Here is a 72,089-nt window from a genome sequence, read left to right as displayed (position 1 = left end):
GGTACTGCAGATACAGTGATAGTTATATTGTATTTGCCTTAAAAGCAGTATAATATTAATTTTCTCCTTAAACAGGGTGAACGAACATGTAAGATGTTATTCTCTTAAAGATCCTTTTGTTGTTTTAGTTTAGTTAGAAAAATTTAAGTGGAATTCACTTGACTTGAGCAAATAAAGTTTTTAGAAAATTATTCAAGTTAAATGCTCTTCGAGGTCAGTAATCATAATATAGAGTGGCACACTAGGGAGTGCTGACCATGAAATCAAAAAATAAAGGGAACCATTATCAATTAAAAAGTTTTCAACAGTTTTAAAACATTAATGAAATATTCCCAAAGAAATATGGTAATCAGAAAAATGCAAACCACTGATTACACTTCAGTTAGCAGTGAATTTGCAACATACAGAGCAATTAAATCTTTATGGATCAAGGAAACCTTAACGAAGGTGCTTTCCACAGTCAGTGTTGAGATCATTAAGTTAGAGAAACATGAAGGTCTTTTACATTACAGGAACTTTATAAATCCATTGAAAGCAATTCATTTTTTTTAAAGGCATAATTTAACTTCCCTTTTAAATGTCTTGCAAATCATTTTTAACTTCTAAAGTACAGACTAGTGATTCAGTTTCTGAAAAAAATTCATAACTCAAATAAGTGAAAATTTTAACTTGAGAACTTCCCAAGCCATAATATTTTACTTTTATATGTCAGTTCATTCTGTATTCTGGAATTTCCCAGAAATAGCATTATATGCAAATTCAACTAGATGGAATCAGGTGGAAAAAATATGAACTACTATAATATTATTTAGCACCCAAATGGAGCATTTGATGGTTCTCTAAGAACTGTGTGCCTTGAAAAACCAACCCTTTATTACATTTGTTTTATAGGTATGTTTTTCAGTTTCTTAAGAATTTAGAAATAAGAAATATTTTTAAACAAAACAGTACAGCTGATGTCATCATAAATATAACCAATTGTACTGAATGAGTTCCTCAAATAAGTATTCATATTAACTGAATTTTAGAAACAACATAAACTAGAAATATTATATTGAATTTTTAATATTATTGTTATATGCAAAAGAAAAGAAAATGGATATTATTTCCCCTGTAGCATTTAATATCACTGCAATATAAAGATAGTTGATCAATAATTTTAATTAAAATGGAGAATCACTAACATCATTTTTAAGAGTAATTTAAATTATATGGAGATAATCTTTTAAAGAAAGGAAGAAATTTCTAACCTTAGGAAAGTTCATTAAGTTTTTAGACATCTACGTGAAATTAGATAATTTATTAAATACTCTTTGGAGTCTCATACATAATGTTTCAATTATGAATTTATTCATGAATTTTAAAAAAATTAACACATTCCTCCACATACACAAAAAATATCCACTTATATTTTCTTATGCCTTGTAATTTGGAGTACTAATGTTTTAAAAGTCCCAAAAATATTTAAGTGAAACAGAAAAGCATAAATATTTTCAAAGCATCATTTTCAGGAGGAAATGAAGAATTAAAATTTGTCTCTTTACTTTTGGTTCAAATTTTGTTGTAAATAGGCAATATATTGACAGATATTTCCTTAGAAGTGAATCTGAATAATTAGAAAAAAGGTATGAAATGAATGTGTTACTATATAATAGTAATACATAGCATATGTTGTATATCATATATAATGTTTTATATATAAATGATATATACTACTATGTAATCAATATTGAGAGGTAACATATTTTACAAATTTGTGTTAAATTTGTCAAAACTAAGGTGCAAATCTGTTGCTGTGCTTTCAGCACTTCTCCCTGTACAGCAGCCTTTTGTTTGTACCATGTTCGTTACTACTTTATGCTTTATGTAATTTCAGCGATTTAGAGGCTTTGTTGTTTTAATAACAAAATTAGAAAGCTTATTCAAAAGCCTATAAAAATAATGAAAAATGTCAAGTAAAACCATTGCATATTATGTAAGAATGTGCCAATAAAGACATATAATTCATATCCCAGAATAAATTTTTGCACACTTTTTACAGAATGACGGAATTCAAGAAGGTTGTTATTTAGACCAAATAATGATCGCTGATACTTCTTCAGTCCAACCTTCACTAAACTCCAGAACATTTTATGCCTGTGTTTCAAGGAAGTACGGCAGAATTGATCCTAATCAATGGATATCTTTATAACTATATACATGTATTTAAAAAACTGAGGATGATTGCTCATATAATTCCACACTCGGAGAAAACAGTTTTTCTCTAAATTAATCTGTTTTCTGGAAATTCATGTTTCTAATCACATTTTATATTTTTTTTCTGATACTTGGTAAGTGATCCTGAAACACCTTGAAATTCTTTTTTCAAATTGAACCCAAAGAGACATGGGAAAATACATTTTTTTCTTTTCAGATAATAGCCACTCCTCAAGTTTATCAGTAAAAGCCATAGGATCCACAACAAAAGAATCCAGTCATCTACTTGTCAAGGCATAAGAACTATTCAATATCTGTGCGGAATTTCAGAGTATGTCAATAAACACACACCCGTATTTTTACCAGATTTCTTGCTAAAATAATATTTGGCATGGAAACTTGCTGTGTTTTTTTTTTTTTGAGATAAAATTGACATATAACATTCTGTAAGTTTAAGCTATAAAGTATGTTGAATTGATACATTTACATATTGCAATATGATTACCACCACAGCTTTAGCTAACAACTCCATCATGTCACGTAATTAATGTTTTGTGGTAAGAACAATTAAGATCTAGTTTCTTTAGCAACTTTGAAGTTTATAATACTGAAGTTTATAATACTACAATGATTACACTGTGTATTAGATCTCCAAGACTTATTTATCGACTTGTTGCAAGTTTGTTCCCTTTAACAGTATCTCCCAATATTCCCACCTTCATCGTTTAGCATAGTATCCTCAAGGTCCATCCATGTTTTTGCAAATGGCAGTATTTCCTATATTCTATTGTACATAAATCATGCATTTTTTATCCATTCATCCATTGGCTGGGACTTAGGTTGTTTCCATATCTTGGCTATCGTGAATAGTGCAGCAATAAACATAGGAGTCCATATATCTCTTTGATGTTCTGTTTTCATTTTCTTTGGATATGGAATAGAATTTCTGGATTATATGGCAGTTCTGCTTTTAATTTTTTGAGGAACATCCATATTGTTTTCCATAGTGGCTGCACCAATATACATTCCCACCAACAGTACACAAGGGTTCCCTTATCTCCACATCCTTATTAACACTTGTTATCTCCTTCTTTTTGATAATAGATATCCTAACAGATGTGAGGTGATATCTCATCTGGTTTTGGTTTGCATTTCCCTGGTGACTAGTGATGTTGCAACACCTTTTCATACAACTGTCGATCATTTGTATGTCTTTTTTGAAGAAATGTCCATTCAGTTCCACTACCCATTAATTAATGGGACTGTTTGAATTTTTGCTACTGTGTTTTATGAAACATTTTGGTTAAAAACAAATCTTGTAAATGAAGTTAAGTTTTAGATTTAAGAGATATACAGTCTCTCTTAATTCCAAAACATTTTTGCGGTGCGTGGGCTTCTCATGGTGGTGGCTTCTCTTGGTGCGAAGCACGGGCTCTAGGCACGCAGGCTTCAGTAGTTGTGGCACATGGGCTCAGTAGTTGTGGCTCACGGGTTCCATAGTTGTGGCTCACAGGCTCTAGAACACAGGCTCAGTAGTTGTGGCGCACGGGCTTAGTTGCTCCATGGCATGTGCGATCTTCCCGGACCAGGGATCGAACCCACGTCCCCTGCATTGGCAGGTGGATTCTTAACCACTGCACCACCAGGGAAGTCCTGAAGTATATTTATGATGGCTGTTTTAAGATCCTTGTCAGATAATTCTAACATCTGTGTCATCTCAGGGTTGTCATTGGTTGTCTTTTCTCATTCAATTTAAGACTTTTTTTTGCTTCTAGGTATGATAAGTAATTTTTATTGAAACCTAGACATTTTTGGTATTATGTTATAAGGAAACTGGATCTACTGTGGTGAAGGAGGATGGTGGGGGATATGGCCTCTTTACTGCCTGGTGAGGGTAGAAATCCAGATTCTGTCTTCAGCCTCCACTGACATAGAACAGGAAGGGGCTCCTTGCTATTGGTGAGAGCATATGAGAGTTCAGACTCCTCTAATTCTCCACTGAAACAAAACTGGATGGAAAGGAAAAGATGCCTATTTAAGTCGACCATTGAGTGGTGTGGTTTTGTTTTTTTTTTCCTCTCTTTCTTAAAGCCTTTGCTTTTCAGACATGACAGGAAAAATCTTACAGGTATATATGGAAAAGTAATACATGATCACAGTTGAAAGTGAAGACAATCTAATCATAAAGCTTTTACTCCTGTCAGCTAATGCTGAAGCTGCAGTTCTGAGTATGACACGCTGCAGGGATAAAAGGAACGGTAATTAGTATTCCTCTCCTTCCTCTGCCTCTCCTTCAACAGAATCTACACCAACCTCCTCATAATCCTTCTCAAAGGAAGCCATGTCCTCACGGGCCTCAGAAAAATCTGAGTCACTCTTGAGTGGTGACTCTCCATTTGTCTTCCTCTGACACCACCTAGGAAGGAGGGGGATGGTGCCTCCTTACCACCAGGGAAAGTACAGGTCCAGGTTCCCCAGGCCAACTTCCCTGGCATGGAGAAAACGTTCCTTACCAACTGGTAGGGATGGTGAAAGTTCTAGATACAACAGCCTTACCCTATACTACATTGGAAAATAAATGATGAATATAAAGGATATTTTCTCTCTTTCATGAAACCTAGGGGTGGTAAGACAAATTCCTAAAGAGTACATTCTACCTTTATAAGATATTTTTTGATATGGAGAATACAGGTCACCTCAGTAACCCTTTTAATTTTAACTCAAGCCTAAATTTTTAATGTAAGCTAGAACTTTTGATTTGTTTGTTTTCATTTTCAACCATTTTAGTGCAATGATAAATTTTTTAAGTTCTATATTTGTTTCTTTTTGTTTGATATCCACAGATATGTATGCTGGAAGGAATACTAGAGGACTTTTCAAAATAACCCATTGGATTACACAACTGAGGAAAATTAAATACTTAGAACAAGGTGACACAGCTATTAATGACACATTTGTAGTGTAATAAAGATATCCACAGGGCTTCCCTGGTGGCCCAGTGGTTGAGAGTCCGCCTGCCGATGCAGGGGACACGGGTTCGTGCCCCAGTCCAGGAAGATCCCACATGCCGCGGAGCGGCTGGGCCCGTGAGCCATGGCCGCTGAGCCGGCGCGCCCGGAGCCTGTGCTCCGCAACCAGAGAGGCCACAACAGTGAGAGGCCCGCGTCCCGCAAAAAAAAAAAAAAAAAAAGTATAAATTAAACAGGAAAAGTAAATAGAAATGTTTTAAATACAGTGCACCAAAAATTGATAGAAGAATTAAACTGGCATAACAGAGTCTGCTCCAGAAAAATATTTTCTATGAAGAGCCCATTTAAGAAGCAATTAGACCTTTTTGGTGGATATGCATAGGAAAAAAGGAGGAGGAGAAGGAAAGAAGAGAAAAAAAGTTTAATTCTAACTTAAAACTGGGATAACTCATAAACCTTTAAGTGACCCTGCACTACTAAATAACTCATTACCACCACACTGTACATGGAACAGTATATCTATCCCAATAGGCCCACCTAATTTTGCAATAATGTTTTAAATCAGATGTGCTTTAGTAATCATATTGAGGTCCATTTATTTCAAGAAACCTGTTCCAACAAAGTACTCAGGCCAAAGTGATCTTTTCCATGCTAATTGGAATCAAACTCTTGGGTTGAACCTGGAATATTTTGAGTGCTTGAACAGATTCAAATCTCATTTTTAGAAGAAATGCCAGTCCTAAGTCCCAGCCCTTGGAAAGTCTGTCCCATGTGTAAGAGAACTGGATTTCTGTTTGGGCAAAATACAAGTTATGTGGGCTTCCCTGGTGGCGCAGTGGTTGAGAGTCCACCTGCCGATGCAGGGGACGCAGGTTTGTGCCCCGGTCCAGGAGGATCCCACATGCCGCGGAGTGGCTGGGCCCGTGAGCCATGGCCACTGAGCCTGCGTGTCCGGAGCCTGTGCTCCGCAACAGCAGAGGCCACAACAGTGAGAGGCCCTCGTACCGCAAAAAAAAAAGATATCCACGGTGAAATTTAATTTCCTTCGCAGTGATTCTGTTGACAGAAACCCATACCTGTACTTAATATACCAATCCTATTCTCCTCCCTATCATGTTTGGTGTAACCACATAACAAATGCTTCTTTTTCTTTGGTTGCTTATTGTATAACTTGTGCATATGTATAACAGTGAAGTTTATAAGTTTTTAATTTTAACCTGTTCACAATAAAAACATTTCTAAAAGTGACTTTCTTCTCATGTGTTTCAAATTATGTAAAATAAAAGTGCAAAATGCAGCTTTGTTTCATTAATAAGCATGCCAGTGGCATTTTCCAGGATAGTGAGTATAAAACTCTGGATGACTAGTACCATAAATGTAAAAAAGCAAGCCAGGTGTTTCATGAAAGTCCATAAAATTGGTGATAACATCCATTCAAATGATCTGTATTATGTAATGTGATATAGCTTAATACTGTCCACTTTTTTTTTATTTCAAGGGATTCTTAAAATATAATTAAATGTAATTTTACATGTTATATTAAATTCTTCTCATTTTATTATTTTGCATTGCAATACTCTAAGACATTTTATCCTGCTTTTTAAAAATGTTAACTGAATTATTTGGGATAGTTTCTCTACATCACATTCTAGTCTAATTTTCTGAAAAAGATTATCTCCAAATCTATGGTTTTCTTTGACTTATCTTTTTCAGGAAAAGAAAAGTTATTGTAGTTTATTTTTATAAGGCTTTTCTTACATTGTTTATCTTAACTTCAAACAATAAGCAAATTTAATTTACAGATGATATGGGATAAAATATACTTCAGAATATACCTTTTTCTCAGAATCATAACCTCATCTTTTAAAAAAACAATCATTCCATTCCTTTGTTACCACCCCTAAATAATGAGAGTGTTTATGAAGCAAGATAAACATGTGAAAATGGGCGTGTACAATATTTTGCCAAAGATCACTTTCCTAACACTATAGAACCAAAATGACTAAATAATAATTTCATGAATTTTAGTTTTACATATGTTCAAAGGACTTAAGAATCAATTAGAAGATATAATAAAAATGAAGATTTTTGTGTCTGAGTCCCTGAGATTCCAAAATAGTCTTATCTTGAATCAAGGAATCTGCTTCCCAGTATCATTGGAAATACTGACAAAAGTGTTCCACAGATCATACTGTGGGACTTAGGGAAGGGGTATAATATTTTCCATTTTGCAAGATATTGTAAGAACCAGAGTCAAATTGACTTTCCAATCCAAAAACATTTTAAGTAGCATGTCAGCTAGTATGTCTTAATGTTTTTATATATTTAAAATAAATTTTAAAAATTTATTTATTTTACAAGAACTTCCTTGAGCTATATAGCTATATATTATATAAATATAACCATCAATAATAAGCATAAAGTCAGATATGGATCCCCAACATTTTAAGTCAAATTTATCAGATCAAAGTGAGGGTGTGGGTGCTGAAACTCGGATACTAGCTTCTTTTTGTCCTGTGTGGACTTCGAATTGATTCCATTATACACAGTTTCTAAGAAAATGTTTCTGCCTCATAATCTTCTAATTAGATTACAAAGAAATTTAACTTAGCCCTCAGTAAATAATGCATGTTATTAAGATAAAAAAATTTACCAATCCCAAAGCTAACTAATTATTTAGCAATCTACCAGTATTACAAAGATAAAGAAAAAATCTTCAGTGGAACTTCCTTCTCTTCCGGAGGAAGATGTGATTATCACAGGCCTACAATTACTTTACAAATTTTCATATGAAAATCCAGGGTACAAGCAAACATACCCAGGCACAAGTTCTGAAAATATTTCAAGATTGAAAGTCTTTTCTTTCTTTTTTTTTTTTTTTTTTTGCGGTACACGGGCCTCTCACTGTCGTGGCCTCTCCCTTTGCGGAGCACAGGCTCCGGATGCACAGGCTCAACGGCCATGGCTCACGGGCCCAGCCTCTCCGCGGCATGTGGGATCCTCCCGGACTGGGGCACGAACCCGTGTCCCCTGCATCGGGGACAAATTTTATTTACATAACTTCTCATAATTGGCTTTTTTTCATTATTGGAATATATCTATTATGTGATGATGATTTAATAATAATTGATGAATTCATATTACAAGTCATCTCCAATATTTTTTTTTTTGCAAATATATTTGTAAGCAGGAATCTTGCACTTCCTCTTAGACATGCTAAGACTCTCTTTTCATACCTTTAAAACTTTATAATAATAAGATCACATGGTTTGAATCTTTATAGAAAGTTCTCTGCCAAGGTGATCTGTGTGTGTGTGTAAATTTCTATATAATAGTTTTAATAATCTTGATATTTGTATTAAATCCTAGTTTCCAATTTCTCAAGAATCAAAATAATTAATATTACTTCTATAGCAATTTGCTTTTCATTTATAGACTTTAATATTTTAGGGAAGTTCATGCTCTTTCTTTTGTTTATTCTCTCATTTATATAGCAACTATGATTCATGCATATCTCCTCTCTCATTACCATGTCATTTCTTTTAGTATGTCTGAATTTCATCTTCTTTTACTTTTACATGTTACATACTTGTTTTCTAATTTCTTATAGTACATTTAAGTCTATACACATTTTCCTCAAAGTAGCCCTTATATGTTTTAATTATTATGCTTAGTTATTTTGTATTTATCTTGATTATAAATATAATTGGCAAATCTACTATCTGTGTGTATTTTCTGTGTTCCAAGTTTTTTATTTGCCCCCATCCTCAGTTTTGCTGGATCAATAAAGCTTACAACGTCTCTACTCCTTTTATTCAAAATACTTTAAAAGAGACTGTATTTAAGTTTTGGGTGGTTACTCAGAATTTTAATAAGTACCGTCAAGTTGTTTAAATGCATTTTACATTTTCTACCTTATCTTGAGCAATGTAAGGATTACAGCATTATTTAAAGTTTCTCCCCAAATGTCACATTTTTATTATTGTTTAGAAAAGGTGTTTCTAATTTATCACAAAAATGATTATTCTTTCATTTCAATATTTAGTTTAAAATATCAATACATATTAAATTAAACTGTGTTCATCTTGTGTGTTTTGCTTCTCATTCTTTACTTCTATTGCCTACAACACCTTTTTAAAATGCCAATAAGATCTAGAGTGTGAAAAACTTTACAGCTTGTAAGCCTGAAAATGTTTATATTTGATTCTCTTTCTTGACTGAAAATTTAATACAGAAACCTAAGGTGATATCTACCTACTATAAATGTTTTTAGTATACTATTCCAGGTTCTTTGGCCATTATTTTTACTTAAAGAAAGTGTCTTATTCTAATGTTATTTGTGGATAATTTTTTCCCTTCTGTCTGGTAACTTTCAATATTTAAATTTTGTCATATTCAGACTTCCCACATTGTTCTTATTCTGATGACACATCTTTCTTAAATAACTGATTACAGGCTTTGATTTTATATTTCCATCTCTTTAAATGTCTGCAGTTTATTTTAGGAGATTTAATCATATATACTTTTTAAAAATTTTTTTGAAGTACTTTTCATAAAATGAATACACCTGAGTAATAAGCACACATACACACACTTATATACACACAGAAAATACCAAATACGTTAAAAAATAAGTTAACACTTGTGTTTGTAGTGAGAGATTTGATAAAGGATGCATGAATGATAGATTATTGATTTTCATCAGTTTTTTTGTTACATATCTCTTAAAAAACCTCATAAATCTTATAAGCATATTTATTGATAAAAATTTTTAAATATTCACATTAGGGAAAATTATTTGGTGTCAAACAAAACTTGACTCCCACGTCAGCATTAATTTAGGTGATCTACTGCTAATTTTTTAAAAATTCTGTGAAGAATTTATAAAATGAGAATAGTAGTGCAATGTTTCTACAATTCTGTTTTCATATAATAATTACTGTGGATTATTTTTGTTATATACTACACTTATGCACATATGTACCTTTGTGTCTGTATGTATGAATATATGTGCATGTGTGTGTATGTATTATTTTTTCCTCCCTTTTATGAATTAAAAGACCACCTTTGTTCAATGTAATTGCATTACAATTCAGAGTATGAGCTTAGAGCATGAGTTTCCTGGGAATTCAAGTTTCAGAAATATTTCCAAACCTACGTCCCAGGACAGAGATTCAAATCCTAAAGCCAACTATTCAGGACAAAGATAGAGCAGAATAAGGAGAAATTCTCTTCACAGAAAAAATGTGGTAATGCTCTGGGCCATAGAGGTAGCATGTCTTGTAAAGATAAGTCAGTTGTAAATGATGAGACCTGATTCAGTTCCTCTCTTTGAAATTAAAAGTCTTATCCATTGGTTAAATGATTTACTCAAACATGAAACCTGGAGATTGCATTTTCACTGCCTACAATGCAGAAAAGAACTAAGTAAATTGCTTTTAAATGTTTAATAAGCATATAAATACATGTGTAAGAAATAAGTCTTCTCATTATTGTTTCCCGTACGAATACTTTCAGTGTGTGTGTGATTTTTCATTTTATATAAAATTACTTAAATTTTTTATGCATTACATAATCACAGAACAATGTGGGGAGATATTTCTTAATATCGCAATACAACAAATTCTACTGATAATGTGTTTCTTACTTTAACATAGACAGCATTTGTTTCTTTTTAACTTTTTTTTTTTTTAACAGAAACAAGTAACTTAATTCCTTACAGATAACTTCAAATTTTGGAAGTCAATGTGAAAGAAACCATGAAAAGTTATTCTATATAATTTATCAGAAATAAAATACCTATATGCTACAGAATTTTTGTAAGAACAAGAAAAAATAATAGAGTTAACTGACAATACTACAGAGCTATGCTGTTCTATAGATACAGTGGTTATAATCCACATGAGCCTATTTAAATTTAACTTACTTAAACTTAAATAAAATTAATAATTCACTTGTCACACTAGCTACATTCCAAATGCCCAACAGCCACATGTGGCCAGAAACTATGGTATAGGGCAGTGCAGATACAGAGCATTTTCCTCATGGGAGTATTTTCAACTGCTATAGAGAATTAACAGAATTGCAAATCAGTATGAATTTTTTGATATTAAGAGTTCATTATCCTAAAGTTTCTGAAATATAAAAATCTGTAATCTTAATTAAAATGAGGTGAATTAGAAACGGCAAGGACTCAGTGATTAGATGCTGATTGACAAAATTATCTGCACTAATATATATTAGTCAATATTCTCTTTCCATGTGGAGTTTTAATGTAAAAATTTTATATAAAAGATCATTCAGTTAGACTCACCTCACTCTAATCAAACTTCAAGTTAGTTGGCTCTTGCACAGTAGATGGCAGGCCTTGTCTGCCAGAGGGTAAAAGAAAGCCCATCTCAGTGTTAGCAGTTACTCTTGAAACCTGATTGGCAACTACAGCTCTAGGTTAGTAACATTAAGTTTGCTTCTAATTAGTCATGATTATCAATAATGAAATTTAATTTGCCAATTAATTAATTTGGTGACATATTTATCCAAAACTTCAGATCTTACACTATTAAACAGAAGAAGTTAAACATAGTGCAATGCATGTTTATTGGTTAGTTTAAATACCTCTTAAGGAAAAAAATGTGAAAAGAGGAGTGCATTTATAGGATTATAAAGGAGAACTTCATAATACAGCTCATAATATGAGACAGCGACCCCTCTCTCAGGCATGTGAGTGCAGTCTTGGAAATGATGAACTGGAGTGGCCTAGAGACTTTCAGTCATTACCTCCTTGAAATAAAACTGCAAATCTGCTGCAAAATTCTATAAGATTAATTAATTCACTGTTAGCCTCCAATCAAGTAAAAGGATAGAGGATTTCAGGAACCCCTGCTTTTTTTACTTATTAGCATAGTGCTCTCTTCATGTTATGATTTCCATTTTTGTTTAAATCATGCTGAAAATCTCACTGTTTCACCAAGAGAGCAAAGTAAATTGCTACAGAATTAAATCTGGGAGTCTGTGAAGCAATTAAACACTACAACAGACAGCAGTAGGGGACTCTCTCTGCTCTGGAGAATAAATTAGGAATGATGTTAACACAGTTAACTTAAAGAGAAATTTTAATAGCTAGGCTCAGATGGAGTGTGTGAAGCCCAACAAGACCTCAGAATGAGTATATTCTAGAATTGTCCTTAAAATGTAATTAGATCTTAAAAAGAATATTATGAAGACATGTGCCCTATTTAAATGGAATGTTGATAATTTTTGATTATATAGTCTCTCTTGTGGCATAACACAATCCAGCTCAGATGCATAATAAAGGTTGTATGTGTTTCATACGTAGTTTAAAAGACTCAAATTGTAAATATGAGGCAATGTCTTAAACAAATATTGTGTGTGTGTGAGAAAATGTATGTATGTGTGTGGGTATATGTGTGTGTGTATTTCTTTACAGCTTTATTTTTAATTCAGCAAACATGTATTGAATGTTTACTAAATAGATCTATCTAATCTTTAAAAACAAAAAAGAGAGCCCCTGATGCCTGCCATTGTTGAACACACAGTCCCTTTGGGGAGACGGTTACTTATGGAGAAAGACTGTGGAGCAAATATTATAATCTAGGCATGAAGATAATTTTTCTGAAACACTGATGAAACTATTTAAAATTGGTCTGTAACCAAGTATTATCTTTATCCTTTAGCTTTATATTTGAAAATGTCTCCTCCAACTGACAAGCCCAAATTCCATGACTCAACCTAGATCTTGCACATGAAGTCTTGTAACTGAACACCAATATTCCAGCCTTGCCTCCAACAGTTATTTTAAATAGTCATGGTTTGTAAAAAAGATCTTTCTAAAATGATTAACTTAAAAAAATGCTTAAATGGCTTCCTATACATTTACAAGATCACTTCCAAAACTGGACTAGTCACCAGAGTCACGTGGATTTTTTCTTAAAAATAAATCTTTTCCCAGACCCAGAACAATACAATCCAAATCTCCAAGAAGTAGCCTTGGAATCTTTACATTCAATAAGTGTTCTATTTAAAAAAATATGATTTCCTAGTTTTGAGAAGCTTTGGTTATTCCAGTTGGTGCCCAGTCAGAAACAAAGATGGCAGCAGTTTTTTGAAAAAAAAAAAAAAAAAAAGGAAGAAGAAAATTTAAGATAAGGAATTATTAACTAGATACAAGATTTTATCTAGATAACTGAAAAGTAAAAAGAAATTCTAAAATATCACTGAAGTATCAACTGCAAGAAGCAGCTACTTACTCTAGTGCTGAGGGAACAGAAGTTGCAATAATTCAAGCTTAGAAATTTCTAGAACGGGCCTCTGAAGCTGAAATTCAGATCTCTGAAGCATAGGTGATACCTGGCTGACACCAGTAACTCTGAGCTCAAAGGAAGCCTCTTCCTCCCTTAACCCCTTCACCCCAACACCTCTGAGGAGGTGCAGCTGGCTGGTGTATATAACTCTGAGGTTGAGCATAGTGAAGCTGGTTTTGTACACTGGAAACACTGAAAACTTGATTGAGGAAGCCCACAAGGAACCCACAGGAAGTACATAGAAGATGTAAACCTCATCTTTCTTTTCCAACCTTACAGTCTCAGTCTAGTACTCCATGTTGCCACAGCTTTGCATAAATCCAGTAGGAAAAGAAGAAATGTGGTATGCTGAATGCCCAGTATCAGCAAACCAAAGGAGAGTCTAGAAGGGTGAGTTTGGAGCTGAGAATTGCTTAAAAACTGGCCCATCAATCGATCTGATCAACTATTTTTTGGTAGAAAGAAAAGCTGCTTTTAATCAGAATGCCTGCAATCTGGGGAGATGGACTCAGTGTCCCCCAAAAACCACCTCTGAAGATTCTGCTCAGCCATGAAAGGTTTTTTTTTTTAAATTGGTGTATAGTTAATTTACAATGTTGTATTAGTTTCAGGTGCACAGCAAAGTGATTTAGTTACACACATACATATATCTATTCTTTTTCAGTTTCTTTTCCCATATAGGTTATTAGAGAGTATTGAGTAGAGTTCCTTGTACTACACAGTAGGTCTTTGTTGATTATCTATTTTACATATAGCAGGGTGTATATGTTAATGCCAACCTCCTAATTTATCCCTTCCCCCAACCTTTCCCCTTTGGTAACCATAAGTTTGTTTTATCAGTCTGTGAGTCTGTTTCTGTTCTGTAAATAAGTTCATTTGTATCCTTTTTTTAGATTCCACATATAAGTAATATCATATGATATTTGTCTTTGTCTTACTTCACTTAATATGATAATCTCTAGGCCATCCATGTTGCTGCAAGTGGCATTTTTGCATTCTTTTTTATGGCTGAGTAATATTCCACTGTATATTTGTACCACATCTTCTTTATCTATTCCTCTGTCGATGGACATTTAGTTTGCTTCCATGTGTTGGCTACTGTAAAGAGTGCTACAGTGAACACTGGGATGCATGTATCTTTTCCAATTATGGTTTTATCCAGCTATATGCCCAGCAGTGGGATTGCTGGACCATATGGTAGGTCTATTTTTAGTTTGCTAAGGAACCTTTATACTGTTCTCCATAGTGGCTGTACCAATTTACATTCCCACCAACAGTGTAGGAGGGTTCCTTTTTCTCCACACCCTCTCGAGCATTTATTGTTCGTAGACGTTTTTGATGATGGCCATTCTGACTGGTAATATCTCATATTTTTGATTTGCTTTTCTCTAATAATTAGCGATGTTGAACATGTTTTCATGTGCTTTTTGGCCATCTGTATGTCTTCTTTGGTGAAATGTCTATTTAGATCTTCTGTCCATTTTTTGATTGGGTTTCTTTTTTATTCTTTGATATTGAGCTTCATAAGCTGTTGGTAGGTTTTAGAGATCAATCCCCTGTCAGTCACATCCTTTGCAAATATCTTCACCCATTCTGTGTATTGTCTTTTCATTTTGTTTATGGTTTCCTTTGCTGTGCAAAAGCTTTTAAGTTTAATTAGGTCTCATTTATTTTTGTTTTTACTTTGATCTGATAAAATTAAAAGATGCATTAGAATCACAAGAGCCTACGTGATTTGCACATGATCTGTCAATTTGCAGTCCTTTAAATGCAGATCCTGTCAAGCACTCATCTGTACATCATCTATTTTAACAATTTAACCATTTATGTATTTACATAAGTAATTAAATATGAAAGGCATTTCAAATCATACTATCTTTTTTCTCCTTGCTTTATCTACCTACAAGGAACTTTCTCCTTTTGTCAACCTGAATAATGACTTATCATTTTCTAGGAATCTGTCCAATTTAACTCTCTATGAAGGCTATTTTGACCCACATTTTGCAACCCTATTAAAATAAAAATATAATATAAACATGTATAAGTATGTACGTAAATAAATGCAAATAAAAATTAAATATATATACATGTATATACTTGTATAATATTTTGTAATTTTAATATTTTGTATAGTTTATACTGTTGCAAAATTGCAACCTGTGCCCCACCCCACTGCCATTAAACTACAAAGTTCTTGAGAATGAGTCATGTTGTCTCTTCTATTTCAAGACCTAGCAAAGTGTCTGACATGTGGCAAGTAATGAAGATAAATTTTTCAATGAAAGAATTAATTAAGATATCTAAAAGAAGCCTACATTGAAGAATCTAGACAATTAAATAGGTCTTAGAAAATGATAAATATTTTACTAATAGTATTTCTGTAGGAAGGATGCCAAGAACAAAGGCTGAGAAATGACTCAATCAATGATAGAGTAGGTGTAAAATATCTCATATAAAATCTATTTTTTAATCATAAACATTAATCTATGTAAAAAGTCAATTAAACTATTAAATAAGCAGGATAAAAATCCACAGTAACGGCTTCCCTGGTGGCGCAGTGGTTGAGAGTCCACCTGCCGATGCAGGGGACACAGGTTTGTGCCCCAGTCCGGGAGGATCCCACATGCCGCGGAGTGGCTGGGCCCGTGAGCCATGGCCACTGAGCCTGCGTGTCCGGAGCCTGTGCTCCGCAACAGGAGAGGCCACAACAGTGAGAGGCCCGCGTACGGCAAAAAAAAAAAAAAAAAAAAAAAAAAAAAGCCACAGTAACAACAAAAAAGCACTACTTTAATTTGGAAACTAGAATTATAGAAATAAACGTTCATTCATAATGAAATATTTTACATATTTTCCTCATTAATCTACACTAAACCTTATGGGACATGTTGAGTATACAAAACAGTGTGGACAATGTAAAAATATGGTTAGGGTCAACATGAAAAAGCAAAACAATTTTTGATAAAATGAATCTTTTCGTTTAAACTGAGGTTTGAATAATTACTTTTACGGAGATTGCGGTTAATTTACCTTTATTAATACAATGCCCTAATGTGTAAAAAAACAGGTCAGGAAACTTCTTTCCCATGGAAATATGAAAAAAGATATAATAGTTATAATACTATAATTTCTCAATGGATGTTTGCATACTGTTTACCTGTAATCTTCACAATAACCTTATGTGGTACTTGTTAGGGATTTTATTTCCAGAATTCTATGGCATAGAGTAGTTAAGAAATGACAAAGCAACAAATTACTTAAAGTGGCACAACACATATTCATTAAGCTGCATGCACTCTCTGCTGAACCACATTCTTATTATCAGGAAAGCAACTTGTTTTAAACACAAAGCTACACTCTGCAATTTCTTTAGGACAATGAAAAGGTATGTCAGAACAAATGGTGACATAGAGACAAATCATGGTGAGAAAATATTTTCCTTTTTTTTTCTCTTTCTGTTATCCCCAAAGCCATATATACAATAATACTGAAATGGAACTTGTTCTGAAAATACTGAAAGGGATCCAGAAAATGTTCTCTTAAGAACCCAACTCAAGAAGACTCATATTTACAGATTCTCAGAAATCTTGTCATTCTCTAAAGTAAAAATACCTCATCAGGAGTTGTTAAATGTTTTATAACTATTTGAGTTGTTATTCTCATCAAATTATGCTTTACAGTGGAGTGGCATTTATCCAAATGAATCCTAAGCATTCCACAAAGCTAAGTATGATAACTAGGGAGAAAATAATAGCTTATATAGAAAATAACTAGGAGAGAAAGTCAGGAACAAATGCATGTGGATGAAATTTGTAAACAATGGGAAGTTACCTAGGTGGACATTGTTTCTGATGGAAGCACAATAGAAAAGATTTTATACCAGAAAAAATGAACTAAATTTAATAGTCAGAAGATGTATTATAATGATGATGATGGTGATTTTGTTAAGGAGATGAAATGACGAAAAGTAAAAAATAGTGTTTAGAGAAGAATTAAGTCTGAAAGAGGTCAAATTTAAAAGTAAAAGGAGGAAATTTACTATCAAATCACTCTTTAAATGATTTTTTTTCAAAAATACGAAAAATAAATAACATTTTGATGTTTAAATGTAATTAATATCAAAAGGTAAAAGCATCCTTTACTTTGATAAGGGGGAGGAAAAAGGATTTGTAAAGAAATATTTCTCTGCATGGTGGTGAAGAATACAAACACAATTAACTTAGGAATATGCAAGAATATAGCTTTTGAAAGATTTAATCCTATATTTCAAAAATATATCAAAGATTTGCAGAAAATTATTTTCACTTATGGACTCTCATTTGAAGAATTAAATGTAGATATCTATCTCCCTTTTCTCTTGAGCTATTCACTCAAATTATAACATATGTACACAATCTATATCCACATTCTCTCTCTCTCTCTTTCACACAGTCGTGCGCACACACACACACACACACACACACACGAATGAGCATCAATGTTTTACTAAAATATTTTTAGAGAAGCAAGAAAGAACAATGTATGAAAACATAATAAACACAATTCAAATAAATATAAACAAACAGAACTTTCCAATAGAGATCTTTCTGATTCAAAAGCAAAGAAAACCAGACACCATACCACTTAAAAGAACTACACTTAAGATATAATGATGTAAAAATTTTAATAGCAAAGAAAGAGGATTATATTTCTGGCAAAAAGTAACCAAAGAAGCACATCTACTAATATAAATACCTAAAAATATTTAAGATAAGTTTTTAATCAAGTGAGAAATTAGAGAATGATGATAGTAAAAATTATCACAATGATATAGGAATCATAAATTTATAGAAACATAAGGAAAAATTAGGAAAGTTGTAATATCTGAAAGGAACTATGAGCAATAAAGAGAAAACTCAAAATTAGAAAAAAGATAATATTTTAGAGGTACAATTAATACACCAACAAAGAAGATATACCTATATTCTAATAAACTTCAGAAAAATTATCAAATGAGACATATATTCTGTTGCAAAATAAATCTCGGTGGCTAAAAAGTGATTACGGTGCAGTGAAAAACAAAATGTTCTAAATGAAGTGCAATTAAAAAAAAAACTATGAATGAACAAAAAGAATGAGAAAAATGCCTTTCATGTGTGGTCTAAAAAAAGAAATATACTCATTAATACAGATACTGAAAAGTAAACTATCATTGGATATTAAACACTTAAAACTGAATATCAATAAAAATAGTACATATAATAACAAGTGGCTCATAGTTAAAGAAGTACACAAATAAATCAATTTGTTTAAAAATATGTAGACAGCATGTTAATTTTGCAATGCAACAAGCCAGAAAAGGAACAAAATTTTTAAAAATGTGAAGTAGGAGTAATAAATATAAAAACTAATAGCAAATCAAGTCTAATCAAGACTTCACGATAAATATCTTACCATATTGTATTTTGCCATAGATAAAATTGATATACAAAAATATAAAAATACTGTAAACAAAATTTTGCTGGTTAATATAAAAATTGCAATTTTAGAGATTTTACATGCAAAACCTGTACAGGACTTGTAAAAATCAACAAGTGAAAAAAAAGTGCCTTGTACAGGCAATTAATTCGTGAAAGGAGAAACATGACTGCTTTGTTTAGAAAGCCTGATCACAAGATGCATCATATAAATGACAAAAAAGAAAAACAAGGAGTTAGCCTGATACACCAAGTTGCTGAATATTTTGGAAAGTAATCTGCCAATATATACTGAATTTTAGATGAGTGTTAAAGAAGTGCTACATATATATCTACACCATAGATTAAAACATAAATTCTCCCAAATATGCACAAGGAATATATACTAATAAAGTGATTGCAGCATAACTTGCAGACAGAAGACAGGAAACACTGTAGTGTCCAATAAAAGGAGAATACAGAACATGTAAGACATCATAATATCCATAAAATAAAATACCATATCATAACTAAAACAACAAATAGAGTTAACAGGGGTGAATATAGCAAAATCTCTAGAACCTAATGATATGTAAAGAGAAGCACTTTGCAATATGTGTGTTATGATAAAGTTTTTCTAAAGTGGAGAGATGCGCAAAAAAATACAGATGTTCATCATGGATTCAATTATATAATTACGCTATAAAAGTCTAGTCAAGAAGGATACAGCACTTGTTTGTTTGCGGTTACCTTGGTTTGAGTTATCAGAAGGAAGAGAAAGATGAGAGTATGGGGTTGGGGAGCTATAAAAATAGAGCTGCAATTCCACTTATAATGCTTATTTCAAAATATGCTGAAGTAACACACATTACTAAGGATTACTAAACCTGGGTGGTTTGTGCATAAATGTTTCTTATGCTATTCTCTGTACTTTTTTGCATTGTTATATTGTATTGTATTATATCATATGTAAAAAAATTAAAACTGAATGTCATAGCCCACATAATTTTTGATCGTGCTTTTGGCAAAAAAGGGAGTTACTTCATGTATCAACAAGCTTCTCTTCATTACAGTAGCTTCCAGTGTGCAGTTTAGAACATTTTGCACAATAATTGATCACACATATAAAAAAATACAACTTCAGTCAATATAGTATGTTGAATGCCAATCTGTGCTAGCCATCTTCTGTCTATATAATAATAAGCAAGACACAATTACTGCTCTCAAAGCATTTACATTCTGGTGGATAATACAAATAATGAGGCATATAACCTTATACTGAATGTATATTTTCATGAATAATAAAATTATTATTCTGCTGTGTTGTTGTGACTTTTGTTTAAATTACTCATTTGAATTTAGATATAATCATTCATCAAGTGGTAAATGATGCAAGGTATAAAGAAAACAAAAAAAAGCACTGAGGTGATGCCCCACAGGTGACTGGGAATGGAGACTTTTGTCTCCTTTTAAAAACTAATCTCTATCAGGAGGGGCTGAAATGTGTCTAAGGTTAGTAAAACAGTCATGTGAGGACAGAATGAAAGAATGCCAGAACAGGCAAGAGCTCACTGGGCACCTCTGTGATGTGGCTCAGTCTGTCTGATGGTAATATGTTTGAGGAAGATAGCTTCTATTTCAGTATTGCCTTCCAAGTTTCATGCCCATTTCTCTCTTAGCCAGAAGAGGATTCTGAGAAACGTAGTTCTCATCCTAAAAGCAGCAAGAGCACCAACGTGGCAAAACACAATAGACTAAACATATCACATACCTGCTTTCCAAAATATATTTACCATTTAAGGAAGCAATCATTTCTGATCCAGAATTTTTGCCCTAGTAGATGCATCTAGGCACAATTAGAGTTTTCGAATAAAGCCAAGAAAAACTTTTGTGGAAAAAGAAAAGTATATCTTCTAGAATCTTACCAAAAACTACTGTAGACAACAAGGCTATGTTGTTTTTCCATGTAAAATTAATAATTGCTTTCTTCTCAATATTTTTTGAGCATGGAGATATTACACATTTTATTCACTTTAAAGCATGATGGCTTTTCAAAGAGTTGGTTATTATCAACTGTCACAATACTATGGTTGAATATTACTTAACACCTGAAAACAATGCCTATACAAATTTATTGTCTTAGCAGCTTGGCTTGATATTTTTAAAAATGTACTTAAACTTTTTTTCCAATATCATCCAAGGAAGAAATATGTCAGTAAAGCCACCCATTTGCTCATTCATTTATTCACTCAATATAGTAAATATTTAAAACATATAATATTTCCCACTTAAGTATTAGGGTGAACAGTGCAATAGAAAAATTCTGCGGTGTTCTGAACAAAATTTCAGAGGTTTCTGACACAGTACTTAGAAGTCAGTGATGCACCAGTTGTTTTTAAGCTGAGATTTTAAGAATGAGTAGGAATTAGGCAGGCACTAATATTTACTAAGATAAGCATTGCTTATAAAGACCTAGAAGAAAAAGAGCATGGCATAATTATGGAAATGGAAATCTGCTATAGTTTGAGAGATACTTCCATAAAGCAGAAGGGTTAGGAAGTGAGGCTTGTTGCTAGTCAGGAGCCAAATGGAGAAAGCTATCCATGTGCCTTGTTAAAAAGTTTCCAATTCATTCTAAGTCAGCTTGAGAGACACTGAAGAGTTGTAAACAGTGGGGAAAAAAATCAAATGGGAAACATATCATTTTAAAAAGCATCTTTGAAATATATTGCTAACATATTTGAAAATATCAAAAATGACATTCAGCGGAATAAACTGAGTGTGGCTTCAATCCGGGAATTAGATAGTGTCCTGGGATAGAGAAATGGTCACCAGAATAGTGAAAAGTGGATGAATTAGAGAATTTTTATGAAGAAAAAATCAATATGACAAATTATTACATGTGTTGAATTAGGGTAATACAGTAATTAACTCTGTGACAAATATGCAGAGGTTACAGACATCTTTAGAGATAAAAAAAACTAAGAAGCAGTGAAAGTATGTGGCAAAGCTAGTCAGTTCTGTATATGCTGTGTCTAAGTATCTGTCGCCATCCAGGTAATCTACTGTAGGTCATTAGATATAGTGCTCTAAAATTAAAAAAAAAAATGTCAGGAGTATAGATATAAATTTTCTAGAGCATAGCAATGGATTGGATCACCTAAGGAGCACATATAAAATGAAAAGACACAAAGTCTAAGACAGAACCAGGAGGAACAAAATGTGACTATGTTAACAATTAAAGACCTCTGACTCCAGAGGTTTAAAATATCCTACATTTAATTGATCTCAATACAGAAAACTACCATAGGAATTATAAAATCTATCACCAGTAGTTGATAATACACAAAATAAGGAAAATGTCATCCCAATTAAGATTTCTCAGAATTAAATGTGCTATGTAGATTTCATGTCAAAATTGATGTCATTCTAAGGTACATTACAATTAATATTCAAACCAAACCATGTATTCGTGTTCATGATATCTACTGACTCAACATAACTTGATGGCATTCACAAACATCTTGGGATGATAATTCTTGCTTTAAATATGATATGCCATAATTTATTTTGTTCTGTGCAAATAAAGTGATTTGAAATAAACTATATGGTTATATATTTTAAATAATTATTTACTTTTTGTAACTTAAAAATGATATACACAAAAAAACTATGCCAAACCCGCAAAAATATACTGACATGCTACAGGGCATATAGCAATTCTACCATAATAAACCCAAAACTCTGTGTTAAAATGAAAGTGACAGCACAAAAAGCCTCAGGGCAGAAGTACCTCTTCTACCAGATCTGTGGGAAATAAAAGGGACAAACTTATCTCAGAAAATGTGCTTATGTTCCAATATGTAGGAGTTGATGAGTAATTCTAAATTCTCTGTAATCTGATTTCATTTCTTAAAGTATATACAGAGAACAAGTCATCACAAACATATTCTTCACACGAATGATATTATTTATTTTTTTTCATATATTTGAAGATGTTTAACCTCCACATATTTCATTGTGATTATTATTTATTTCATATATCCTTGAACATTTTATTGAGGTATAAATTACATATAGCAGGAAATAATATAATTCAAAAGTATAGAGTCTAATCAATTTTTACCTGAGATAACTCATATTAAAAATACACAGATCAAGAAATAGAACATTAACCACACCACAGAATTTCCCTTCCAATCATTATTACTCTTCCCTTAAGGGTTACACTGATTTTTAACATTGTAAATTAGCTTTGCTTGCTTTTTGAACTTTATACAAATGTAATACTACTGTTTCTACATATTTATGCTTGGTTTTTCCCTAAATATAGTATGCAAGAAATCATTCTATATTTTTCAGTTTAGATGTAGTTTATTTATTCTCATTCCATCACACTGTGCCATTGTATAAATATACCACATTGTATTCATCTATTCTTCTATTGATAGACATTTGCCTCATTTCCGTTTGGGGTCTATTATGGACAGTGATGTTATCAACCTTTTTTTAGTGAAGATATGAGAGCATTTTTATTGAAGCCATAACTGTGAGTTTTAAAACATCCTGTAATTACAAAGAAGTTACAGTATTTCTTCCTCTCCAGAGATGAGGGCTTGCATTATCTTCAACTGATAGATTAAGAACCTGAGAATCAAGAGTATTAACTAACTTGCAAGGACACATGGAAAGTATCACACAAAAGAGCAGAGTCATTATATATCCAAACAGTCCCCATGGATCACAGATATTAAGGGTTCTGGGTACTTTGAGAACATATAATGATCAAAATGGGAAGTGATAGTTTAGTTGATGTGGTGGGCAGAATTCTAAAGTGGTCCCCAAGATTTTCACCCTCTGTATAATCTGTCCTTGAGTGGGATGGGACCTGTGATTGTGGCTCCTGTGAATATGATTAATAAGATTCCCACGATTATTCTATTTTATGTGGCAAAGTAGGAGGGATATTTTAAAGATGTTAGTAAGGTCCCTGATAACTTGATGCTGAATTAGTCAAAAGGAAGAGTCTCCTAAACAGGTCTAATCTAGTTAGCTGAGCCCTGTCAAAAGGGGCCTAGAAGTCAGAGAGACAATTCTGCTGTTGGAAACTTCTTATGGAAAAAGGCAGCCTCTAGTTGAGACTAGCCAAGAAACATATGACAAGAAACTAAATCTGTCCAACAATCTGAATAAACTTGAAAAAGGACCCTTAGATGCAAATGAAAATATAACCTGGTCAACTTTGATTGCTGCCCTGTGAGAACCTGAGGAGACGGTTTCCCTAAATGTGGCTTGACTCCTAACACATAAAACTGTGAGATAAAAAATTAGGTGTTTTTAGGAAGATATTTGTTATAATTTGTTACACAGAAATAGAAAACTATTATTAATTCTGGTATAAGAAGTGGTGTAGTGCTGTAACAAATACCTTAAATGTGGGAGAAGCTTTGGAACTGGGCAATGGGCTCTGACAGAATTTGAGAGAGCATGATGAAGAAAGCAAAAGTCAGTCTGGCATACAGTTAGTAGAAATCTGAATACTGAGGATGCTAAAGACTGCGAAGGAATCTGGGAACATGTTATTGAGGAATTAGAGGAGGTGGGATAGTTGTTACCTAGTGAGAGAAAACTTAGTAAAATTCCGGCCTGCAGTTATATGGAAAGAGAAACATGTAAGGCATTAACTTGGAGACCAAAGGAGATTGCCAAGTAAAGTGGTGAAGGCGCTGCCTGGTTTCTTCTTGCTACTTACAGAAAAATGTGAGGAAAGAGCAATAATGGAGGGAAGAATAGTTAAACATAAGGAACTGGGAGGGGATGATTTTGAAAATTTCACAAAGGCAAAAGATGCTAAAATCTGGAAATGGCTAAGGAAAGCAGGGCAAACAGAATAGGCTAAGTGTATGACTGTACAACCTTTTGCTAAAACTTCACAAAGATCAAAAGGTCAGAATACAAAGCAACTCAAAGAGTCTTTTGAAGGGATTAAGAGTGTGCCTCACAGAACCTCTCAAATAAACCAGAAGGCCCCTAGGAAGGACACTATCTCTCAGCCATCTCAGCAGGGGCCAAATATAGAGAGAGAAAGATTATCTCAAAAAGATTTGTAGCTGTGGCTTTTGTCTAATGAATTTTAACCCCTTGAAACCCATGAAGGCTCACAGAGTTCTTGAGAAAATTGTTTCAACAGAACTGCTGTTAGCTTGGACTGAAAGGGATAGACTATGTAATGAAATCAGGCTGTCAGTCTCACAAAATTTTTTGGGCAGGAAGGAGCATGAGAAAACTACTCAGTTGCAAACACATAATACCTTTCATGAAAAAGGAACAATGACTCAGAGAGTGGAACCAAGATTCCAGAGATGGAGCCAAGTGTCATGGAGGATTATTTTCAGAACTTGAAATCTAATCAAGGAAAATCAAATATCTGCCCTGCTGGATTTAAGGACTCTTAGGGTCCCATGACTCATTTTTACCTTCCATTCTTTTTCTTTTCGAACCAAATATCTGTAACAGTTATAGTCCCACCTGACCCACCATTTATATCGGGAGTGTTATGGGTTCTTCAAAATGGAGACAATGTGCCCCAGCACCTATACTTAGATGACTTAGATGATGAGATTTTTAGACTTTGAGATGATGCTCTAACAGGATGAGAGTCTTGGGGACTTTTTTATGAGGATAATATATTCTGAAAGTGGAAGGGAAGTAAAACATTAAGTCCAGAAGATGGACTGTGGTAGTCAGAATGGTAAGATGGCCCCCAAGATTAGACTCCTGTTCCCTGGAACACACTCTGCTATATAAACTGAATGTTTGTGTCTCCATAAATTCTTATGTTAAAATCCTAACCCCTAATGTGATGGTATAAGATGTGGTACCTTCGGGAGATAATCAGCATTAGATGAGGTCATGAGGGTGAAGCCCTCATGAATGGGATTAGTGCCTTCAAAAGAGTCAGGAGAGGGCTTGCCTCCTCTCTCTGCTCTCTGCCATGTAAGGATACAACCAGTTGGCAGTCTGCAATCCAAAATAGACTTCTCACCAGAACTGACCATGCTGGCACAATGATATTGAACTTGCAATCGCCAGAACTGTGAGAAATTTATTTATAAGTCACCAAGTCTATAGTACTTTGTCACAGCACCTGTACTGAATAAGATATACTCTTTATATAATACATAATTTTGATTGTGGGCAGGGCTTGTTATATGGAGAAGGGATTTTTTAAGGCCTCTAATAACTTGCATTTAGTTAATCAGAAGGAAAATTCATCTGGGTTGCCTCACCTAACTAGGTAAGCCCTTAAATGATGGCTTACAAGTTAGAGAGCCTCTACTGATGGCTTCAAAGAAGCAAATAGCCAAGTTGTGAACTTCCTATGGAGAGGGCTAGCCATTAAAAGCTGAGGGCCTCAGTACTGCAACCTTAAGGAATGAATTTTAGCCACAACTTGAATGAGCTTGGAAGAGGTACCAAGGCTCCAGGTAAAAAGTAGTCCAGTCTTCATCTTGATTGCAGCCCTCTGAGCTCCTATGCAGAGGACCCCACCTAAGGTATGCCTGGATTCTGACTCACAGAAACTATAATATATCTATTTTCTTAAGACACAGAGTTTGTGGTGATTTGCTACACTGCAACAGAAACCCCTTAGAGATGAAAGCTGAATAAAAAAGTGTAGAATTTAAAGTATTTCTTCAGGGGAAGACAGGGAAAGGATACTGTAGTCAAGGGACATAACATCGATTTAAGAGGTAGGAAACTTCAGGGCATTATATAAACTGAAATTATTTCAATATGAGTGGAACTAAAATTAAAAGGGAGTAGCAGCAAAAATATTGCCAATGTTTCAGACATTGTGCCAAATGTTTTGTATATGTTAACTCATTTAATTCTCACAATAACATTATCAAGTAGGTTTTAATCTTGCTGACATTTTGCAGATGAAGAAATTGAGGTGGAGAAAGGTTTTATGTAACTTGCCCAAAGTCACAGTTACTAACTGGTATAAGCAGGATTAAAGCGCAGATAGTCTACCTACAGAGAGCTATGAAGCTCTTATTATAGGTAAAGATTTAAGATCTAGACAAGGGACAGAGAGTGTCAGAGGGTTATTCATTAACAAAAATGATTTATCTAATTTACTCCTTACACCAGAATCTTACATAGATCCCAAGATTTAAAAAAAAAGAACAGAGTAAAAAATTAGAGTTAGATATATAATTTAAACACTAAAACTCTGCCAGGTTCTAGTAAAACATGGCAGTGAAGGCTTCTGAGCAAAGTCAAAGCTTTACGAAGATAATGCATGCTTTGGAAAAGTGTTAAAGAATTAGAAGATGGTGAAAGGCAAAACACAGAGGAAAAAGTACACTTTCACAATTTACTTCGGAGTCTTATGTTATTTTACACTATTAAAACATTTTGAAACTAAAATTGACATGAGACTACATACTATTATTATTTTTGATTAAAATATAGTTTTAATCATGCAAATTTGGAGTATATAAACTCAAAAGCATTTCCAAGAAGTTATGATATCATTTCTATGCATTATAAGATGAATAAAAATAAAGAAATGGAAGACTGCTGAAGTGTTCTAAATGTTGACCAACTAGAATGTGTTTATTAGTAAAGGTACAAAGATGAATGTTTTAAAAGTATGTTAACAATATTTTATAAATAATATATTCCTAAGTGTATAAAGTCAACAAATCATATCATTTTATATATTATAGCAACTTTACCCTCCATAACAATTTTGAATTATCAGGTACAAAATTTATTTCAAGAAACAGGATGAACTGGTAAAGGAAATGTGACATATACATATTATTCAGCCATTAAAAAGAAGGAAATCCTGCTATTGGAGACAACATGTATAAAACTTGACGGCATTATGCTAAGTGAAATGTCAGACAGAGAACGACAAATACTGTGTGATCTCACTTATATATGAAATCTAAAACAAAAAAAAAAAATTTAACTCATAGATACAGAGAACAGATTTTTGGTTGCCAGAGCTGGAGGGAGGGTGAAAGGGTAAAGGTGGTCAAATGTACAAACTCCTATTTATAAAATAAATAAGTCCTGGGGATGTAATTTACAGCATGGTGACTATAGTTAATACCACTGTATTGTTAAAAAAATTATGCCAGGACAGCTAGTATAAACTAGACTACCCCAGACAACACAAACTAGTCTGTATGGTCACCCTAACCACAGAAGACCTTGAATGCAGGATATGGAATTGAACTTGACTTCATCATGAGTAGGAGGTATTGAAAGTTCTAGAGCAGAACACTAACACCTAATAAAATTGGTGCTTTAAGAAAGGTAAGGAAGCAGGAAGCTTGATAAATTGTAAGGGAGAGGCTGCAGGCAGGAAAGCAGAGGAATCTGGGGAGGATTAAACTGGCAAAATGAGAAGGTAGATAAAGTGTGAAAATGAGAAGCACTTTCCCAAGACTACTCCAGACACACTTTACATGGAAATGAAAAAGGCGGGGGGCGGGGGGGGGGAGAAAGAAAGAGAGAGAGAAAGAAGAAAGGAAAGCGAAGGGAAGGGAAGAAAAAGAAAAGAAATCCAGTCATAGTTCACTTTAGGACACACAAACCTGAATTTCTCTCCCTCTTGGTTAAAAACCCTGAGTAGAAAAGGAATTCAAAACAGTCTAGAAAAGTTGGACTGATTGTCTATATTTGTCTTCTTTCTCAAGTATTCTCAGTATGTACTAGCTGAGTTTTAGATATGAGATGTATCTGCACAAATATGTTAGGACACACAGACTTCTAAGAGCAGTTAGCACACAATAATGACCATTAATTGATCTCGGGACTTTTGTAGTTGGTTCAAGAATGTTCAGTATTTAATGACACCTATATATTCTTTCTTTCTCTCTCTCTGTCTTTTGCTTCACATACATTTCTCAATAATTAATCTTCTTATAGAAATACTTTTTCGTAAATCACATAGCTTTGTCTTTTCTACACCAACCATCTGTTGGCTATCTTCTTTAATTCACATAGCTAATATATGCAATGGCTTTTGAGTATTACCATGCAGCTTCTCAGAATCATCATCCTCTCCCAAGCTTCCAGAGTTTACTTACGTTTGTTTCATGTATAATGTCCACTGTTTTTAGCTCTACTCTTCAAGAGAAAATGGAAAATTTTAGCTTTTTTCCCCCTGCCCTGGAACTGGATACTCCTTCACTCTTTTATCTCTTTTAATTATGATTTTTTTGCCAAGAATGTCCTAGCCTCCTGGGCATATATCCAGAGAAAACCATGATTTGAAAAGATACATGCACCCCAATGTTCACTGCAGCACTATTTACAAGAGCCAGGAAATGGAAGCAACCTAATGTCCATTGACAGAGGAATGGATAAAGATGTCGTACATATATACAGTGGAGTATTACTCAGCCATAAAAAAGGACAAAATAATGCCATTTGCAGTAACATGGATGGACCTAGAGATTATCATACTAAGTAAAATAAGACAAAAACAAAAATTTGTATGTGGGATCTTAAAAAATGGTACAAATGAACTTATTTACAAAACAGAAATAGAGTCACAGATGTAGAAAACAAACTTACCAGGGGGAGGGGGGAGAGGGATAAATTGGGAGACTGGGATTGACAAATACACACTATTATATATAAAATAGAAACTAATAAGGATCTACTGTATAGTACAGGGAACTCTTCTCAATACTCTGGAATGACCTATATGGGAAAAGAATATAAATAAGAGTGGAAATATGTATATGATTAACTAAATCACTTTGCTGTACAGCAGAAACTAACACAACATTGTAAATCAACTATACTCTAATAAAAATTTTAAAATAAAAAATACAATAGAAAATAAAATAAATTGGTTAAAAAAAAAAGAATGTCCTAGCCAATCTGAGACACATACATTTTTATTTAATATTCCTGGCTGTGTAATTTTGCTATTTGACAAATATTATTGATTATGAAGTTTGAAATGTAAGTATTCCATAACTCTTGCTCCTTATCAAAGAGGAGCCACTCCAACATTATTTTTAATTCTTCTACTACTTATGCCCACAGATATTACCTCTCCTTTTATTATAAGGATTCCTATCAAATAGAAAGTTGTTACATCCAATTCTATAATAACGTTGTAAAGCTAATCATTACTGATGCACAACTGTGACCATCACATAGAACCATCTAAAGCCACCACATTAGAATACAGTCCTCTCATCATGATCTCTGCAGTGAGGTAGAAAGATACTTCCACACATGAGAAGTTAGGCTAGGGGTACCTGAATCCTTGGTAATCTACTACTCTTTGCAGTTCCATAGGTACATTATTTCTTTAAAAGTCACTAGCAATCAAGTATAAGACAGGATTCAAGTGTAATCTAAAAGTAATAGCTGTGACGTGAAAATAATTAATATTTTTGTATGTGGATTTAGAGCTTTATGATGTTATCTCTATGGAATGTCAAATCATCTATGGCTTTTATTAGTGAAACAACATTTGATGTGTATCACCTCATGTCTTTGGCTTAAATGTGTATTCAGAATCAGCTAAGGTGATTCAAATAAATAAAAACTCTATGCATCATTACAATATTTTTATAACCCTAAAATCTTCATCAGGGTCACCATCATTATTTAGTAATAGCTCATTTTGTTTTGTTTTAATTTTGTGAGGAACTATGGCAAAATAAATTAGTAGTGTAAAACTGATAAGAGAACATAATTATTTAAAATGACACAGACTCTCGGTGTGGGATTCCAGGACTTCTGTGAAGTGTAGTATTACCTCTGCACATTTGTTTCCTCAGGTGGAAATGGAATTTATAACAGTGACTACCTCTATGAGTTCTTGTGAGTGTTAAATAAGTTAATAATGTGTCATTTCATAGATTAATGCCTGACAAATGGTAGAGTCTCATGAAGAGGTAGAATAGATTGGTTTAGACTTGAAGGATTCATATTTGATCCCTGTCTTTTATATTACATTGAGGGTTATCATGACTGCAGTGTAGCTATTTGCTGCGTGGTCCATGAACATGAGCATCATCCAGAAGGTCGTTAGAAATTCAGAACTTGGGGTACAATCCCAAGCCCCCTGATTTAAATTTTAATAATGTTATGTGATTCCCATGCACATTAAAATTTATGAATTACTGTGGGTCTATTTCTGTTTTGTATATAAGTTCATTTGTATCACTTATTTTTTAGATTCTACATATAAGCAATATCATATAATATTTATCTTTCTGTCTGGCTTACTTCACTTAGTATGATAATCTCTAGGTCCATCCATGTTGCTGCAAATGGCATTGTTTCATTTGTTTATGGCTGAGTAATATTCTATTGTATACATATACATATACCACATCTTCTTTATCCATTCATCTGTTGATGGACATTTAGGTTGCTTCCATGTCTTGGCTATTGTAAATAGTGCTGCAATGAACATTAGGATGCATGTATCTTTTCGAATTATGGTTTTCTCCAGGTAGATGCCCAGGGGTGGGACTGCAGGATCAATAGAGATTGGTAGCTCTATTTTTAGTTTTTTAAGGAACCTCCATATTGTTTTCCATAGTGGCTACACCAATTTACATTGTCATCAATAGTGTAGGAGGGTTCCTTTTTCTCCACACCCTCTCCAGCAGTTATTATTTATAGACTTTTTGATGATGGCCAGTTGACTGGTGTGAAGTGATACCTCATTGTAGTTTAGACATAGAAAACAAACTTATAGTTAACAAAGGGGAAAGGGAAGAGGAGTGATAAATAAGGAGTTTGGGATTAACATACACACACTACTATATGTAAAACAGATAACCAACAAGGACCTACTGTATAGCACAGGGAACTATACTCAATATTTTGTAATAACCTATAAGGGAAATGAATCTGAAAAAGAATAGCTATATAACTATATCACTTTACTGTACACCTGAAACTAACAGAACATTATAAATCAACTATACTTAACTATAAAAAAATTTAAAATATATATATAAAAAAATAAAGAAAATAAAATTTATGAATTACTGATACAGGTGATTCTTTTAATTATTCTTTACACCACCTTATCATAACATCTCTGTATCCCTAAGTCATTCCACTATTACCTTATATTAGTTGACTTACTACATGAAGAATCTTTTTTTTTTTGATTTGGCTCAATTAATTTCAAACTAAACTCCAATTCAAAATGAAATGAATGACCATATGAGAATGTAAAACATAAAACATAATAGTGAAGAAGCAGGAGGAGAAGGAGAAATAAACAAATTACATTTAAACGTTCATCAATTTCTTGAAAATTTATTAACCAAAAAAGCGTATTTTTCCACTGCCATTTGATGTGTATTTACAGCCTGCAGTTTGATCAGATGTGAAGGGAAAAGTGCAGTGAATGCATATAATCTTTGATTGATTTTCTGTGTAACAGTCGAGTTATGGAGGTTATTGCAAAGCACTATCCAGCACTTTGAAGCTTTAAGAAAGCAAAACAAGAAAATATGAATTATTTCAGAGTTTCCCAGAGCAAAATGCACCAGAGTACAACATAAGTAAACCATGGCTCAAAGACTTCCACTCTACAGAAAGAGATTTAGATTGTGATGTATATGAAACAAAATGCCTTAGATATATTCACCTATAATGTCACACCCATAGGGTACCATGATAGGGAGTCAAGTGGGGGATCAATGATGACAGGCTATTCAGAGCCTGTTTGATAGATTCCTAGGTATTGCAGTACAGCCAGACTACAAAAACCATCTGTGGTTTTTCTGGGGAAGAATTTGAACACCAATGTCAGTATAATCTTCCATGTGTTTCTTAAGTTACTTTTTTTTTTTTTTTTTTTAGGAAGGATCCTGGATTAGATTGACATTTCTCCTTCCAACATTCTTTGACTATCTGCTGCATGGAAGGATTGATATATCATGCACTATTTTCCCTCTTATCTTTAGTAATACACATATACACAAATGTGACCTCATTTTAAAGTGATAGGGGCTTCTGGAATCTGAGGTTATACTGGTGTTTAGTCAGCATTCTACAGAGAAACAGAGCCAAGAGAATGTGTATACAGATATTCCATGACTTATGATGGGGTTACACCCCGATAAACCCACTGCAAGTTGAAAATGTCCTGAGTCAAAAAATGCACTTAATATACCTAATCTTCTGAACATCATAGCTTAGCGTAACTTAACTTAAACGTACTCAGAACACTTACATTAGCTTACAGTTGGGCAAAATTCTCTAACACAACTTGTTTTAAAATAGACTGTTGAATATCTCATGTAATGTATTGAACACTGTATTGAAACTGAAAAACAGTATCACTGTATGGGTACAAAATGGTTGTTAAGTGTATCGGTCATTTACCCTAGTGATCACACAGTTAACTGGGAACTGTGCCTTGCTGCCACAGCCCAGCATCACAAGAGAGTGTCCTCCTGCATATCACTAGCCTGGTAAAGATCAAAATTCAAATTCTCAAGTACAGTCTCTACTGAACGCATATTGCTTTTGTACCATGATAAAGTTGAAAAATTCTAAGTTGACCCATCATAAATAAGTCAGGGACCATCTATATACATATATAGAAAAATATTTACTTTAAAAAATTAGCTCATTCAATTGTGGAGTCTTAGTTGAGTGCAGAATCTGATGGAGGAGGCCAGCAAGCTATAGACTCAGGAAAGAGTTTCAGTTTAAGTTCAAGGCTAATCTACTGGAGAATTCCCTCTTGTTAGGAGGAATGTCAGCTCTTTGTGCTATTCAGGCCTTCAGCTGATTGGATGAGGCCCACCCACATTATGGAAGGTAATTTGCTTTACTTAAAATTCACAGATTTCAATGTATATCTCATCAAAAACACTCCACAGAAATATCCAAAATAATGTCTGGCCAAGTATCTGGGTACCATGGCCCAGACATGTTGACAAATAGAATTAATTGTAACAATTAATTAAAGCAGTTGTAAAATATCAAGCAAAAATTGAAAAAAAAAATAGCTTCAACTCTTCCTGGAGACATCAGGTAAACACTGAAAGAGGATTCCTCAGAAAAATAGAAACCTAAAGGAAAACTAATCACCTCCATTATATCAGTTATTATTTTATACTAAATTTGTTAGCACGTCATCTCTTCATCCCACTAGATCTATAATTAAACTTCATATCATCTTTATATCCATAATATTTAACAATGTCAATATAAATTGAATATATATGTGTGTATTTATATTCCCTGTTCACAATCTCAATAAACTATACCACTCTTTCATTTGTTAGCTCACTTTATTATTCATTCAACAAATATTTATTGAGTACTATGTGCCAAACACTCTCCCAAATTCTTGGGATACACATTATTTACACAATGGACAAAATTAAATTTCTTCACCCACTGTGCCTAGTTGGCAGCATGACTCAATACAGTGGGGTGAAATACTCTGCTAAGTGGTGTTCCTGCTATCAATTTTGCACAATATAATCCAATGTCCACAGAACAGAAAAGTGAGTTTAAAAGTCAAATTTAAAAATTAGTCCTTTGCTACCTTCAACTATAACTTAGCCACCTACATAGCTCTCAATAATTTGGCCCTTCTTAGCTCTCAGCCTTACTCTTATCTCACTTTTTGGCACTCTTTTCTCCAGCCATATGGACATCTCCTCTCCTGACACCCTGGATCTTGAACATGCACTTTCAACTACCAGAGATACATTTTCTTTGACTGACAATTCATATACATATTTCAGATTTCTGCTCATCGATTTCTTAAGGATGCTTCCCTAACTCCTAAATTAATATAGATCTGATTATATAATCCCTTAGCTTTCTACTCCATTTCGTTGCACTAGTAGGTTCACAAGCACACGTCATTATTTGTTTCTTGGCTATATTCCCAGTCAGACAATGAGCTTCATAAAGTATGTAATCAGGTCTGTCTTACTTATTCCAGTGCTTAGCAACAAGACTTGAGTACAGTATGTGTTTAATTAATAATTTTTGAATTAATAAAGGAATAAACGATTATTCAGACACAGAAACAGGTGCTTAAAAGAGAGTGGTTTTTAATGACCCACAGAGTCCCATTTATTCCCTACCAGTTTCTCTCTAATGTAAATCTACCAGCAGTTCTTTCTCAAATAATGGCTGACTTATGCTTTAAATAGTATGGATCAAATTTCAACTTCTCCATTTACATTTTCTCAACTTCTTCTGTGTATTCTTATTGAGAATCACCCTAGCAACAATCCTTTGCTTGAAGCTGTCATAAAGCCTAGTCAACTCATGTTTGCAAATGATTCTACGGTTAAAGCATCTAGTCTTTTATTACAACCATTTCATCTTCCTTTTGATTGTCCACCTCTCTAATCTTCTCTTATAATTATTTTTTCACCATGATATTATGATGTTGGATAGACTGCTGAAAATCTAATTCCTAAACTTCAAAAGTGTAAATGCCTTTTTAAAAAATGTTAATTTATAAGTCTCTACATTTCAATAAAACTTGTCACCATTATTTCAAAGGTTTTAGAAATTTATTTATTAAGGTTGTATAGATGTAATATTATCCGAATTATGGGCTAAAGCTAATTGATTCTATGTGATTACAATCAAAATGTATTCAAAATGAAAATTATTTAGCTAAAAAAGTGAAAGCCAAATAGGCATATTGCATGAATTTTTTAGAGAAATTATTTTATTTGGGCTTCTGAGTGATTTAGACTCTTAATTGCCCTTGGCCAACTTTAAGTACTTTACAAAGATAAAGTAAACAAGGGCTATATATTTTATTTTAAATGTTGTCTTATTTAAAAGACAACTTATTGTTCACTTGAGCTAAGGTACATTAATAGCATATAGAATCACCTCATTAAGTAAACATACTTTGTCACTACATTAGTTACTTCAATTCCAACTTACAGCTAAAAAATAAACTATATAAAAATATAAATTAATTAGGTTACTGGCATGGCATATCATTTGTATGGAGAGAGAACTGAAACAGGCAGTGAAATGGGGGGTTCAAGCGTCCACTCTTTTCCGTTATTTGATAATACTTGTCTTCACATATCATACATAATAAAGACTTGGATATGTTTTTCTACAATTTATCCTAATAATTATTACAGTTTATAGCATAATTTTAACATTGAGCATTTCCAGTGAAAAATAAATTATAACTGGTAAGATATTAAGAGATTAAAAATAACATTTACAAAAACATTAACATCTGCTCCAGGAATCTTTACCTGCTGAATGATATGCACTATTCAGTCATATGTAATATTACACAGCCCTGAAGAATACGTATGTATAGAACATAGACTCTGCTGTTTTGAAACAGACTTGAACTTCCTGCAACTAATTTACTAAGTGTTTGACCTTGGACAAATTACTTTGCTTTGACAAGCTCTGACTTCTTCCTTTTTAAGATGTAAAAATAATTATAGCAGCTTATATAACTGATATAAGGATTACATGATATTAATGGTAGTGAACACCTGATAGATCAATGACTACTGTCATTCAAATCAATAATAAAAAATTCCTGAATCCAATTAATAAGGGCACATCTCTCTCAATTTACCTGTTTGGTTATGTAGACATCAAATCAATAATAAAAAATTCCTGAATCCAATTAATAAGGGCACATCTCTCTCAATTTACCTGTTTGGTTATGTAGACATCCTATTTTTTAAAGTAAGCAAATTCAATTAATTATGCAGAATATATAAATATATTTAAGTAAACACTGAAGTTACATCATTTCTTTTAAAATGTATTACTTGAAAAAGTAAAAATGTAGAGCAGGAATAAATTCTAGATAATCAATGGTTTTATTCTAAAAATTCTCAAATATCTACAAATATTACTGTTCACTGATTCAACTAAAAGATGCTGTTGGAAATCATCATTTACAATTTTCCTGTTCCCTTTTTATTCCCTGATTGGCCTATAATTACATTAAAGGTTCTATCAGTAGAATATTTCCCACTGTGTACCCCTATGAAATAACTGCACCACATGGCATATAAAAGGTTTATATTCCAACTGTTATTTTGGTTTCTTTAGCAACACAAATGCACCTGTTCTCAACATAATTAGGATGGGCCATATTGAAGATAATCAAAACAAATAATGAAAAATGGTTTGCTTGATTTAGAAAATAAGGCATACTGCCTACTCAGGCATTGACAAAGCTTTGATAGTGATGCTGTTTGGAATTAACATATTTAATGAAAATTGATTTTGTTTATGTACAGAGGTAATGGATATGCATGCATAATTTCTGGGCACTGGCTCTTGGTTATTAATTATTATTTTATAATTTACCCCAGACAATTCAAGCCAAGGTAGCATCTGTTTGGCACTGAGATTCTACTTAGATTTAATTTTCCAGTTCAAGAGAAATAGCTACAGAGAGTCAAATAAACTATTCAAGGTCACAAAAACAGTAATCTGCCTTGATTAGAGAGATCTGTAGTCTACTGCAGCCCAGATAGACAATTACAAGAGATGACCAACAAAATTAAATTCTTGTCCACATATTATAAGGAGACAAAAACTAGACAGTAGATAAAGAATCAGAATGGATCTCTTTCTTTAATAGAAATCCTCTATTTAAAATTTCAAAAAACATATTTATAATTTCTATGTTAATGTTTTCTTACAATGTAATATTCTCTCATTATCTTTCTCACTTTACTCAGAATATTTAAAAAGTACTTCACAATGCCTGTGCTGTCAAATTGTAAATAATCCTTTGAATTAATATTCAAATATCTGATAACTTTATACATGTGACTAAAATTGAACTTGACTTTTTAAAATTTCGTTTAAAAAAGTCAGTCTGGGGCTTCCCTGGTGGTGCAGTGGCTGAGAGTCCGCCTGCCAATGCAGGGGACACGGGTTCGTGCCCCGGTTCGGGAAGATCCCACATGCCGCGTAGGGGCTGGGCCCCTGAGCCATGGCCGCTGAGCCTGCGCGTCCGGAGCGTGTGCTCCGCAACGGGAGAGGCCACAACAGTGAGAGGCCCGCGTGCCGCAAAAAAAAAAAAAGTCAGTCTGTAAACTACTCTTCAGATTAGTATGCCTTCTAAAAATTAGTTAAGGTATGTATCCTTGGCACTTGCATAGTGTTTTATGGTTTAAAATTCACAATATTTAATTTCAATCCAAACAATAATCACAATACAAATTTTGTTAAAATTATTAATTCACAGATCAGGAAATTGAGACAAAGAGAAAATTATAAAACTCACATTTAATAAGTGACATGGAAGGAGTCAAGTCATTTTACCATAATCCAGGAGGGTATGGTTACCTTGTTCTTTGCTAACTTTATTATTAAGCCCGCTGTGAAACTCAGAGTTGGGTTCAATCAGTATTTTGTGAAATGAATCATATTGAATTCTATCATTAAATGGCTCTGGAAATATAATAAAATTCTGTTGGTAAGGGGTGTTTGTCTTCCTTTAGAAAATGTATTATAGGACTAGTTAAAAAGAAAACATAAAAGCATATCACATTGCCAGAGAATCCATCTAATCATAGCTTTACTTATATCTTGTAGTACACAACATACATACTAAATATTCTATGAAATCTATGCAGAATTTTAAAAGAATGATCTTTAATATTAATAACAATTACATATTTTATCTCAGTGCTTTTAAGCAGTATCTCTTCCCTGCATAGCATACATTTTGATCTTTAGAATAAGATTTCAGATAAATTTCTCTAAAGACTAATATATGACATACTAAACGACAATACTAAACGACATTAAGTTGAATATTTATCAACTGAAGAAGGGAAGAGAATGTACTGCCTTATTGTTGCTGTAGAATGAAGCAGTGTGCTACATGGCTTTCCATGTCCGCAGTATAGGTTCATATCGCGGGTACCATCATTGAACATCTAAGCTTGTGCTTTCTAGCTTTGTCTTTTACACACACACACACCCCTCCATACTTTTTTTTAAGACAGTTAATATAATACTGGACTCAATGGCTGTACATACACTTCAAACAGGTAGAATTTACACGGGTCCCATTTGAATGCAGTATTCCCAATATTTCTTGGTGTTCTCATACTTTTTTTTTTAATATTTCTTGCCACTTAACGAATGAGTTCCAGGATGAAAAACAACCTGATAAAATCATTCTTCCCAATGAATGAATAAAAATCACAGCAGGTACCAAACTCACAAAACCTTCAGCAATTTATGTAGTTATTCAACAAATATTCTTTGGCCATCAATTTTTGCCAGATATTGCCTAATTGCTGAGTATACAGGGATGAACTAAAATGCTGTTTTCAGGAAGCTTTTGCACTAGTGGAGGGAAATATGAAAACCAAATAACTATATACCAAAACTATCACATAATGATTAAGTGCTATATTAGTTTGCAAGGGCTTCCATAACAATGTAACAGTTTCTCCTGGGGCCTCTCTCCTTGGCATGTATATGCCTGTCTTTTCTCCACGTCTTCACATGGTCATTCCTCTGTTTGGATTTATGTCCTAAACTCTACTTACTATAAGGACACCAGTCATAATGGATTAGGTCCACCCTAATGGCCTCATTTTACCTCTTTAAAGACCCTCCAAATACAGTCATATGCTGAGGTATTGGGGGTTAGGCTTTCAACATATGAATTTTGGGGGGAGACAATTCAGTCCATAACGAGTACTTCAAAATAAAGCAAACTAGAGGATAAGTATAATAAACACCTTTGCAGAGAGCAGGAAGATGGACATCTTCCCTAGGGTGATGGTCTTTCAGTTTAAACCTAAATGAAGTAAGGAAGCAAGACGTGTTTCAGAGATGAAGGTATTTCAGGCAGAATAAAAAGCACCTGCAAAGACTTGTGTGACAAAAGCCTAGGGGTTAAAGGTGAAAATAACAGGATGAGGCTGCAGAGAGGGTGACAGATTAAATTATGTAGGACAGTGTAGGTCACAATGAGATATAGTTTCTACTATATTTCTTATGAGAAAGTGATCAAGAGTATATAAGACAGAACTTAACACAACATGACAAATTCTGAAAATAGTGATATGAAGAAATATTTAAGTTATATGTATGAACAGCATCCATACAGTAACACTTAAAGAAACCCTTAACTTTTGTAGGTAAGGTGGAAAAGGTGTTTTTTACAGAGTGAAATACCTCTTAGTGAAAATGTTGGAGATAAGAAAATATGTCAGAAAGATTAACAAATACTTTACAATACATAACTGTTAAACTTCATTTTTTTTCCATTAAATATCTAATTGGAAACACACTGTGAAGTTACAAAACTCATCAGAATTTCATGTTCTATGAAAAAAGTCAGATGTCCAAAGATAGAGAAATTACTGAAAAGCATGTTTACACCCTGCTCCCTTATTATAGGAAATGATTATTTGACAAACAACGAACTGTGGCTCCGAAAAATGCCAAATATATTCACAGATGCAAAACAGCCTGATTACACTCTACTTCAATTGGGAGTCCAAAAACAGCTGATTCAGTGGGCCCTCATTAAAGCTAGCTTCTGAAAGAGAGCTGTCAGGAGTCAATTTGCTAAGGAAAGAAACTGTTGAAAGGAGACTGAAATGGGTTTAAAATTGTTACCTTTAGGAACCCATATATCCTGCCTACTAAACACTTACCCTGGACAACATTTAAGCAAATATTTTCTGATCCAATTTTAACACGTTCTGAATTTTATAAGTTTTAGGGGAAAGTATGACATGTTTTTCTTGAGCATTAAGTTTTCTATGTAATTTTATCAGGATTAAAGCATAAAGAAGCATCGTGTCTGTTGAATTCTCCTTTGATAGAAAAAAATTTAAAGTTTCTTGCAGAAGAAAATGACAATCATTCCATTTGCTCTTTGTGAAGACTTTAAATTTTATGTCATTTATTGCATGGGTCTTGAGATACATAGACTCAAAAATATAATTGCTATTCTTTAAAATAAAGAACTTTCTCTCAGAAAATGTTTCTCAGTCACTTTCATTATAGGTCTAGAATAAAACTAATAGTTTTCAAGAACCCTGTACAGAAGCATGGAGCTGTGGGGAAATTGAGCAGTAGGACACAAGGTCTCCCTATGTAAGAATGAAAGGTTGACTAGAGAACAGTAAAAGTTCCAAAATTGTTACACTGCTCTTTCTTTATTATGTTCCCAGTAAGATAAAGCTATTTAAAACTACCACTACAAGTTGGAAGACCTTTACTTAAACCTGCTTCTTAGCTTCCTCACCATATGATATCATATATATATATATATATATATATACATGTACACACATATATAGTGTTAAATCAAGAACAAAGACCAGCTTTCAAAATATCCTGAGCAGACAAAACCAGTTTAGTCATACCAAAAAAAAAAAGCTTAATTTATCATATTTTGCAAGACTATCTTGACCTGGATCATTTCTTGTTTATGCCTCTGGAAATCATAAGCAAAACAGTTTCCCACAGTTGATATGAGGTAATCATTGACCAATTCCCTGTCATTTAAGAAAATTCTAATATTATAACCAATCACTGTAAAGAGTAAATAGTCACTGTCTTCTTACTATATAAACTGCTTTATAATAATATACCCCAGAGCCTCATTCCATGCTTTGGTTTGAGTGTTCCCAGTTGTCAAGCTGATTTTTTGGTGTGTGCACAATAAACTTTTACTACTAATTATACTTCAGTGATTCCTTGATTTTACTTCTGTTATTTCTGAATTTTTGACAATATAAAAATTAGTATATATAACTTGTAATATTATATATACATATGTATAATACATGTATATAATATATACATATGTATTTTAAGATTTATTCTGAAAACTATTGATCACTTGAGATCTATACATTAGAATTGCAGGTCTAGAATTCAGAGGACAAAAAAATGAAGACTTTTTTGTTGGTTGTTTTCAACATGGCACAAAGAATGCCTAAAGAATATATCTGAGTAAATAATAAATCAAGCTAGGAAAATATCTCTCTGCACAGAATCAAAATAATTTCTCCTGGGTGGGGAATAGTGTCAGATGTACAGAGAATAATATTACAACACGATAGCCAGTATTATGGTATTAGTACTGGAAACAACTCTGAATATTATAATATGCACATAAATATTCCTTGCACAGTAAATCTGGTAAAAAAACTACACTGTGATCATTAGAAGATTTCTATACAATGATACCCCACTCAAATTTATGTACTCATATTTAAATATGTTTTTTATACCTGGAAATAAAGATTTAAATTCTATCTTTTATTTAAAAATGTGAATATTTGTATATATAATTATTTTGCAACACTGCCTTTTTCTTTCCTTTTTAGAAGTCTGTCAAATTAAAAGATGAAGTGACTGGTTTTCAAATTGCCCAGATTTAGAGAATTTATGACAGAAATGTTATAAACTCAGATTACGAAGTTTAGGAAAATGTTCCTGCAAAAATATGGCTGCAATTTGGAATTCCTTAAACTGTAAGTGATCATTTGCAAAACTTCACTTTTTGCACATTCTTACTCTTCTCAATATTATTCTATAACAAATATTACTTTCATAGCATTAAAAATAAAAGGAAAAATTTCATATGCATCATCACATACAGACAGGAAGGACAAGCATTATTTTTTTCAATTTTAGAACAGGTACAAGGAGGCTTAGAGAATTTGAGATTTGCTTAAAGTTACTCTGATGCATAGAGTCAAATAATAAATAATATATTATCAATTAATAAATTTTGAGTTAGCTTATCCTGTAGTAACAATGGACCCCAAATCCCATGGTATAGTACAAAGTAAGTTTCTACCTGGCTCAAGGAAGAAGTCAGTGTCCTGGGTTGTACATAATTACATACATATGCATAACACATATAAACACAAAATTGTATCTAAATTATGTATTATGTTATCATATGCACATTACTATGTATAATACATCTGCCTGTCCTATATACATACAATATGCATATAATATGAACGTTTTATATGAATATAAACATACATATATCTATAGTAATATGTATGTATACATTGCATTAGTATAAATGCAACTGGTACTACACCCTACAGCAGTAACTATATCTGTAATACACATATGCGGATGCATATGAAAATACATAACGAAAGCCCCCAGGCTGACACCAGGGTCACAGGCCTACCTGATCCAGCGAACTTCCGGGAGAGGAACGTGCAGCTCCTTCGGTCCCCCGAAGACTTCCTGCCAATCAACAAGGCCCGCTTCGGAAAGTTCAAGTTCAAGAGCCACTCAGGGTAGTTCAGACAGGATGCGACCTCCTCACCCCAATGTTCCAAGAGCTGTCGGTACCTGCCTGCTGGGGAGAATTTCCAGAACATCTTCGACGAGCTGCTGGAGCTCGCGCACCTGGACTTTGGTGGCTTCGAGCGGCCTCCCAGCACCACCACCAGGAAGAACAAGAAGAGCGCGTGGCAGTCCCGCAGCAGGAAGGTGGCCTGGATTTCAGGGCCCACCGGCAGGTGCACTCTAGCAGCGAAGTCGGCAGCCACCAGGTGCTGCACGCGGCCACCACCAGGAGTCTCAAGTAGCTCTCCCCACCATGGGCAGGGGCTGCCACACCCGTGAGCCTCCTTTCTCCTTCCTCCTTCTCCTGGGCTGCCAGGCAGCCGGGTGCGGCCCTAGTGAGGCCTCGCGCTCAAGCTCCTCGCCGCCGGCCGCCTGGGCGTCACCCGGAAGGCCCACACCCGCACGCAAGACTCCTTCCGGTTTCCTGCTCGCCGCTGGGGAGGGGCTGCTACCTCAGGCGGCGGCCGGGTTGGAGTAGTGTTGTGCTTTCGGAAGGTGCCTGGAGCGAAAAGGACCGGGATGCCGGGACCTGGCCAGCGTTGTCAGCAGCCGGGCCCTCCTGAGCCTGCAGCATGGTGGTCTCTGAGCCGGAGGCTGTGGGTCCACGGGCGCTGGAGTCAGGGTGAGTGTGTTGTTTAAATAGTCGGCTGTTTCTGGTTTCAAGAATGTTCAGGATTAAAAACAGACATGAAATTGCGCTACCTGAAGTTGAATCTTTTTACAATAGAAGCTGAATCTGGGATCTCAAATTGCCTCTAGGCTTTTATAAGACAGTTTATCTTCCTATAAATTTATTTTGCAATAATGCAAAATAAACAAGAAAATATTAGAAAGTCCATCCTCAACAAGCGCATCCTTGATCCCTTCCGTGATCACGAATGGAGAGGGACCAGGAGCTGGCAAGTCAGACAGTGGCCCTAGGGCTCAGGATAGAAGTAATACATATAATTTACACTCAAAATTCATTTTCCAAATCAAGCTACATGGTTCTTAAATTCATTCTGCAAAAATAGTATACTTAGCCTCCCCGCAAAAGTGCCCTTACCATCCACTCAGACCGTCAAACTCAGATGGTGCACATAGTTTTTATATCGGAAAATAATCCGTTTTGTTTTGATGTAGCTCTTCTTTCTTGTGAGATTTGCATTTTTTCTCTCAGTCTTATTGAGATATGATTGACATACAGCACCATATAAGTTTAAGGCGTGCAGCGTAATGATTTGACTTACATACGTCGTGAAATTATCACAGTAGGTTTAGTGAACATCCATCATCTCATGTAGATACACAATTTAAAAAATAAAATTTTTCCTTGTGATGAGAACTCTTAGGATTTACTCTCTTAACAACTTTCATATATAACATATGGCAGTGTTAATTATTTCTGTCATGCTGAAAACTGTATCCCTAGTACTTATTTATCTTATAACTGAAAGTTTGTACCTTTTGACTGCCTTCATCTAATTCCCCGTCCCACACCCCTGCTTCTGGTAACCACAAATCTGATCTTTTTTTTTTCCCCTGAGTTTGCTTGTTTGTTTTTGATATATAGTTGATCAACAGCACTGCACTAGTTCCTGTTACACAACATAGTGATTCCATATTTCTGTACCTTTCAAAACGATCATCACAATGTCTACTGTCACCATATAAAGATATTACATAATTATTGATTATATTCTCCACACTGTACATTTCATATATGTGACTCTCTTATTTTGCAACTGAAAGTTTGTACCTCCTAATCTCCCTTACCTATTTCTTTCCTCCCCCATCCCTCTCGCTTCTGGCAACCACCTGTTTGTTCTCTGTATCTATAACTCTGTTTTTTTGTTTGTTCTACTTACAAATGACCCAATTATTTTGAGCACGAATCACCTTCTTGTAATACCTTGCCAAGCACAGAAACACACACTAATAATTTCCTACTTTCCGTTCTCATTCTGTAGGTCTATCAAGTTTATTAAGTATATTACTTGCTTTCCTAGTTATCACTAGTGACAATTGTAACAATATAAAACCACTGCATTATATTGGTCACCATTCTTCAAGACTTCAAGATTTTCATAGCCAACTATTGTTATGGGAACACCTGATTTCTAGGTGCAAATGTCTGTTTTAGTCAAGATGAGCTATGATACACTATGCTAACACACCACTCCGAAATCCCAGGGAGTTAACCGAGAAAATTTAGTTCTCTAGCATACTAAAATATCTACTTAAGGTGGATGCAGGAGGAATGAGGGGAGTAAGTGTCTTTGAGCACCATAGTCACTCAGGTAACCAGAATAAAAGATACTTTATCTCTGCAATGCTTCCATGAGATGGGAAGACAATGTGGCAGCCCAGGCACTGCCTGTTACACTTTCAACCAGGAGGGGACACATATCAATTCTGCTCATATTTCGCCTGATAGAATAAGTCAGATGGCAATTATGAAGTGTGAAATGGTGGAGAAATACCCTCTTATCATATGGGAGAAAGCAGAAGCACAGAACATACTTAATGTACAGTTTTAATGCCTTCCACTTCTAGTCTTTTCTGTCATTTAATTTAAATCTGTTAATTTTATGACTAGAATATACAGACTTTATGAATGTAAATGGCCATATAGATGTAAGAAAATGCTGAACCAATTTTTTACAATAAAGAGAAATTCAGTTATATGTGCTGCAATGTAGTGGTAGTTGATGGTTATTAAAGGCAGAGTTAAAAGGCAAGATGCTATGCCTAAAACAGTAGTTCTCAACATGCTCAGTTTTTCCTATCAGATTTTCAAAGGATGAGAAATCAGAACTATTTTTCTTCATATTAGGTAATTCTACTAAATTTTTAGTTTATCTAATGATTCTATAAAGAAAATGTAAAAGTATATTTTTCTCAACATTCAACTAAACCCAAGAACTGGTACTATAACTTTCACTTTTATACCTCCGCTGACTCTGGGGATCAAATATAAATACTTAAGCTTCCAATGGTTTATATATGCTCTGAGTTTTTAAAGAAAGGTAGAGTCCTGTTAGGTACTTGAACTTTAAGATCAGGGTACTTAACAAAGTCTCAGGACTTAATCTATTTCCTTTTGATTCATGAATTCAAGGTGTACATAGGTGATTATTAAGGGAAAGCTCTTACCTGATAGTGAAGAGAATTGTTGATTTTCTCCTTCTGCGTAAACAAAATTATGTTCACTTGGAGTGATGAAGTACTGTCTTTAGGTATTGGTTCTGTGTATAATCTCACTTTCCTCCTGGTGACAGTCAAGGGTGCTTTTTAACTTCCTTTCTGTTATTCTCCATCTTATCCTGGTCAAATAATTTTGTATTTGCCTTTCACTTCCTTGTAAGAGTTGCTCTGTTGCCATCTTGGTAGATTAAAAAAAATTGCCACAGATTTTCCTCTCCCATCAAAAGATATGATTTTTTCCTCCCCTCTTAAGTTTGGATTGCCACAAAGAGTTTTATTCAGTGACCAAACATGACCCAAGCAGAATCTTAAAAGACACTTACTTCCTCCTTGGGACATCATCTCCTGCTGCACTTAGGAAGCCCTGCCACGACCACCCTGTGAAGAGCCATGATATAGGCTGCAAAATAACGAGACGTGTGACAAGTCACCCCTGTCATCTCAGATAAGACTCAGACAGTGAAGGACTCAGTCCTCTGCCCCCATATGTACCGATACATCAAACTCTCTGATCTTTGGGGGGAAAACAATGGAACATTGAAGGAACTGGTGCCTTCTCTTTTGGCCTCTTGCTTGCGTTATTTCAGTGAGTGAATAAAGGGTTAGTTGTTACTTTTAGTTTAGTTCATTGTCCTAATTACCACCTCAAAACTTGGCGGCTCAGTGCTCCCTCTAACACTTTCAAATTGATACAGCCCAGGTGACATATGATGGCAGCTTTAATCTGTACTCCTACCAGTCATATAAATTTGATAATCACACTCAAATCCGGTAATGAAAACCAGCGTCATCCTAGAAAATAACCCATTTTTAGAACCCTGGCATAGCATACTTATTTAAATTTTGGTGTTATTAAGAGTATAGTAGGCATTACACATGTGTATTTTGACAGTGTCTTTTGTACCACCACAATTTGGAATAATTAATATTTTGGGAATTTAAATATGATGGCAAAATACAATTCTTCAGTGTACTATGGATTATTTATGCTTTGTTCAATATTCTCTTTATAGATCTTTTTATATATTTAAGGTAGACTATCACCTAAAACCTACCTTAAATTTTTCTTCCAGGTTCATAATTCATAATATGACAAATAGCTTGGAAAGTTCTCTATAATTTCCTATTTCGCTTTATGGTTATCGTAAACTTTCCAAAAGATTCTTCCATGTGTGCAACTTCAGTCAGGAAAATTAAAGCTGAAGGCTTGTACCTCTACTCTGAAGTTATCTTTTGACAGGCACCAGCATATAGAATGTAAAGGAGGTTATCTAGGTATCCAGTACTTACCAGAAGCAAACAGTAAAAGGCTAGCCTATTGGAATTTGTTATTTCTTATTACTAAATTTGTTATTTCTTTGAGTAATAAGAAAGTAGTAGAATCAACCCCACTTCAATCTCTATTACCAGACCAGGCATATAATTACATCGGAAAGATAAAGATACGTTCCCAAACCTAAAGACCAAACAATGTTTCAGCATAGCAAATCTTCGCAGTGGGAGGTGACACAGATATTTGGCATAAAACAATTTAAATACTGTGGTCACTTGTATCTGCTCTGTAGGATTTACTTTAAATACCCATCCACTTGATTTCCCACCTGTCTTGTGTGAGAGGGTACAGATTCCAGAATCTGATGTAAAATTCCCTGGGTGGGGTCAGGAAAGGCTTGTATCCCAGAGCCCTTCATTTTTAGTTGATTTAATTACTGATTCCCCAAACCATCCTCTCCAAGTGAGTTGGAGCTTGAGAAAGTAGAGTAGATCCAATTGCAGCTTGTTTGGTGAAGCAGTGTCTCAACTATGCAGTTAGTTTTTGAGGGTAGGCATGGCATGCAGATTACCCTACTCAGCCTCCTTATGACCTGTACACATATAATTGCAATTTCTGTTACCTGCTGCCCTGTAATTTCTCAGGTCCCCCACTTTGTCCATTTCCTAGATGTGCTCTCCTTGCTCCCTGTTACAGGAAGTGGTTGAAGGTGTTCCAGTTATTCCTGGTTTACTTTGGAGAGCATTTTTACCCTGTTGACACGTGTTTTATATAAGAAGCGTAGAAGTACATTCCTGTAATCTAAAGCTAATTTAGCTGGTGGTTTTTGCATCAATCTCTCCAACATCCATACTTATGTAGACATTTACTCTTCAGTCTTTGGGTAAGTGCCCCACACAGTAAGCATGTTATCTTTAAAATCACTGTCCCCGCTTTTACTTCACTGGACATTTGGCTATTCTATCACCGTCACCAAGAAAGTATTTGATTCCAGATTACCAGCGCAACTGTATCACATGTACTAGATTTATAAGTGCTTAAGTCAAATATATCTTAAGATATATCTGAGATTCTTAAATGATATCATTTTACACAGATTCATCCATTTCTTCATTTAATGCACACATAATTCACTAGATATTTATCAAGTTCCTATTCTACTGAATTAACTGTACTAGGTCCTGAATTCAAACATTAAAATAAGTTTTTTCAATTTTTTTAAAAACATTTTTTGGAGTATAATTGCTTTACAATAGTGTGTTAGTTTCTGCTTTATAACAAAGTGAATCAGCTATACATATATCCCCATATCTCCCCTCTTGTGTCTCCCTCCCTTCCTCTCTATCCCACCCTTCTAGGTGGTCACAAAGCAGGGAGCTAATCTCCCTGTGCTATGCGGCTGCTTCCCACCACCTATCTATTTTACATTTGGTAGTGTATATATGTCCATACCACTCTCTCACTTCCTCACAGCTTACCGTTCCCACTCCCTGTATCATCAAGTCCATTCTCTATGTCAGTGTCTTATTCCTGTCCTGCCTCTAGGTTCTTCAGAACCACTTTTTTTTTAATACTATATATATATGTTAGCATACGATATTTGTTTTACTCTTTCTGACTTACTTCACTCTGTATGACAGACTCTAGGTCCATCCATCTCACTACAAATAACTCAAGTTCGTTTCTTTTTATGGATTAGTAATATTCCATTGTATATATGTGCCACATCTTCTTTATTCATCTGTCGATGGACACTTAGATTGCTTCCATATCCTGGCTATTGTAAATTGAACTGCAGTGAACATTGTGGTACATGTCTCTTATTGAATTATGGCTTTCTCAGGGTATATGCCCAGTAATAGGATTGCTGGGTCATATGGTAGTTCTATTTTTAGTTTTTTCAGGAACCTCCGTACTGTTTTCCATAGTGGCTGCACCAATTTACATTCCCACCAACAGTGCAAGAGGGTTCCCTGTTTTCCACACCCTCTCCATCATTTATCCTCTGTAGATTTTTTGATGATGGCCATTCTGACTGGTGTGAGGTGATACCTCATTGCAGTTTTGATTTGCATTTCTCTAATGATTAGTAATGTTGAGCATGCTTTCATGTGTTTGTTGGCAGTCTGTATATCTTCTTTGGAGAAATGTGTATTTAGATCTTCTGCCCATTTTTGGATTGGGTTGTTTGTTTTTTTGATATTGAGCTGCATGAGCTGCTTGTAAATTTCAAGTTTTGGATGCTAAATATTTTTGTGTTCCTATAAATCCTAGTTTTGTTTCGTGATGCAGTTAATCACATGGAAACACTTTGATCCTTTCAAGACTTGCTTTGCAGAGTCTAATTTTACTTCACCTCCATAGTAAGATACTATCCCTCCCCATCCCCCACCCTGATTCCCATCCCCATCTTCTTAACCAAGAGAGACCATTAAGGTTAGTTTTAGTAAATCTTTTGACTTAGCCTGGAAACTCTTTCTGAGAAGGAGTCTTGAACAATCATAGACCTCACCTAGTTTGTTTCCACTGTCTCAGAGGCTATCATTCTGCATTACCTGATGTGCAATGTCTAATGACGGTTATTTCATGTTTAGTCCACATGTTTTGGTTATTTAATGGAGAGTAAATCTACTCTATCTTGGATGGAATTGGAAGAGTTGGAGAAGAAGAACATTAGAATTGCACAGAAGAAAATGAAACTGTACAAGAACCTCTGTCTCCCTGTCTTGTGAAGCAAGACTTTTGCTTTAGTTTTCTAGGCTTCTTCAGAGTCTCAGAAAGCTAGCTCAAGAGTTAATGATTAAGAAAATATGAATGTTTAAAAACAAAACATAGCTATTGATCAGAGGAATTGCTAACAATTTAGAATTATAAATCAGCCACAAAAATAGATAAATAAATAAATAAATCAGCCACATAGCAGAGTCACAAAGACTCCCAGTTCCTTTTGAAAGACATAAAGGCCTGACACACAGCACAACAACTTCCGTAAGTTGTTATAGAAACCAGACCCGCACCAGATGTAAACTGCTGACCTCAAGGATGTAGACCCCAGATGGCTGGAGCCAGAAGATTGATGATACTGACCCTTGAAACCTCATTTTGTTGCTTCATTGCTAACCAAGCAGAAGACCATGCTCGAGCTGATCTGCAGCCTTCACCCCTACTGTTGCCTTTAAAAACTCTAGTCTGAAAACCATGGAGGGGTTTGGGTCTTTTGATCACCAACCTTAACACTGAACATTATAATTGTGTACTATTAAAATTATGAAATTCACACATGAACACACACACACACACGAGAGAGAGAGAGAAATTATAAAACCTCAGAACTGAATAGATTTAGTTCATAAAATTTAATAGTGGTTTATGAAAGAGTTGTGCAAATATAAATATGTATGATTTATTGGATAGCATATACCTTGGCAGTCAGCAATTTGGGATTAGACATTTTCTAGCTCTCAAAAGATATTTACTAATAAAATCCTGTTATTAAGCCACAAAGGAAACCTCAAAAAAATTTTAAGATTTTTTCTGTACACTATATATACAGCTACAAAACTATAATAAAAATAGTGAATAATGTGTGTAGCTTTGGAAAAACTATACTGTATTACATTATCAATCATAAATTGAAGGAAAAGTCAGGAAAAAGGGGTTTTTTCTTGGGGGGGAATGGTTTATTGGAACAGAAAAAGAAAAAATTCTAAAAATCAAAGCACGTACTATTTGTCTTGTATTTTAGATTTCAAGTTTTCATTTGACATTTTATTTTTATTAAGGTTAATTTTTTATATTGTATTTACTGTAAAGATCTACATTTCTTTACTTTGGTTATTTTTTAGATATAATTATCTGTCACATAACAGGTAATTTTATTAATACTTATGACATATAATTGTGTGATTTTTTAAAAGAAAGGCCAAAATAAGTAAACGATTAACCAGATACATAAGGAAATGGTTAAAAATGGCCTTTGCAAAATTTGAAATTTATTTAAATTTGTGGGTTGTATTTAATGAGCCTATTCATACCAATTGCTGCTCTCCAATGTACTTTCATTTGAAAAAATAATTGAGACGTGAGATTAAAGTTTTTCATGCATATTTGAAATATGAAAAGATAGAGTCCCTGGATGTAGATTCTTCATAAAGTAAGTATAATTTTCTAGGCTGTTTAGATCATTTCAATTCATTTGTTTGGACTTGATTTTCTGAAAGTATATTAGCAATAGAATGATTTTCCACTTGGACAAGAATATAAGTACAAGGTGAGCATTTCCTTAAAAACATTGAATAATAATTAATGCTGTAAGCTTTACAAACTTCTTTGCTTAATTGTACTGTCTTTTCTATAATGGGATGATAGTACTAACCAACCATCAATAGGGAATGTGCTTTTGAGCTGTTTTCTTCCAGTAATTAGCAAGGTGATTGAATATCCACTAAATAAAGTTGGGGAATTTGCAAAGACCACTTGGGAAAATGTGTGCAATAAACAGCATAGTTTTTCTATAATCACTGTGCTTTAAACCTAATTAAACTCAAGAGAATCTAATTAAATGAAGGGGAACAAACAAAGCAATAAAATGATTTGCAGATGAGTTTGATACTTGTAATCCAAACTTCTTTAAGAGTTGAACCCTCTGATTAAAGTTTTAGGAAGGGGTAAATGGACTGCTTGCAAAATAGCAAACTCTGAATTTCAAATTGAATTGCAGATTCTACCATTAGATGAAATCATTAAAGACAACTTGGGGAAAGAATACTGATTTAAACACTGTTAGTGGTTTCATTGGTTCAAGGATATTTATATTATTTGCCTCCTTTCTATATTAGTGTATATAATATATATTGTTTGAAAATTTTTGAACTCTACTGTAGCACCTCAATAATTTAAAAAAGGCAATAATTCTTAATGAGATAATTGGAGCATATATAATAAAATTTAAAATTATTTAAATTAACTAAATAAGACCATTAAAATTAATGAATCAAATATTTCAAAAATCTTGAAAAAAAACTAATACATACTTCTTTCTTCTGAGATTTTCATTTGGAAATTAAATATTTATAATGTGTGTTTTTACATAATGACCACTTATCTCTAAATAATTCCAAGAGCCTAGTCATCTTAAAAGAAGTAGTCTTTGCCACAAAAGGGGTATATAATCCAAAAAAAAAAAAGTATTATGACTTCATCAATTAACTCAAATGCCATTTAACTCTTCAGTTTGATATTTTTAAAAATCAATGTAAAGGGTAGTTAGCAAATGGTGAGAGAAATTGTTGAAAACAAGGTCATTATTAGTTTATGAACCATGGAAATCAGATATTCTATATCAATTACGAAGAGATTTAATGGAAGTTGTTCCCAATATTATCCCATAGTAACCTATAAATAAATAAAAACCATCACACATTTATTTAATAGATATTAATATCTCTTGTGAGGACAACTCAAAATGAAATTTTAAATATTATGCTGCTGATGATAATATTCACATATAGTGTAATGGTATTAACAAATCTTAAATGCCTATTGTACCTGTTTTGCTCAGTTGGTTATGGAATTCCTATTTCGTTATAAAGTAATATTATTTTTTGTAAATTCCCATTAGATGCATCATACAATATAAAAATTTAAAGCTTATGGTAAATATATGTCTATTAATCATATATTATGTGTATCTGTATATTTTAAAAAGTAACAAATCTCAGTTCTAAAAATTAAACAGATTTAAATGTGCATGTTAAAAATTAAATCACAGATTGACATTTTAGGCATATATCAAAATATAGTTAAATGATATCTTATTAAAAATTCTACTGTTGTTCAAAATAACGTACCCTTCTTTTGTTAGAGCTATGACTAGCACTGAGTGAGACAACCCAACTGATTTTGCAAGTGTATGTGGATTACTTCTAATTTATATTCCACATCTGTATTACTGATTCACTCACCAGTTTTATAGAATGACAGTTTCATCAAGAAAAAATTTTGAAGATACCCGAATTCAGTATGGCAAAGCAGAAATTTTATACAGCTTTTTCCTCATTCATATGATCCTAAAACAAATGAAGCAAAAAGGAAAATGAAGCATTTGTTCTATATTTGATGAAGATTAGAGGTGTCTCTAACTCCACATGATGCTAGATGACCATGAAAAATAGGGAGAAAGAGGAAATAACAATGAGATGATGATTCTAAACCTGGTGTGTGTGTGTAAACTGGTTTACATGGAATTAAGTCATGTTTCAGGAATTGGAGGCATGGTGCTACACGGAAAATGCAGAAAATGAGAGTGTGGCAATGGAAAAGGAGAATTTGAAAGAGCATCAAAGTTGACCTTTACATCTTCTTGGTTAAATCTCGCACAGTTGAGTGAGGAAAAGCTCCTCCACTAAGCCAGACAGAATTCTGTTCTCGAATATCTGAAGGCTCTGAGAATGACAGTGGTAATGTACCATGATGAAAACAGGAACGATATACCTTTGAAAGGTGAGGAAACAAGTTCTCTTATCCACACAAGACCCAAATCTCATAGGCAGGAGATTGGAGGATATTTCTATGGATGATCTAAATTGCTCAAGAGAAGAGACCAGTAAGTAATGACAACTTGAGTTTTCCAATAGCAGAAAATTACCTGTATAATTTGATCCATGTAAAATATGGTATACTGGCTCTCTTCTCTTAGAATTGTAATATATATTCCTCAGAGTCCCTTGTATATAAGGTTCTGGATTAAAATTTAACTTCACAATGTACTAAATTTTGAAACACAGAAACGGGTGGAAATTATCTGTCTGGTACTGATGCTAGACAGACAGTATTATAAAATGTAGTTGTTGAAAAAGTTTTTGGCATCCTGATCCAGGAGCAAAGTGTCTAATCACTATCATCATAGATGTTCAAATTAGTTGTAACAGCAGCAGTGACTTACTCATCTCTACTTCAGGTATCATCATGTGCCCTTGAACTAAACAGTGCAAAATATCAAGCTGCCTTGTCTTCCTCTAGACCTTCAAACAAAGCTTTAACTACCTAATCCCTTCTGTAAATCCCTTCTTCACCTGACCCGAACTGATAGAATAATTAAATGCCTTACATTGAAGACCAGCAGTGTACTCTCAGCACTTCCAGTACACACACACACACACACACACACACACACTCAAACATATGGGCAGAGATTCTAGTCTGTTCTTTTCTGCTTCACAATTTAGTATGAATGAAAAAGCAGTGGACTCATACCATTTGATCTAAAATTTTAACTGTCATAATAGTAAGAAAAATGTTATATATAAAATTGAGTCAAGAACAAAAATATTTAGAAATATGGAGGTATATACCAGTTAAAATACCTTTGTGGTTTGAAAGTGTTTGATTGTGGAAGCAGAAGAACTAAGAGGGACACTGGAGGTTTATGTGAAATTTCAACAATATTAGAATTTTCAGATTATTTACCTGATGAAAAATTAAAAGAAAATACCAGAGCATTGTTGCAATTACAATTAGTGGAGCTGATTGCATATGTAGCTACATTAATTGGAGTAAACACTAGAAGTTCATGAAATACAGGTTTAGGACTATTAACATCTCTCCATTCTCCAAAGCATTTAGTATGCCACAGCTTGAAAATTTTTGAAGTAACAGTAAGAAAGAAAAAAAAAGTATTCTGAGTGGTTAGATGTGAAGAAGATAAAAATAATATGGGATCTGGATGCTAGTGAGAAGTCTTCCCACTGTGACTCTTGACAGAGGGTAATTGACTGAATGAGTGCAATCTGGGGACACTCAGCAGATTAAGCTCCTGGGGATGGGTGAACTCTGTAACCTTCTTCTTGGTGACTGCCTTTTGTAAAGAAAGTCTAAATATCTGAAAAATTAGTTGCAAAGGCTGCCTGGCAATAGTGTAAAAATAATAGGATTTTATGTATTGTTCTATGTTGATCAAACTCAACTCAGTTCCATTCTGTCTCTCCCATAAATACAGTACTCTTCCAAAAAATAGATTAAATAAAACATTTAAAAGTTATGTCCCTGAATTTTATACTGGTAAATAGTTTACACTAATTATTAAATATATTCATACCTTTATGTGCTTAAAATGAATAACTTCTTATTTGTAACATTGTGGTAGCAAGGTAATGATAATCTTATTAGTCTGAAAAGACTTCATCTCATTTTAAAATTATGTTATCAACCCCATCAAACATATTTTTAAATGTTGGTAGAGATTATCTGGTTATAGGGCATGAAGAGGCTGAGTGATTATTCCCACAGAAGACACTTGAAGTTTACAAAACAAAAAAATCTTGAAAACATATTTGAAGGACTTGGAAAATGAGCAAATAGAGGGTAAAACTTTAAAAGAATTTACTATGGAAAGATTGCTAGTGTATCAGGTAAGAACTGTGAGTTTATGTTTGGAGTCCTCCCAAGACTCCCCTCAGATGGAAAAACATAGTTTTATAAGCTCAAGGGACAGATAATAGAGTTTAGAGCAGCTGGGCCACTGGAAATTTAAAGGGAACGTTTTGGAACTGAGAAAGCCACAGTTTGAAATCCAAAATCTGAGTATAAACTCTATTCTTATCCCTGGCTAATTGTTAGATTTTGCATGCTGTGGAAGTCCCCAGAGAGCCTGGTGAAAAAGTAGACAGAAACCGATACACACCTCAGCAAGTGGAAGCCTTCCTGGATTATGTCATATAGCTATTCTTGGTTCTTGATATATATAGGGAAGAAATATAGGCAGGACCCAGCAACAAAAGAACTGCAGAGACCCTGAGTCCAGCTGTCTTGAAGTCTGTCCAAATCGTTAATTTACTGGCAGTCTGTGAAGTTGCAGGAGAAATCCCCACAAAGAGAAGCCTAAAAAAGAGGTCAGATTACCTAAGGGAGACATCCATAGGAAAAAAATCACATTGTCATTGACATGTTACATATTTACAATGTCCAGTTTTCAACCAAAAAATACTAGACGTGAAAAGACACAGAAAATTATCACTTATCATCAGGGGAAAAAGTAGTCAATAGACAGTGACTCCATGTGCCCCTAGATATTGAATTTCACAGATAAATATTTATGAAATGTTCAAAGAATTTCAGAGAAAGATAATATAATGAGAGAAGAGTCAAGCACGTTTGTATTAGTTTCCTATTACTGCTGTAACAAATTATTCCAAATTCAGTGACTTAAAACAATACAAATTTATTATTTTTTAGTTTAGGGATTAGAAGTCTGAAATCAGTTTACTGGGATAAATCAAATTGCCAGGAGAGCTGGTTCCTCTGCATGCAACAGAGAAAATCCTTGTTTTGCTGCTTTCACTTCTAGAGGCTGTCAGGATCCCTTGGCTCTTGGCCACATCACTCAGATCTCTGCTTCTGAGGCCACATCACCTCCTCCACTATGTCAAATCTCCATTTACCTTCCTCCTGTAGGGACACTGGTGGTTATATTTAGGGCCTATACAGATAATCCAGGAAACTCTCCATCTCAACTGAATCACATATGCAAATTACCTTTAGCCACGATATACAGTGTTCTCAGATTTGGCAGATTAGGACATAGATATCTTGGAGGGACGCTTATCACAAAGCTGAAAAGAAAATATAAATAGTTACCAAGTGAAAATTCTAGAGCTGAAAATTAGGTGTGCTTTTATAATGGTGTTATACCAACTTCCATCATCATTCTTTGTGACACAGAGATCTATATGAGTAATAAGGTGCATATTCTTCCATTGAATTTCTCTTAGTAGACTTTAGTCTTTAGAGCAGTTTTAAGGTCACAGCAAAATTGAGCAGGAAGTACAGAGATTTCCCATATGAACTGTGCCCTCATAAAAGCACAGCCTCCCCCATTATTATCATCCCACACCAGAGTGGTACAGTTGTTACAATTGATGAAGCTATTTTGATGAATCATTATCACCTAAAGCCCATAGTTTACATTATGGTTAACTCCTGTAAATTTTACAGATTTTGACAAATGTGTAATAATATATATCCACCATTATAATGTAATGCTGAATAGTTTTCCTGCCCTAAATATCCTCTGTGCTCTGCCAATTCATCCCTTCCTTCCCCTTCTGCTTCCCCCTCTATATTCTATATTATTGGACTTCATATCTTTGTTGTCTCAACTCAAGTAGCATGAAAATATTATACAATGATCTCCTTTAAAATAACAAGTAAATAAAGAAATGTACAAGATAAATACCAAAAAAGGAAGGAAAACAACCCCTAACTCTCCAGCTACCACCCTATTTCAAATGCAAATCATTACCTTTTATCACTTAACAGTTTTCTCAACTCTCAGGAGTATTCAACATTACTGTCCACCTCATTCCACATGAACTATGCTGCTCACTGGGCTCCTCTGGGCTCCTCCTCTGTTCTCCTGGCTCTAATTATGTATTTCTGGATGTTTCTTCTCAGTCACTTTTTCTTGTTCCTTTATCACTTGACCGCTAATTACTGTTTTCCCGGGCCTCAAACATGGGCCACAACTTTTATCTCGCTCTACTTTTTTTTAGTTGATATTATCATTTCCATGTTTTCCATATTATCTACATGTTGATGGCTTCCAATTAATAGATATTTCCAAGCCCAACCTTTTGGCCCTTTTTACACCAAATCACTTACTTCTTATCTTGATCGGTTGTTACATGAGAACAGTAAATTTAACATCCAGAATTGGGCCTTTTGTTTTTAATAACTAATTCTGTCCCGTATCCCATTTTCCCTATTTCAACAAATGCCACTACCATTCACACAGTTGTTCAAGTAGAAATATTTTGCTTACTAACCATGTGCCAGGTATTTTGTATGTCTCACTATTCTTTACAACATGCACCTTTTCAAGTTAAATATCATCATTCTCATTTTACAAACTAGGAGCTTATTGTTCAAAAGGCTTTAGAAAACTTTCCAAAGGTCACATAGCTTTTACCCCAAAACACTTAGCTCCTCCAATTCTATTTTCCACTAATAATTATATAAAAATTCAATGTAACTGATTTTAAAAGAAACATAGTATGACATGATTTCAAATTCATTTTTCCCTTCAAGCGAGGCATCTGGATTTCTGGTCATTCATTCTAGTAATTATTCCATTGCTCAAAATATTTTAAGCTCCTTATTGCATATGACTGTACTTAGCATTGTTTTTTAAAGGATCAAAATGCTAGAAAATATATGTTTCTAAGAATCATTCTGCTGTGGGAAAGATCTAGAAACATTCAGATACTAATACAGAGTTTTAATTTAAAATAATGCAAAAATAAAAATTAAAGATGCAGTTTAAAGCATTGAAATATTTGGGTATGTTCATGTATGTTTGTATTCAAATATGTGTTTTTTTTCCCCAATGTAATCATTGTAAGAGGTATGTGTGTATTCCAGTGATGATCCTTTGCTTAAGTGTTTTTGCTAATTGTCTTTTGGAATTGTCTAATCTGATAGTTTATTAGCTATAAAAATTATTGATATATTTGTATTCACATCTCATATTTGATTATAAAGTCATCTATTCTAAATTACAAAAAAAAGGACTTCTCTAATTAGGCATTTTTATCTACCTATTTATGTCCTAAATTGTACAGAGCAAAATGCAATACAGTTGGGTATGACAAACTAATTGGTTTTAATTACTAATTTAGAGCCAGTAAGGTACTAGTTATGTTTTCTCCTGTGTACTATTAAGAAAATGAGTTCCTACTTGGCTGATTTTTTTTTTTTTTTTTAAGGACGAATGGTTGCTTACAGGCATCGTATAGTGCTTGTGCAACTTTTCCTGCTGAGATGCTATCAATAGACTTAGAGCTTGAAGGAGAGGAAACCTCACATGTTCTCAGGAACCTCTTCTTCCTGCTTTTTAAAAAGCTGCCTGATCTATTCCAGAAAGGAAGAAGGAAAATAAAGCTTTGTCTTAATATTCTATACCTTTGAAGAGGTGAGGGCTAATTAAGATAATATTAATAACAATTTTACCTTTTTTCAAGGGTTTGTTGTGTTCTAGCCATTCTGTGCATTTTAGAAATTTTCCCTAATCCTTTCCTTTCTGTACAACATTCTTCTGTGATTCCTTTTGTCCTATTTTAATGATATTCAAAGTGAGACTTAAGTTAAGCAAATTGCCGGAGTTTAATTAACTAATAAGTGAGTAGCCAATAATCAGACCTAGGTCTGTCTATTTCCAAATCCAAGGAAAAAGGCTTAATTTGGTTTAATCTATCATTTCCCAAATTACTTAACTAAAGAAAACTTTGTTTTCTCCATCCTAATAATCAATCAATACCTGTAGAGGTAGTGTTTATGACATGTCCTTGGGAAAATGAAAATTGCTTTTAACTTACTCATTTTGAAGTTAAACTTAAACAAGGCTATGTTAGGTTGTTCGTCCAAGGACATAAAGTTAGAACCAAAAAAGCATAGCACCATGCCTAGAACATAGTAGGCATTCAGAATATTTGTTTTTATCTCTCTTTTTGAAAAATTTTTGTGATTTTCAATGTAATACCTTTCCACTATAACACAACTTTCTTAAATGAAGTACTAGTAATAAAGGACTAGAAATGAGTTATCTCCATAAAAAGGAAAAAGGGAACTTAACTATCATTTGGGATCCTCTTATTTCCTGGATTCCTTGTCTACATCCCTTTATAGGTATTGATTCATTTAGTTTTTTTAAAAGATTCTGTGGAATAGATATTTTATCTCCTCTTTTCACAGATAAAAAGACTGAATGGTGTTATTTTTCAAAAGAAATAATTTATAAATGAAATGTTTCCTCACTTGAACCCAAATTTGACTGGGTTCATACTCAGTAATCAAAGAAAGAGAGAAGAAGACAGTGAGTTTGAGAGTAAGAAGAAAAGTGAGAGGAGAGAGGAACAGTAGGGTTTTCTCTCTAAGTAGGTAATTTCCTATCTTTTAAATAAAGCACCAGAGTAAATTAAGAGCAATTAACCTCTCAGACCAATCTCTGTCTCTCAAATTGCTGCAGTCTCAACACCTATTGCAATAGTTATGAATAAAGTCTCCCTTACAAGCTTTCACAATTGTCAAAATATTTTTTCATAGGTATTAAGGTTATTTGGCAACTGCAAACATGGAGGCTGACTGTTTATGAAAAAGTACTAGGCAAATTTTTATAATGATAATACAGATCATATGGTAGTAAAAATATTAAAATGACAATTAAATTTGGCAAGGATTCAAAATTAATAAAACTGATCTGTGTGAACCAGGGCAAATGTGACCAGAGCTCATTTGCAGAGGAGGGCAGTAAATGATAGGAAATATGTGACTGTACATGATATTCAGTAAATACATGATTAAAGGAAGAGGAGCATGGAGAATTACCTAGGTGGTTTGGTTGACTTAGAGTAATCAAATTTTAAAAGGAATAGAGCCTTTTGTTCTTTTTGTTCTAAGAAGAAAATTAGGAAGACAATTGTTTTATGCTACTAATGTTTTTGCTTCTCCAATTCATTTATTTTTGAAAGATCACATACTTATTTTAGAAGACTTATTTCAGTCCTAGATAAATGGAGTGTCTGGCCACCCATGACAGTCCCCGTCTTTCTCAACTTACATGCATAATTGGAAAGCAGCTGTACTCTTTAGATCTTAAAATGATTAATAATTTGCATGGATATGTAGAATTTGATGGGTAGAACCATTTAAAAATTTTTATCACTTTCTGTTGGTTCATATTTCAAAATTTTCACTCTCCATACTTTTATAGCTAGTTTTCTGGCACCTACAATTATGCTCTTTTGTCCCCACAGAATTAAAAAATATAATACAACAACTTGAAATTATGAACACACTCATTAATACATTTCTTTGTATCAAAAAATATAATGTAATCCATAATAATCAGATCAGTTTGGAAAATTCTTAAGGGTATGCCTAGATATACGTTACCTGAAAAAAAGTGCTTTTCACATATTCTAAAGGGTATGGATTTTGTAAAATCAGGCGATATATTTCATTTTCAAAAAGTTCTATTCCCCAAATCAGTGGATTTTAAATATTTCCTTTCAGTTTTAAGTGATTGAACAAGGTGAAAATAGTGTTTCGTGCTCCATTTTGGGGTCTTAACTGGAATTTTTAATTACAATTTGGGAGACTGCACCACTTCTACAAAAGAAGAATGGGTAAGTCATGCAAATGTTTATCAACAAAAAGAACATGATTCCTATACATGTTTTATTTCCAATGATAAAGTGTCAGGTTTCTAAAATTAAATTGTATGTATATACTAAAAGATACATGGGATGAATGATATCTTTCCTGAGATTTGCTTCACATTTTTCCCTTTGTGGGATCGGTGGTGTCAGAGTAGGTATAAATGAAACAAGATTAACCATGAGCTAATAATTGTTGAAAGTAAGTGGTGGAGTACATGATGTTTTTAAAATATATTATTCCCTTCATTTTTGCATTTTTTGAAAAAGTTAAAAAACATCTAAGTGGCATTTGATATTTCTATGTAATGGTTTCTTCCTCTTTGATAAATCAGATTTTTAAATTGTTCTTACAAAATTAGATTTTTTTCTATAAACTATGTTTCTAATATTATCACTTACATCAAACTCCACCAACCCCAGCATAATATAACATTCAACAGTCCCTGCTTTTCTATCCTGAGTACAGCTTCCACAGCTGCACACAGACATCCTGTGTGCAAATCAAATTTGGTCAATTCAGTGGCACTTGGGAAAAGAGACTGTTTCTGTTTTGGTACACAAGGCTCTGTACTTCCTATCTCCTCATGATGCTGCACATTCCCTCACTCAACAGACCCCAGCCCACCAGCCTTGATTAATTCCCCACCCCCTGCATGACACTCACTGCAATGCTTTTAGTCTACCCTCTTCCTGACTTACTCTATTATTTTTTCCTAATACAACATAAAATTGTTATTCTGTTTCTCCTTAGGGTAATAAGTAAAGTCACATCTTCTTCATCTCTCCTTCATAACAATTTAAACATTTCCTTTCTTAGCAATTTTCAAAATTTATTATAATTTTCTGTGTAATTGTTTGTCTGGCTAAACTGTGGTTATATCATTCAAAACTGTGTTTTGTTGGAACTACCAGTACCCTGCAGATGGTATGGACACATATCTTTAATTAAAACATTAATGAAAGTCCTTCATTCAGTAGCTGCCTTGGGCAAAGAGGATGTTATATCAGAAAATGCAATTACATTTTAACTATAGAGTAGCCTTAATTTTTTGTGTAAATTTATTTTGTATGTGGCTAGGAATTATGTATATCAAATTACATTTTTATTTATTTATTTATCTTTTAATTCAAAAAATGGTCTTCTGGAGAATAAATGACAAGGCAGGGTTTAACTCATGACCTTGCATTGTAGTTCATTGCATTGCAAGTTCATGAACTTGCAAACTCATAAATTTTCAAGGATATGTGAAAGCAAGCTATATAAGACAGTTATAAACTAAACTCATGGGGTCACACTTGCTGGGGCATGAGAAGTGCTAAGAAGTAAAATATGGTGTAAACAGATGGCTGAATTTTTTAAGGAAGTTCTGCTATATCTATTGGCATAAATGGGAGACCTGTTTTCACAAGATAGCATTTGAGCAGAGCTGTGGCATTAAGTGAGAATGCAGGTCAAGTTGCTATCTGGGCAAGAAACTAGACTAAAGGGATTTCCATTACAAAGGCCCTGAGGCAGGGTTATGATTGGGAGCTGTAAGGAAAAGCCAAAGGGACAAGGTGGCTAAAGCAGTGACAGGTATTTCTCTATGAAATTTTGCCAGTTTTTATAACTTTAACTGAAAGGAAAAAAAGAAAGAAAGAAGAAAGAAAGAGTCCTAAAACTATGTAATAGAACGTTATCTCCACTCTACATCATTTCCACACACACGTTTGATTTTTTTTCTTATTATTGTAACTCATAAGAATAAGCTATAAATGTGACAGAAGCTCTTTATTCCTCAATTAGTGAGACACCATTAAAAACCCTAGTGAATTTGCCTGCTGGGATAATGTGCTACTGTGAATGCCGTTTTAGTTTCTAAAATGTTTGGTAACTGTCTATGTTGACATGGTAACATTTGTCCTATGACTAATTTTTTAATGAGTGTTGGTTTACTTTTGTGACCCTCACTTTATATGCACTTAATTGGAATTGATCTGTCAAAAATGTTTCAAGAAACCTGGAAAATACATTTTCTTTCTTATATGGGTATTGCATACATTTGAAATCAAAGACAAATGAACCCACATGTTTTAAAATAAAGTTAAATCCCAAGATCAGACAACAGAATGAAAACTAAATGATGATTTAGGGGAAAATTGTATGATTTGTATATTTAACAAAGTTGGTTTAAGAATAGCATACTTTAAATAGAAATAATATATCATAAGATATTTTACTTATTTTTTCATTAAAATAATTACCTGTAAAGACTATGAATGGTGTTGGAAAACCTTTTGGCATTTTCTTATGGAGTTAAACATGTACTTACCATATTAACCAGCAATCTTACTGGTTACCCAAGTTCATACAAAAACTATGTGTGGATGTTTAAAATACCTTGATTCATGATTGCTAGTCCCTTCAACTGGTATATGGGAAACCAGACTGTGAGTCAGGCAATTGAATACTACTCAGTCATACAAAAGAATGAGCTATTGAGACACACAATACAAGGATGACTCTCAGATGCCTTATACTAAGTAAAAGGAGACAAAGACAAAATATAATATATCACTTGATTCTATTTCTATGAATTTCTTGCAAAAGCAAAACTGTAGGGACAAAAAAATTGATCAGTTATTGATAGGAGTCAGGGATAGAAGAAAGGATTCCCTGCAGAGGATCACAAGGAAGTTTTTTGAGGTGATTCACATTATATATTGTGATTGTTTTGGTAGATATATGAATGCATATGTTTGTCAAAACTCATTATTATACACAATAAAAGTGGTGAATTTTACTGTATGTAAATTATTTTTAAATGCCCCCCCCCACCAAAAAAAAAAAAAGAGGCACAAAGAAAAGCACAACAGTCTGTTAAGGGGTAAAGTCCTCACAATAGACAGCTGAGAATCTAGTGCACATTGTGTATGCTTATTACTAACTATAATCGAGCAGGAGATAAGGTATTACGGTAAAGATTACTATTTACGTAGGTTCCCTCAAAATTCGATCTAGTCACGTGTTGTTGTACCCAATGGAGTGAGAGTTGGAGAAATGTGTGGGACTGCCTGGTTTAGCATACTTTCACGTTCATTCTCCTTCTGATAGCACAGGACGACTTTGGAAATTGTGTGTTGAAGATATCGGAGCCAAAGATGGAAGTTGTTTTGTATTTATGGAAATGAGAAAAGAAAATCCTCTGTCATAATAAGCCTTTGAAATGTTTTTGGTTTCTCATTAATGCTGCTATTATTGTCGTAACTTATACATAAACTTTGTTAAAAACTCCATTCTGACTGAATCCATTGGAAATTTTCATTCATTGATTTACAAAAGCAAATGATCAATTAATTCAGGTTCTGTAATTTAGAAGTGTGTCTCCCCTAATGTTTGGCTATTAATTCTTTATATCACTTGAAACAATGTATTGCTCCACAATCCCTTAAAAAAACATCCTGCTGTACCTGGTGGATTTTTCAATCTGGATATTCTTGTATACCTCCTATTATTCACTCATTCATCAATTTACCATTCACCAAACATTTACTGTTGCTTAATCCACAGCATATGAATTTGTCAGTATTTACTTCTATTGACCTATAAGCATGATAATTTCACATAGTCCAATCATAGTTACTTTCTATAGGTATAATTATGTAATTCATATCTTTTCAATTGTTTAGCTTTTCTATTTCAGGAACGATGAGTTAATTACACTTTTCAGGCTAAATATCTTGCAGTGTTTTCTTTTTAATAGAGAATCTTTGTTATGTAGATCCAGTCCATTTAATTCCAGTTCTGGTTTACATGAAGCCCAAATTTTTTCTGTATTTTGAAAAGACTTCTGAAAATTCCAGGTAAATGATAAAGAGCTAAATCATTTTCTACAAACACAGTCAGACCTAGTTCTTGTATTCTTATCTTTACATATTGCATTTCACTGCCTAATCCCCAGCATTCTTGTCATTTAATTATGTTACGTGCAATTTCCAAAAAAAGAAATTTGCAAGGATATGTAAAGGCAAACTATACAAATAGTGTCATTTCCAGTGAAACTTTTGTCCAACTAAATTTTTTATATTCTGGAATTGTGAATGATGAGCATTCATTTTTGAGAGGGAGAAAAAAAATCAAGAAATTTTCAAGCTCATTGTTTTTACATTGCTGTTATTATGAGGTCATTTTAGATATTTGTGATCTTTTATCTTTATTCGATAAAAGTCAGCAACTCTTCATACATATTAAATTTGTGAATAAATTGGCAGACAGAAACAAAAGAAATTCTAGTGATTATATTATTTTTAGCCTATTAATCAGTCATAAAGAAAAGATCAGATAGTTCAAGTCATATTCAAAATGTTTAATTTTTGCTTTTTATTACTTATAATATCTCTCTGTCTCTCTCTATATATGGCACCATAGACAACTTATAGAAAATATAAGACTATGTTTTGAATCTCAGAGTTTATTTATAGCAAGAATCAAGCTCAAAATAATGTGACGTCAACAAAGAAGCCATGAAAAATGGAATTAGTTATAATTTAAGTTGCAAATAATATAGAGAAGCAACCATTAGATTATCCAGAAGTTGGCTCCTTGTATTGATTATTTTTTCCCGTCAAGACTTAGCATACTCTTTCAGGTGTTGTAGAAGCTTAATAAGCATTTGCTAAATTAGGTGATTTTCTAAAGGTCAAGGTAAAAATAGACAGGACACTGACAATGAAATTAGAAAGGGTAAGCCATAAGTAATAATTCCAGAAACAGAGAGAAGCCACATCTAGACATGTGCATGGAGAGATCTTCCTGTTCTGGTTTCCAGACTTTTCTTGGACTCTTCTGAATGTGGTGCTTTCCTTGATGCACCTGGTATCCTGTAGATGTTATTCAGCATTTGGTAACATATGACTAAAATGAGTAAGGCAAAGAGAGAGAAGCAGCAACAGGTGCTGGAAAGAAAATGCAGTTTTAATGTACAAATATGAAAGATATTCTCATCTTTCTATTTATCATACTGTCACTTGTTTTTGAACTTAGATTTCTTCCCATTTTGTAATAATTTTATGAAATATCCAATAGAGATTTATATGACTTTTCTTAGTTTTTATTCAGTTATTTTTCTTCTAAAGATTTAAACCACTGAAGTTTTAAACATTAGTAAGCTTTGATTTACAGATTAGGTAACAACTCAGTGAAATTAGATGATTTGCCTAAAGTCATAGAATTAATAATAGTAAAGTCTGTATTTAAACAGGATGTCTGTGTTGGGTAGAGGGGAGATGGTGAATTGTTGCAAGAGCCTTTTGTGCTGAGTTATTTCTGTAGCTTTATCTGGGATCTTCTGCATAGAAGCAAAAGAGAAGCTAAGACATAGTTTATTTGGAAGGGTCAATATTCAATGGCAGGTGAGAGGGAAGGTGGTACAGGGAAGGGAATGCAGCCAAGAGAAATACATTATGTAGCCGGTTACATGGAGTAATCCTGCAGGACCATTCTGCGTAATGATGCAGAATACACGCCTTAGATGTATTGTGGCCAAGAAAAAAATGGGAATAGGAATATTAGTATCTACCCATCTATCAGACATTGCTAAAGGTCTGTCCTCTTCAGGGACATTGTTTCCCAGTCACTTCTGTCCCATCTGTAGATTCACAGTGTGGATATTAACAAGCCAGGATATCCTTCATACAGTGATGTTGTACTGACTACTAGATGTGTGATCAGAAATTCTAAGGGGATCCAAGCAGTAATTCTGACAGGTCTGGCCCCCCAAATGCATGACTTGTATAATGCTCATAGATACTTTATGGCATTGGTACTATTATTATTCACACTACACATGTGAAAATCAAAAGATCTGGAAACGTTTCATAATTTTGTCAAGGTCACACAGTCTGGAAGTGGAATAGACCCAGGACTTCTGCTTAAGTCTCTGAGTCTCAAGTCTATGGTCTTAATCACTTTTTTAACAAGTCTTCAAAGATGTTAATTCATTATTCAGACAGCCTCAGAATACTCCATGGAAAATCATTACACCCATACAATATGCTCGGATGTTATATTAGCTCATATACAATGAATACAGAAGATAGGAGTAGAGTTGGATTGTAAATAGAAGAATATATTAGCCTTAGGAACAATTCTAGAGAGGTTGGCCAATGTAGAGGAATCATGGCTATACAGAAAACATTTTTTTGAAAATTAAAAAATGTATTGCAGTTTCGACAGGCAATACATTTTCGAAAAAATGTATTGCAATTACAAGGTGTATATTCTTGTACAAATATTACTGTTTGGCCTTGTTTTTATCCCACTTTGAAAACGCCATTATTATGCTCTGCCTTACAGTTACAGAGATGACAAGTTTTCTGCCCCATGAAGTATAAAGGAGACAGGCAATTAACAAATAAATAAACAAATACAGGTGAAAATAAAAACATGTTATGCTATAGGGAAGGATGAAAAAAAAATCCTTTATGTTGGGAGTTCAAGGAAGGAATCTCCAAGAAAGTGAGATTTAAGATAAATGAGAGAATAAGCCAGCCACGAGAGCACATCAAACAGCAAAAGTAGTTAGTGCCAAGATCCATGGCAGAGGTGAGTTCCCTGTGCTTAAGGAACAAGGAGAGACAGGTACCTCCCCTACCCTTTGAATCACTTTAAACAGAGGGTAGGGGAAGTAGATGGGGTGTAAAGTTAAGCAGGATTCTCATCTTGTATTGTGTAGAGCTAGATAATTTACAATAAAAGGTTTGATTTCATTCTGAACAAAATAAAAAGCTAATAAAGATTTTGAAAAAGGGTAATAAACAATATAGTATCTATTTCTCTATCTATATAATTCAGGATTTAATTTTGTCTAGAAGGGGAACAGTGGACATGAATATATGTAGGTAAATTTGGGAAATGATTTTGAGATAGAATAAATAGGAATTAATTGTATTTTGTTAACATTTTTAAGAAAGATGAAACACACTAGGTAGGAAGAGGAAGAAAGAATGAAAGAGGAAGGAAAGAAAGAAAAGAAAGAGAAAGACAACACTTATCAGTGAGGCAAGGTGTATTGGTCTATACTTTGTTTTGTACAAGTTACAAAAGCTTGATTTGAGTAAATTTAATTTTTTCTGGACAGTGTACAGAATCAAAGACATAATAACAAGAAATAGAAGAATTAGGGAAGTGAAGACTGTTTTTCCTCTCTATCTTTCAGTTTCTTGACTGATTTTTTTTTTTTTTCTGTCTTCCTGTGAAGGTCTTCAAGAGGCCTGACTTGGGTCAGATACCTGTTCTGGATTAATCAATGAATCAGTGTGTTCAGGGAAAGGAAACTATAGTTTGATCAGTGTAGTCATATGTTCATTTCTGTGTGTAGGTAGAAACTTTCCATATTCAAAAGACCACTTCACTGTCACTGTCACTTCACTTCACACACACTTACTATAGCATAGGGAATAATCAGTTCTGCATGGAAAACTCAGGGAAGTCTTGTCTAAGAAGTGACATCTGAGCTGGATTTTGAAGGAGCAAATAACTCAGTTCAACTCAATATGTACTGAAGGCTTATTAAATTCAGGGTATTCTGCTAAGGTGCAGTGAAGCATACAGAAGTGAATAAAGTACAGTTTCTTCAATACAGGGACTTAACAGTCTAATGAAGGAAACTGACATATACACATAAGCTGCTGTGGAAGTTCTCTTGACATCATTAATTTTAATCCTGAAACATACTGGGATGTCAGGCATTCTTAAAAGGCTTAGCTATTATAACATATGCAGCAATGACTTGGGACAAGTCCCCTGGATAAAAATTAGCCCATGGAGGATGGGCTTAGCTATAAATTGGCAATATATCCATTCAATAAACAGTTACTGACTACCTTTGTGCCCAGAAAAAGACAAGGACCAGTGAATATGGATATAAACATTTAGTATGACTTCATCAAAGAACTTGTAATTTACTGAAGGATATGGACTAATTATAATTCAGTTAAATTCATACTTTGAAAGTGTTATAAATCACAGATGGTTTATAAAAAGGGCTTTCGGTTGCATAGTAGTCATGTGCTCAGCTTATTTTTTCCTTACAATGACCCTCATAAGAAGGTGCTATTTTGATCACCATTTGCAAGTGTGAAAATCAGTGTGTGGAGAAGTTAATGAATTGCTCCACAGAGTAAGTGGGAGATTAATATTTAAAATGAGGTGGTGTGGCTCCGGGGTCCGTGCTATGAAGATAAGAAAGGAAGGTATCAATAAACATGGAAAATGTAGAAGGTTCCAGGTCTTGAATTTTCAGTAAAGTTTAGGAACAGAGGTGGTGGAAATAACTGAGTGAGGAAGTTGGCAAAAGAGGAAGATGAGAACAGAGTGGGGTGTTTCATGTGCAGATTTCTAAATTGGAATATTTTTCAGTGATCAAGTCGTCCAATATTTGGCTCTGAAAGTTGGTTTTTGGAAAGGTATCATTAAAATGAGAATTTGTGTCATTTCCTAGATTTTTTTCATTTTTAGATAGAGTTATCCAGAATGATGTCTGGGTGCTTGGAGTAGAAAAATGTGTGTGCTACCATCCAAAAATCACCCTTAATGTGGGCCTTTGTTTCTCACCCATTGCAGCTAACAGAGTGTATGGAATGCTAACACAATTGCCATATCTTTGATTCATCCTTCTTCTTGTGAATTCCATGCTGAATGTCAACTGGCTCAACTATTTTTTAGTCCATCCTCTTATCTGCATTCCAGATGTCAGTGTAATAGTATACTAGTCAAACTGGTGATATATTCCTATCTTAAATTACAGCAGCAATCTCTTAAGTAGTCTTGTTGATCCAGACATGTCCATTTTTAATTATCTCAAAATATTGAACTAATATAGTTTCCAAGTAAGTTCTATGTTAAAAATCCTCTGTTAACCCCAGCAAATAAAGTCTGAATCCTCAAAGTGGATTAAATGGACCTACATGACCCAACTGAAGACCATTTTTCCCTCCTGGTCAGCCATCACTCTCAACTCCAACTCTTCTAACCACTTTGGTCTCCAAAAATTACCTTTCTCTTTCACCTTCAGGATTTTCTATATGTTTGTCTACTTTTTTCTTTCCTGTTGGCCATCCTATAATTCAGGTCTGAGCTTACATATCAATTCCTTATGTAAGCCTTTCCTTCCTCCTCTGAGACTGATCTCCAATTGCTTCTCTGATTATTCCTACTTCAGCCCTTTTTATTACTGTTATTATTATTGTAACTTTTGTCATCCTTATTATCACTTATTTTCTATAGCTATAAGCAAGTTGCATACATACTATATTCTTAGCCACGTTTGTTTATTGTTGACATTTTGCCCAATTTGTTTTATCATTTATTCTCTCTCTCCCAATCTGTATATACACAGTGAGTATATACACACATCATATATATATATATATATATATATACACACACACACACACACTTTATGTAATAGTATATATAATATCTAAATATATATATACATGTATATACATGAACATGTATATATACAAGCATACGCTATTTAAGAGTATATACAGAGGCTTCCCTGGTGGCGCAGTGGTGAGAGTCCGCCTGCCGATGCAGCGGACACGGGTTCGTGCCCTGGTCCGGGAGGATCCCACATGCCGCGGAATGGCTGGGCCCGTGAGCCATGGCCGCTGAGCCTGTGCGTCCGGAGCCTGTGCTCCGCAACGGGAGAGGCCACAACAGTGAGAGGCCAGCGTACCGCAAAAAAAAAAAAAGAAAAGAAAAGAAAAGAGTATATACATATATATGGCAGATAACATAAAATATATGGAAAATACACGCACACATATGGAGCATCACTATGCTTTCTAAGGGTACTTTCATACAAAACTTGCATTATACATCTTTCTTTTTATTCGTTTTGTAAAATCCTTTCAGAATTGTATCCATATATCCTAAAATCTGTGATTTGAAACTGTCATTTTTCTGCGAAAATATATTTACTTTCACCAGCTAGAATTCACACATATTCTCTTAATCTGAAATTGCAAAATCATACTTCCTGAAGACTTTTAAACATATATGTACTTAGAAACATTACTCCTTGGTGTTGAACTCCCATTAGAAATTTTTACTTTAAGGATCACTTATGCACATCATATGTCAGCTT

General features: G+C 33.9%; 1 long non-coding RNA gene across 1 annotated transcript; it reads left to right on the top strand.

The window, feature by feature from the left end:
• The first annotated feature begins 59,579 nt into the window (after positions 1–59,579).
• LOC307185124 lies at positions 59,580–65,392 on the top strand. Its single transcript, XR_013827887.1, has 3 exons — positions 59,580–59,711; positions 61,811–61,923; positions 65,051–65,392. It is a non-coding gene; the product is annotated as an uncharacterized lncRNA (long non-coding RNA).
• Positions 65,393–72,089: the final 6,697 nt, after the last annotated feature.

Source organism: Stenella coeruleoalba, assembly GCF_951394435.1.
Source record: "Stenella coeruleoalba genome assembly, chromosome: 3".
Classification (NCBI taxonomy): domain Eukaryota; kingdom Metazoa; phylum Chordata; class Mammalia; order Artiodactyla; family Delphinidae; genus Stenella; species Stenella coeruleoalba.
This window is presented reverse-complemented; position numbering and strand designations above follow the sequence as displayed.